At 50.3% G+C, this 71,701-nt stretch overlaps 1 protein-coding gene across 3 annotated transcripts; it reads left to right on the top strand.

Annotated features, from left to right (window-relative positions):
* The first annotated feature begins 21,191 nt into the window (after window positions 1-21,191).
* Window positions 21,192-29,719, top strand: LOC109781674 (uncharacterized). Of its 3 annotated transcripts, XM_073501034.1 has the most exons (8): window positions 21,198-21,327; window positions 21,421-21,480; window positions 21,577-21,634; window positions 21,721-21,781; window positions 22,794-22,924; window positions 23,312-24,490; window positions 27,628-27,716; window positions 28,972-29,339. In XM_073501034.1, the coding sequence occupies exons 4-8, from the start codon at window positions 21,740-21,742 to the stop codon at window positions 29,106-29,108; spliced, it is 1,578 nt and encodes a 525-aa protein (XP_073357135.1). In that variant the 5' UTR covers window positions 21,198-21,327; window positions 21,421-21,480; window positions 21,577-21,634; window positions 21,721-21,739; the 3' UTR covers window positions 29,109-29,339. The 3 variants fall into 3 exon arrangements, with proteins under 3 accessions (XP_045085616.1, XP_045085617.1, XP_073357135.1); XM_045229681.2 differs by lacking the exons at window positions 27,628-27,716; window positions 28,972-29,339 and adding an exon at window positions 29,515-29,719 and having other exon boundaries at window positions 21,192-21,327; window positions 21,569-21,634; window positions 21,724-21,781; XM_045229682.2 differs by lacking the exons at window positions 27,628-27,716; window positions 28,972-29,339 and adding an exon at window positions 29,521-29,719 and having other exon boundaries at window positions 21,192-21,327; window positions 21,569-21,634; window positions 21,724-21,781.
* The last annotated feature ends 41,982 nt before the right edge of the window (window positions 29,720-71,701 follow it).

The raw sequence follows: 71,701 nt of genomic DNA on the forward strand, positions 1-71,701 counted from the left end.
CGAAGTTCAACGCTTGCCACTGGCTCGCATCCTTAGGGTGACTCAGCATCTTGTCTTTTTTATTTATCTCCGGATCATTTCCGTCATCTTCTCGCTTCTTCTCCTCCCTATCCGTGTGCCAACGCAGGAGCTTTGCTAGCTTAGGGTCCGCGAAATACCGCTGCAGACGAGGAGTGATCGGAAAGTACCACACCACTTTTCGAGGAGCTTTCTTCCTCTTCTTGTATCGAGTGATGCCGCACACCGGACATATGGTAGACTCCGCGTGCTCGTCCCGATAAATGATGCAATTGTTCATGCACACATGGTATTTCACGTGCGGTAAATCCAGAGGACACACGATTTTCTTCGCCTCCTCAAAACTGGTCGTGCACTTGTTCCCCTTGGGAAGACGTTCGTGCCAGAATGACATGATCTCGTCGGAGCATGCGTCGGTCATTTTGTGTTTTACCTTCATCTCCAGAGCCATGAGCGTTACTTTCAGGCGGGTATCCTTGGGCCTCCATCCTTCATACAATGGAGTAACCGCGTCTATCTCCAGTTGATCCAGCTTGGCTTTCTCTCGGGCGGCAGCTCTTGCGTTATCCGTCTGCTTGAGAAGCACCTCTTGAATATGAGGGTCCTGCACCCAGCCCATCGATGGTTCATCGTTGTCTGCTCCGGCATCTTCATCTTCATGATCATGCCCTTCGTCTTGATCTTCCTCATCATCATGTCCGGCATCTTCTACATTATGATTGTGTACTGCATCACCGTCATCATCATGTCCTGGAGATTCTTCATCTTCTCGCCCGCCCTCGCCGCGGTGGTTGTCTTGCTGCCCTTCCTCATTTCTTTCCCGGCCCCCATGGACGATTTCATAGTCATCTTCATCACCTTGCCACCGATAGCCATCCATGAAACCACGCAAGAGCAGGTGGTCCCGCACCTGCCCGGAATCCGGGTCCGCAATAAGGCTCTTCAGCTTGCATCTTCGACACGGACATCTTATCTCCGTCTCGTTCTTTTGAAGCATCTCGGCCTTCGCGGAGCTCAAAAACCTATTCACGATGCCTTCGGTCATCATGCGGACCATGGTCGCCTGCGGGGTAGAGCAAAACGATATTTTAGAACCAAGAAAAAATTTGGCATGACTTTGCCTAAAAATAGGACCAAAAAGAATGCATAGTGTCAAATTCTCGCCGAAACGGAAATGAATCAACATTCCGGCAAAATATTGGCAACTATCGCATTTCAAATACCGGTACCTGCAAACACAAACATATATGCAACACCACAAATATACGTAGATATAGCTAGGCCATAAAAAGTGCATGTGCACGTTGTTGGAGGGAGAAAAATGTAGATCTACAACACAACATAAAGAAAGCTTTCCCCTTACTTACCTATCAAAAAAAGGTAATTTAACCACTTAATTTGGATGAATCTCTGGTGCAAATGAGGTGACGAGGAGGAGGCAGCCGAGACAAGCTTGGAGGAGGAGGTGGAGAGAATGAAGTGGGGAAAGTGAGTGTAGTAGGTGGTTGTCCAAAATATCTAGTTGGTCTCAGGTTACTAATGGCGCACCACCTAAAAATGCGCCATTAGTAACCCTGGTTACTAATGGCACACCAGTTAGGGGTGCGCCGTTACTAGTTTTGCAAAAAAGAAAATTGTTAATAGTAGCGCACCGTGGTTGTGGTGCGCCATTACTAGTTTGAACTAGTAATGGCGCACCACAACCATGGTGCGCCATTACTAGTTTTGAAAAAAAAACAATTGTTAGTAGTGGCGCACAAAGCGTGTGGCGCGCCATTACTAGTTAAAACTAGTAATGGCGCACTGTGCCCTGGTGCGCCATCAATAGTTTTCGAAAAATAAAAAAATTGCTAGTAATGGCGCACCGTGTGTTTGGTGCGCCATTAGTAATGAGGACACTAATGGTGCACCACATACATGGTGTGCCATTAATGTCCATATTAGCTATGCCCTTTTCCTAGTACTGCCGGGCCGGGGTACCAGGGCGTGCCCCCGCCTGGCCGCCTCCCCTGAGGCCGGCGCCCCCTCCGGCGCTTTCTCCGGCGCCGGCCCGGTGGGCAGAGTGGCTTGCGGCTCCACCACCGACGGAGCCTCGCTCGTCGGCGTCCGAGCCGCCCCCTCAGGCGCCGTCTGCGACGCCTCCCCCAAGACAGTGTCATCGCCGCCTCCGTCGGCCCCCGCCCGCTCGACCACGTCGGTCCGTGGCGGGGTGTCGTCCCCAACGACCACGACCTCCCGGTCGAGGTCCATCACGTCCGCACGGCCGCCCTGGCCGTGCTCCCCCTCCAACGACGGCACGAAGACCATCGCCGCCTCCACCGTCCCCGCCGGCGCCTCCGGCCACGCCGGCTCACGCCCACATCACCGCGGCGCTAACCCAGGCATGGGTCGACGACGCCTCCAGCTCCACCCCGGCCCGGTTCCGGTTCCGCCAGGCCAGGCCTTCGGCATCGGCCGGGTCCAGACCGAGGTCCGGATCCGCCCACTCCTCCTCCTCTTCATCCCGGTCGACGGTGCCGGACCGGCTCCTCCAGAACGCGGCGACCTCGACGGACGCTGCGTCTGCCGCCGCCAACACCAGCGAGATCGGCGACCTGAAACCCAAGGCAAACTAAATACAGGCCAGGTAGAGCCGCTCGGCAACACGGTTCAAGCCAAAAAGAAACTCACCCCTGCACCACCAAAACGGCGGGCCTCGCCGCCCTCTCCTGTGGCACGGCGTGCCTCCTCTTGGCGGGCGGCTTCGCCACCCCGGCGGGTCCGCCACGCGCTTCGTGATCGGGGCTCGCAGCGCTGTCCTTCCCGTGCGGCCGCCTCGCAGCCAGCACCACCCGAGACGACCCGCTCTGGCCGCGCCGCCTCCTCCTCCACCCGGCGCCGCTACATCAATGGCTCACATCAGTACCCCTAATGTTGTAACCCAACCGGCAACTCAAGAAGAAAACCCAAGACTTACCGGCTCGGTGCCCTGCACCCGCGTCGACGGTCGCCTCCTCCTCTCTGTCGTGGGCCTCGGGCTCCTCCGAGGCGACGCGCACCACCTGCGCCCGCGCCCGGTCGTAAGGATGCCGGATGGCGTTCAGAAGCACCTCCCACGTCGCGTCGGGCGGATAAGAAGATAAGCAACAGCGAAATATGGAGACCAAGGACTCACCATCAGTGTCGGGTTCACGCGGCTGTACGGGGGTTTCCCAAACTGCCAGTCATCCCGCAGGTTGTCCTTGGAGATGTCGTTGACCCGGCGCGCGACCTGGTCCGCCGCCAGCCGCAAGTTCGCCATGCGGTTGGGGTCATGAAGACCGGTCATCTGACCGATGAGGTGGCTGCGCTGCTGCAGCGGCAGCACTAGGCGGACGATGAAGGCGGTGATGAGGTCGGTGCCGGTGAGCCCCTGCCGCTCCTTCATCACTGACACCCGCTCACACAGGTTAAGCACCTCCTGCGACGGATGCTTGGGGTAGTACCCCCAGTTATGCTTCTCCCTCGGCGGCGGGTTGACGAATGGCGGCAAGTTGATGCGGTCCGCGCCGAGGTTGCGGACATAGAAGAAAGAGTTGTGCAACTTCTTGGCAGAATCCTCTAGCAGCATCTTCGGGCAGTCAGCGCCCGACCGATTGGAGATGACGGCGGCGCCACACTCGGACATCTCCCCGGCCCTCGGCCTCTGCTGCTTCAGGGAGAAGAAGCGCATCCATAGGTCGATCAAAGGCTCGACCCCCAGGTACCCCTCGCAGAGGGGGACAAAGCACGACAGCTGCACGATGGCACCGGCGCCCAGATTGTTAGAGTTGTGTCGAATATAGTGTACAAGGTAGGTTACAATTGGACTATGAATTGTATTGTGTTTATATAGGATGTGAAGTAGTGTCCTAGTAGGACACTTGTATTCTAGGCCTCTCATATATAGCGGGGTAGATACACGATGTAACCTATGCCAACATAATAGCACAGGCGCGCAAGGGGGAGCCGGCGGCGTGTGCCGGCGCCCGGGTGGCCGGTGTGCAGTATTGTAGTGGTGTCATGGGAAGGAGCGCCCATAGTCAGGCCCCGGGGATGTAGCCATATCGGTGAACCTCGTTAACAAATCTTGGTGTCGTGCTCGTGTGATTGCTTTGGTCCTCGGATGATCGACGATGGCCTTGGATTTATTCTAACAAGTGGTATCATGAGCAAGGTTCGAAGGATCCGCGGAAGTTGATCTAGAGGAAGCGGAAGATATCGTTGGTGTTTTGCAGGAGCGATTGCAGTCGGAGCGATCTAAGAAGCAGAGGTGTTTGAGCGGTTATGATCTTCTCGGAAAAGCGAATCAGATGAAGCGGCAGACAGGACGTGCGGCGATCGATCAACGTTTCGACGGGCGAGCTTACAACCGTGGCAGGCTGGCCGCATGAGGCGTTGGAGCAGGATCGGATCCGACCGGAGGCGCGTGCAGCTGTGTAGCGTTGGGCTGCTCGGGTATACGCGTGTACGCGGACGTGGAGTCCGGCGACCGGCGGTGACGCAGGAGGCATACAAGCTGTGTATTGCGTACTGCGTACGAGATTTGTTTCACGAAAAAAGAGGACCGAGTCCTCGTGTATCATGTGGAGGAGGCAACAGCAGATTGATTCAGCTAAAGAAAAGATCCATGGTTGTATTGGGCACCCATCGAGTATCACTTTGGCAGAGAAGACAATTGCTAGCATTGGGAGTTGAGCAGAGACAGGAGTAGATCACGTGAAGGCCAAATTTTTGGCTGGATTGCTATTAGTGCACAGAGGCGAGACCACGTTGGGTTTTGCTCGTGTACTTCAGCGCCGCGGGGATAGCTCAGATAATTTTTAGCAGGGTCAGCCATACAAAAAACCATGGCATACCAGGTTTGAGGTGGAGAAGTTCAAGTGAACTGGAAGCTTTGGGTTATGGCAGACAAGGGTGAAAAATTTGTCGGCACAACAGGGATGCTTGAAGGCGTTGTTGCAGGATGTCAAGCCAGCTAAGATGGAATTATCATGGGATGGATGGAAATTTGCGGAAGACGATTTGGGAGCCTCGAGCGTGTCATACACTCGAACGAGTTTCGACTAGGTCGGACTAGGCAGTCTGACGGATCGACGTGGATCGATTGGTACAGAAGACGGTGCGGGATCGGCGACGATGACATATGAGCGTGATGCTGATGGTAACCGACTTCTGGGCGTGGAAACACGTGGCACAGGCCCGAGGCTTGTGTGGCTTCGACAAGACTATGGCGCGGGGTTGATTCAAGGTGGTGTACACATGGAGCTTAAAGTCAACGGGGCGCGGGGTGGCACGTACAACCATCATGGAGTCATGTTGAAGGTCGAGCTGGATTGAGGGGCTACGGCGTAAGTCGATGGGGTCGAAGCCTATTCAGCAGGTAGGAAAAGCGAGTGACATGCAGTTTGGACTGGAGCCTAGTGGTCTGATGGAAGCATGAAACTCGTCATCGGTCGGTGATGATCGGTGGTACTCTGAAGTGGGGGTTGAGTCGACGCGGTAATAGCGGCGAGGCGTGCGGTATGCACGGGACATGGAGACGGGCCAGGTCTCTGGTGGTCATACATGTGGTGAGACAACTGCGAATTTGACTTGGGATGACTACAAGCAACGGTGAAATTCCTTCAAGTTTCAGACAGACGGTCAAGAAAGGAGCGGTGATGTTGAGTTCAGGTAACTCTTATGTGTGACATCCAATATGTGAGTTGGTCACTTTCACGCAGGTCAGTGATCAGTGTGTGATGGCGTTGGATGGATACTCTGGAAGTTAGGAGTGCAAACTAGAGTAATGTGGAACTTAATTTCGCTCGAGTGTTGACTCTGGTCAAGAAAAAAAGGGACTACAAGTTGTAGGTGGAGTCATATGAAGTCTTTGCAGTAGCAGCGGTACTCATGAGATAAGCTCAAGTCCAATGTATATGGAAGTTTGACGCATTGAAGAATTCAAGGTGGTGGAGTATATTCGCCAAGGTGGAGTTTGTTAGAGTTGTGTCGAATATAGTGTACAAGGTAGGTTACAGTTGGACTATGAGTTGTATTGTGTTTACATATGATGTGAAGTCGTGTCCTAGTAGGACACTTGTATTCTAGGCCTCTCATATATAGCGGGGGTAGACACACGATGTAATCTATGCCAACATAATAGCACAGGCACGCAAGGGGGAGCCGGCGGCGTGTGCCGGCGCCCGGGTGGCCGGCGTGCAGTATTGTAGCGGTGTCATGGGGAGGAGCGCCCATAGTTAGGCCCCGGGGATGTAGCCATATCGGTGAACCTCGTTAACAAATCTTGGTGTCGTGCTCGTGTGATTGCTTTGGCCCTCGGATGATCGACGATGGCCTTGGATTTATTCTAACACAGATGATGGGGCTGGAGCCCGAAGAACTCCAGGAAGTCGCGGAAGAAGCCGCTCACGGGAAGCCCAAACCCACGCTTGAAGTGCGGGAAGAAGACGACACGATCCGTGCCCTCGGGCCGCGGCGACCCCCGTCGCCCCCGGCAGGTGCCTAGTGGTGCGGAGGTAAGCGATGTCGTCGAGGGTGACGGTCGAGCCCATCCACAAGCCCGATGGCAGCGCCATCAACGAAGATACCAGAGAAGGAAGGAGAAGGTGGCTACAAAGCTCTGCTCGAAGCAACTGGCGTCGCGGTGCGCGGCGGTCGCAAGAAGCAGAGGAAGAAAGACGAAGGCAGGGGCGCGAGCGAGAATGATTTCCGCCGCCCCCACCTCGCCCCAATTTATAAGCCACGGTTCGAAACGTGGGTGAGTGGGATCGTTTGCGCTCGCCTTTCCCACTTTCCCGCAATTACTGTGCACGTATGCACGCAATAACTGCCTCGAGAATGGCAACCGACTTGCGGACGCTGCAATAAATCCGCGCACGTGGGCCGAGGGCGCGCGGCCGCGGGCCCAAGCGCGTCACCCTGTCTCGTCGCGCGCGTGGCCTGTCAGGCCCCTCCGGCTCCCAGATGCCACGTGGCGCCCGCACGAAGCCCAAAAGATTGCCTCAAAGATTCGGTGGACTCCTCGGTTTCCCGCCGCTGCCGGGATGCCGCGATCCGGCTTCCGGAAGCCGGCACACAGTGGGTGTTGCCGGACCCGACGATCACCAAATTCACCTCCTTCAAAGGGGGCAACTGCGAAGGCCCTCCCATCTGAAGATGGTGGACCTTCACAGCTTCGGGGACTACTGTCGGGGGGGATGAACCCCGGGCAGACAACAGAACCCGGATCCTTTTTGAAAACAACGGGGCCAACATCACCCCTCAATCCAGTTCACGCTTGGCCGGGTCGCTCGACCCGGCCAAGCCCCTCGACCCGGCCTGATCCTCAACCTACCCGGACTCCTCAACTCGGCCCCAACAACCAGCTCAAGACAGTCGAGCCTGGCGCACCAAGACAGTCGAGCCTGGCGCACCAAGACTTCTTCAATAAGCGAGCTCCCCCCTTGGCATGTTCTCCAACCCGGCCAAGGGTCAGCGGCCGTCCCATCCCAGCCGTACGATGGGATGAGTCTCCACCAACTGATGACCAAAGCCACAGTGCCCCGCCCATGCCTCTGGTCAGCCGGGCGAGGCAACAGTGCCCCCCACCTACCAGCTGACCAGGGCCGGCGTGGCAAAAGAGCACCCATCGTCACCCCTGACGCCAGCAAGCGGCAACCTGACGGAGCGCCACTGTAGCCGACTCAACCCGGCCACTCCCTGACGGTCGACAAGACGGCACAAAGTGCCCCTAGGCTCGCGGGGCCCGCGCCTGGGGAACCCGGCGAGACCTGGTACCCGGCGGGTCCCAGCACCGGGTTCTTGGACGCTGACAACCCGGCCCTACAGCCTTGTAACATTACCATTCTACCCCTGGGGGTTGACCTATAAAACCCCCCAGAGCCCTCATGCATACGGGCAACTCTTTCACTCGCATAGACGATCACTCACACACACACACACCTAGCAAGCAACACCCAAGGAGAGGGAGCCGCCTAAGCCTTGGTCAGCCTTCCTTCTTCCTCCTTACAGCTCTAGGAGCAACCCTGTACTGTTCCATATAAACCACACTCAGCAGGACTAGGGGTGTTATCTCTCCGGAGAGCCCCGAACCTGGGTATGTCTTGCGTCCAGCGCTCGCTCATGCCGACCTCGCCTCTGGAGCCCACCGGTGCCCTCGAGCCTCCTCCTCTCTTTAGCCATCCCATGGCATCTACCGTGCGCCCACCATGAAAATGTCTCTTACCAATTTACCAATATAGTTTTGGGGTTATGCATTAGAGATAGGTGCATTCACATTAACTAGGGCACTATCTAAATCTCTTGAGACGACACCATATGAACTATGGTTTGGCAAGAAACCTAAGTTGTTGTTTCTTAAAGTTTGGGGTTGCGATGCTTACATGAAAAAGCTTAAGCCTGATAAGCTCGAACCCAAATCGGAGAAGTGCGTCTTCATAGGATACCCCAAAAAATGTTGGGTGCACATTCTATCACAGATCCGAAGGCAAGATCTTTGTTGCCAAGAATTGATCCTTTCTAGACAAGGAGTTTCTCTCGAAAGAAGTGAGTGGGAGGAAAGTAGAACTTGATGAGGTAATTGTACCTTCTCTCGAATTGGAAAGTAGATCATCACAGAAAACCATTCCCGTGATGCCTACACCAACTAGAGAGGAAGCTAATGATAATGATCATGAAACTTCGGATCAAGTTACTACCGAACCTCGTAGGTCAACCAGAGCACGATCCACACCAAATTGGTACGGTAATCCTATTCTGGAAGTCATGTTACTAGACCATGGCGAACCTAGGAACTATGAGGAAAGCGATGGTGAGCCCAAATTCCACAAAATGGCTTGAGGCCATGAAATCTGAGATAGGATCCATGTATGAGAACAAAGTTTGGACTTTGGTTGACTTTCCCGATGATCGGCAAGCCATAGAGAATAAATGGATCTTCAAGAAGAAGACTAACGCTGATGGTAATGTTGCTATCTACAAAGCTCGACTTGTTGCGAAAGGATTTTGACAAGTTCAAGGAGTTGACTACGATGAGACTTTCTCACCCGTAGCGATGCTTAAGTCTGTCCGAATCATGTTAGCAATTGCCGCATTTTATGATTATGAAATATGGCAAATGGATGTCAAAACTGCATTCCTTAATGGATTTCTCAAAGAAGAGTTGTATATGATACAACCAGAAAGTTTTGTCGATCCTAAAGGTGCTAACAAAGTGTGCAAGCTCCAGCGATCCATTTATGGACTGGTGCAAGCATCTCGGAGTTGGAATATACGCTTTGATGAGGTGATCAAAGTGTATGGTTTTATACAGATTTTTGGAGAAGCCTGTATTTACAAGAAAGTGAGTGGGAGCTCTGTAGCAATTCTAATATTATATGTGGATGACATATTTGTTGATTGGAAATGATATAGAATTTCTGGATAGCATAAAAGTATACATGAATAAGAGTTTTTCAATGAAAGACCTCGGTGAAGCTGCTTATACATTGGGCATGAAGATCTATAGAGATATATCAAGACGCTTAATTGGACTTTCCCAAAGCACATACCTTGATAAAGTTTTGAAGAAATTCAAAATGGATCAGTCAAAGAAAGGGTTCTTGCCTGTGTTACAAGGTGTAAAGTTGAGTCAGACTCAATGCCCGACCACTGCACAAGATAGAGAGAACATGAAAGTCATTCCCTAAGCCTCGCCCATAGGCTCTACCATGTATGCTATGCTGTGTACCAGACCTGATGTGTGCCTTGCTATAAGTCTAGCAGGGAGGTACCAAAGTAATCCAGGAGTGGATCACTGGACAATGGTTAAGAACATCCTGAAGTACCTGAAAAGAACTAAGGATATGTTTCTCGTTTATGGAGGTGACAAAGAGCTCGTCGTAAATGGTTACGTCGATGCTAGCTTTGACACTGATCCGGATGACTCTAAGTCACAAACCAGATACGTATTTATATTGAATGGTGGAGCTGTCAGTTGGTGCATTTCCAAGCAAAGCGTCTTGGTGGGATCTATGTGTGAAGCGAAGCACATAGCTGCTTCGGAAGCAGCGAATGAAGAAGTTCATATCCGATCTAGGTGTAATACCTAGTGCATCGGGTCCAATGAAAACTTTTGTGACAATACTGGAGCAATTGCCTTGGCAAAGGAATCTAGATTTCACAAAAGAACCAAACACATCAAGAGACTCTTCAACTCCATCCGTGATCAAGTCAAGGAGGGAGACATAGAGATTTGTAAAATACATACGGATCTGAATGTGGCAGACCCATTGACTAAGCCTCTTCCACGAGAAAAACATGATTAGCACCAAGACTCCATGGGTGTTAGAATCATTACAATGTAATCTAGATTATTGACTCTAGTGCAAGTGGGAGATTGAAGGAAATATGCCCTAGAGGCAATAATAAAGTTGTTATTTTATATTTCCTTATATCATGATAAATGTTTATTATTCGTGCTAGAATTGTATTAACCGGAAACTTGATACATGTGTGGATACATAGAGTCAAAGATGGTTAAGTTTCCTAACCATGGACATGTGTTGTCATTTGATGAACGGGATCACATCATTAGGAGAATGATGTGATGGACAAGACCCATCCGTTAGCCTAGCATAATGATCGTTAAGTTTTATTTCTATTGCTTTCTTCATGTCATATACATATTCCTTTGACTATGAGATTATGCAACTCCCGGATACCAGAGGAATACCTTGTCTGTTATCAAACGTCACAACGTAACTGGTTGATTATAAGATGCTCTACAGGTATCTCCAAAGGTGTTTGTTGGGGCATATAATCCAGATTAGGATTTTTCACACCGAGTATCGAAGAGGTATCTCTGGGCCCTCACGGTAATGAACATCATAATAAGCCCTGCAAGAAATGTGACTAATGAGTTAGTTGTGGGATGATGTATTACGGATCGAGTAAAGAGACTTGCCGGTAACGAGATTGAACTAGGGATGAAGATACCGACGATCGAATCTCGGGCAAGTAACATACCGATGACAAAGGGAATAAGGTATGTTGTCATTACGGTACGACCGATAAACATCTTCGTAGAATATGTAGGAACCAATATGAGCATCCAGGTTCCGCTATTGGTTATTGACCGAAGAGGTGTCTCGGTCATGTCTACATAGTTCTCGAATCCATAGGGTCCGCACGCTTAACGTTTGATGACGATTTTGTATTATATGAGTCATGTGATTTTGTGACCGAATGTTGTTTGGAGTACCGGATGAGATCACGGACATGACGAGGAGTCTCAAAATGGTCGAGAGGTAAAGATTCATATATAGGACAATGATATTCGGACACCGGAACTGTTCTGGGGGTACCGGGTACATACCGGGTCACTAGAATGTGTTCCGGGCAACCCCCCGGCAACTATATGGGCCTAATGGGCCAAGAGGGGAAATGCAGCAGCCAGCATGGGCTGCTGCACCTCCCATATAGGCCTAACCTGGAGTGGAAGGAAAGAGGGGAAGAGAGAAAGGAAGGGGAGGGATTCGGCCTCCCCCTCCTTGCCTCCTCCCTCCTCCTTCCTTCCCCCTTCAGGAAATATGGTAGGGGGGGCTGAATAGGAATAGGGCCCCAAGTAGGATTCCTCCTACTTGGGCGCCCCCTTGGCTGCTCCCTCTCCCTCCCACCTATATATATGAGGGGGGGCTCCTAGAACAAACAACAACATCTGTTAGCCGTGTGCGGCGCCTCCCTCCACATATTACACCTCCAGTCATATATTCGTAGTGCTTAGGCGAAGCCCTGTGCGGATTACTTCACCATCACCGTCACCACGCTGTTGTGCTGATGGAACTTGATACGTCTCCAACGTATCTATAATTTTTGATTGTTCCATGTTGTTAGATTATCAATCTTGGATGTTTTATAATCATTTTATAGTCATTTTATATCATTTTTGGTACTAACTTATTGACATAGTGCCAAGTGCCAGTTGCTGTTTTCTGCATGTTTTTTACATCGTAGGAAATCAATACCAAACGGACTCCAAACGCAACGAAACTTTACGGAGATTTTTTTTGAACCAGAAGGAACATAATGGGCCCTGGCTATGCCTGGAGGGTGCTCCGAGTAGAGCACAACCGACCAGGGCGCGCCAGGAGGCACAGGCGCGCCCTGGTGGGTTGTGCCCACCTCGGCTGCCCCCAGGACCGCCTCTTTGCTCTATAAATACCCCAATATTCCAGGAACCCTAGAGGCTTCGACAAAATATTCATCCAGCCGCCGCAGAGTCCAGAACCACCAGATCCAATCTAGACACCATCTCGGATGGGTTTCACCACCTCCATTGGTGCCTCTCCGATGATGCGTTAGCAATTCTTTGTAGAACTCGGGTCCACAGTTAGTAGCTAGATGGCTTTCTCTCTCTCGCTGAATTCTCAATACAATGGTCTCTTGGAGATCCATATGATGTAACTCTTTTGCGGTGTGTTTGTTGGGATCGATGAACTTTGAGTTTATGGTCAGATCTATCTTTTTATATCCATGAAAGTATTTGAGTTTCTTTGATCTCTTTTATGCATGATCTCTTATAGCCTATGTCTTCTCCGATATTTGGGTTTTGTTTTCCCAACTTGATCTATTTATCTTGCAATGGGAAGAGGTGCTTTGTAGTGGGTTCGATCTTACGGTGCTTGATCCCAGTGCCAGAAGGGGAACCGACACATATGTATCGTTGCTACTAAGGATAAAACGACGGGGGTCTATCTCTACATAGATAGATCTTGTCTACATCATGTCATCGTTCTTATTGCATTACCTTGTTTTTCCATGAACTTAATACACTAGATGCATGCTGGATAGCGGTCGATGTGTGGAGTAATAGTAGTAGATGCAGGCAGGAGTCGGTCTACTAATCTTGGACGTGATGCCTATATAATGATCATTGCCTGGATATCGTCATGAGTATTTGAAGTTCTATCAATTGCCCAACAGTAATTTGTTCACCCATCGTTTGCTATTTTTCTCGAGAGAAGCCACTAGTGAAACCTACGGCCCCCGGATCTCTTTCTCATATTATTTGCCTTTGCGATCTATTTTCTTTTGCATTTATTTTTAGATCTATTAAAATAAAAAATACAAAAATACCTTGCTGCAATTTATTCTTATTTATTTTATTTGGCGTTCGATCTATTAATTTACTACAATTTTATCTCACGTCTGTTTGCCTATATTGAGGCGCCGCTACCCAAAAGGAATGACAACCCCTTTTACACGTCGGGTTGTGAGGATTTGTTATCTGTGTGCAGGGGATGTTTACGTTGTGTTGCTTGGTTCTCCTATTGGTTCGATAACCTTGGTTTCATATCTGAGGGAAATACCTACCGCTGATGTGCCACATCATCCCTACCTCTTTGGGGAAATACCGACACAGCTTCAAGCCGCATCAAAAGGAATTTCTGGCGCGGGGAGGATCTTCAACATATACCAGGTTTCTAATCACAAATCTCATCTCCTCGCAATTTACATTATTTTCCATTTGCATCTCGTTTTCCTCTCCCCCACTTCACAAAAAATTGTCGTTTTATTCGCCTCTCTTTTTAGTTCGCCTTTTTCTCGTCAGATCTATTCTTTGCTTGCAATCATGAGTGATTTCGGTATGGCACCGACAGATGATGGCCTAACTCCTAAGATTGGACGTACGGGCAATCTGGATGCTAAAACTTTTATCTTGTGGCAAGGGAACGTTATGGGAAAAGAACGTATCCAAGAATTTTTCAATTTTGTGGGAAATTTGAGTCTTTATGATGCTCCTATACTTAAAACTACTAGATCTTATGCGGATGCTATTTCAGCACTAGTTCTGAAACTTGAAAGTAAATTTATTCGTACCCATCCTACTTTGCAAAGATTGTTTTTTGAGCTTCCCAATATAAAGAATCCTAGGTCTAAAAAGTTGGCCACTCTCGTTCTTATGAATGAGTTTGACTACATAATACGGGAAGCTAGGGAAATCTTTGATTTTATGGTATGAATCATGAAAAACCTGTGATAGATGAAATTCTTTACAATAGTGACTATGCTTTAAGACATTTGCTTGGGGTTAATAAAATCTTTGATGAGAATCTCAAAACGGAAGTCCCTGTTTTAGATATAATCCAACAGGTTTTCAATAATGTCAATCAACATTACTCTTGGATTGTTGCGGGGAATCAAAAAGGTTATGATGAACACCAACTTAGGAACGCTAAGGTTTCTATGGATAATATGTTTTATGTTGTGTTTACAAAACCCCATGATGAAAATACCTCTAAGAAAATTAAGAAGGACGACAAAACTTAGATCCTTGATTTATGCCTAGCTAAGGGCGTAAAACTATAGCGCTTGTTGGGAGGCAACCCAATGAATATAATTTATTTTTGCTTTTTGCTTTTTGTTCTTGAGTGTTTGCATAATTATGCTACTGTTATGATTGTGTTTTTTGTGTTTTAATTATTGTTTCTGCCAAGTAAAGCCTTTAGGATCTTCTTGGGTGCTAGTTGTTTGATCTTGCTGGAAAACACAAACTTTTGCGCTCAGGAAAACAATTCTCATTTTTTACCAGAGCGTGATAAAATACCAATTATTTTTGCAGAAGATTAATATACAAATTGCTCAGGTCGTCCTAATTTTTCAGAATTTTTGGAGTTCCAGAAGTTTTTTAAATAGTCATATTGCTACAGACTGTTCTGTTTTGACGGATTCTGTTTTCTTTGCCTTGTGTGCTTATTTTGATGGCTCTATGGTTTTATTTTATGAGTTTTTGCCATAGAAAAGTTGGAATATAGTGGATATAATGCAAACATAAAATATGAATTGGTTTGGTACAGTACTTATAGTAGTGATTTTCTTTCTTACACTAACGGATCTCACGGAGGTTTTGTTGAGTTTTGTGTGATTGAAGTTTTCAAGTTTTGGGTTATCTTACGATGGATGAAGGAATAAGGAGTAGAAGAGCATAAGCTTGGGGATGCCTCGGCATCCCAAGCTATTATCCAAAAATGAGCAACCAACTAAGCTTGGGGATGCCCCCGAGTGGCATCCCCTCTTTCTTCTAACGACCATCGGTTTTTTACTCAAAGCTATATTTTTATTCGTCGCATACTATGTGTTTTGCTTGGAGCGTCTTGTGTGATATGAGTCTTTGCTTGTTTTATTTTGTGTTGTAAGTCTTGATCCCTTGCTGGAAACACCTATTTGAGAGAGCCAAATTATGTCATGATTTGTTAGAATTGCTCTCTATGCTTCACTTAAATTTTTATGAGCTATGGACTTGCTCTAGTGCTTCACTTCTATCTTTTTGAGCACGTTGTGCTTTAGTATTTTTGAAGAAATGCTCTCTTGCTTCACTCAGATTTATTTGAGAGTCAGTAAAATTTTCAAGAAATTCTCTCTTGCTTCACTTAAATTAATTTGAGAGAAAAAAAATTATGCTCACGATCTTCACTTATATTTGTTTGAGCTTAGGAAAAGCAACACATGAAAATTAGTCCCAAAGTGATAGATATCCAAGAAGGATATAATAAAAACTTTCAGGAAGATCATTGGACAAAATAAACTTGATTCTTAGTAATAGTTTTGAGATATGATGATGTGATATGTGAGTTATGTTGATGAGTAATTATGCTTTAATAAGAATATTGGTGTTAAGGTTTGTGATTCCCAATGCAAGCACGAAAGTCAATAGTCATGCAATGAAATTATATCCTACTTGTGGTGCATTATTCGGTGTTAATTATGCTTAATGCTCGCTTATGAGATTATCTGTTTCTTGATTGGTCGCTTCTCAATCTTTTGCTAGCCTTCATTTTGCACCAAGTATGATCTCTACTTGTGTATCCAAAAACCTTTAAATCAGTTTTTCCATATGAGTCCACTATATCTACCTATATACGTTATTCTTTTGCCGTTCTAAGCAAATTTGTATGTGCCATCTCTAATTTTCAAAATAAACTTCTCTTTTGTGTGTTTGTTTCGCTCGCGGAGCGATGAGGGGTGGCTAATATTTTCCATTCTAGATGTGTTATTCTCAAGATGAGTATTTATTCACTTGTCATTGCACGAGAGTAAGGCAAAGGTTTAGGGATGCCCAGTCCCGAAATGAAAAATGAATTTACTTTATGTTGTTAAATAATAAATTCCTTGGAAAGTGTTGGTATGGAGGGCAACCGTGGATACGGCTAGCCATGGAAACTGAAAGTATGGTTGAAAAAGGAATAAACTTTATTTTTTGTTTGGGAACCGCCTATGATATATCTAGCATGGAAAGTGTTGGGAACTCTAAGTCGTTTTCGTTGGCGGGATGGATACACCTCCCAAAATGTTTTTATCTCTAAGTTTTTCGCTTTCAGCTCTGGCACCTCTACAACTCCCTACTTCCCTCTGCGAAGGGTCTTTCTTTTACTTTATGCATTTTTTATTTTTGAGTCTCCATCTTCTCTTATAAAAGCACCAACTAGGAGGCAATATGATCGTACTTGATTATTGGGTGTAGCTAATATGCGAGTGTGTTTCATGAATGGATCAATGGTTGAGCACGATGGGCTAGGGATAACTTATTTTACCGTTGATATTTTGAAAGACATGGTTGCTTGTTGATATGCTTGAGTATTTAAATTATCATGTCAAAACTAGACTATTGCTTTGAACAACATAAAAGTCCAAATGTCCATGATATAAAGAAAGAAATATGATATGACATGTTAGGCAGCATTCCACATTAAAAATTATGTTTTTATCACTTCCGTACTCGAGGACGAGTAGGAGTTAAACTTGGGGATGCTGATACGTCTCCAACGTATCTATAATTTTTGATTGTTCCATGCTGTTAGATTATCAATCTTGGATATTTATAATCATTTTATAGTCATTTTATATCATTTTTTGGTACTAACCTATTGATATAGTGCCAAGTGCCAATTGTTGTTTTCTGCATGTTTTTTACATCGCAGGAAATCAATACCAAACGGAGTCCAAACGAAATGAAACTTTACGGAGATTTGTTTGACCACAAGGAACATAACGGGCCCTGGTTGTGCCTGGGGGTGCTCCGAGGAGAGCACAACCCACCAGGGTGCGCCAGGAGGCCCAGGCGCGCCCTGGTGGGTTGTGCCCACCTCGGGTGCCCCCAGGACTGCCTCTTTGCTCTATAAATACCCCAATATTCCAGAATCCCTAGAGGCATCGACAAAATATTCATCCAGCCGCCGCAGAGTCCAGAACCACCAGATCCAATCTAGACACCATCTTGGATGGGGTTCACCACCTCCATTGGTGCCTCTCCGATGATGCGTGAGTAGTTCTTTGTAGACCTTCGGGTCCGTAGTTAGTAGCTAGATGGCTTTCTCTCTCTCGCTGAATTCTCAATACAATGGTATCTTGGAGATCCATATGATGTAACTCTTTTGCGGTGTGTTTGTTGGGATCGATGAACTTTGAGTTTATGATCAGATCTATCTTTTTATATCCATGAAAGTATTTGAGTTTCTTTGATCTCTTTTATGCATGATCTCTTATAGCCTCGTATTTCTTCTCCGATATTTGGGTTTTGTTTGGCCAACTTGATATATTTATCTTGCAATGGGAAGAGGTGCTTTGTAGTGGGTTCGATCTTACAGTGCTTGATCCCAGTGACAGAAGGGGAACCGACACGTATGTGTCATTGCTACTAAGGATAAAACGATGGGGTGTATCTCTACATAGATAGATCTTGTCTACACCATGCCATCGTTCTTATTGAATTACTATGTTTATCCATGAACTTAATACACTAGACGCATGCTGGATAGCGGTCGATGTGTGGAGAAATTGTAGTAGATGCAGGCAGGAGTCGGTCTACTAATCTTGGACGTGATGCCTATATAATGGTCATTGCCTGGATATCCTCATTGAGTATTTGAAGTTATATCAATTGCCCAACAGTAATTTGTTCACCCACCGTTTGCTATTTTTCTCGAGAGAAGCCACTAGTGAAACCTACGGCCCCCGGATCTCTTTCTCATATTATTTGCCTTTGCGATCTATTTTCTTTTGCATTTATTTTTAGATCTATTAAACTAAAAATACAAAAATACCTTGCTGCAATTTATTCTTATTTATTTTATTTGGCGTTCGATCTATTAATTTACTACAATTTTATCTCAGTCTGTTTGCCTATATTGAGGCGCCGCTACCCGAAAGGGAATGACAACCCCTTTTACACGTCGGGTTGTGAGGATTTGTTATCTGTGTCTAGGGGCTGTTTACGTTGTGTTGCTTGCTTCTCCTACTGGTTCGATAACCTTGGTTTCATATCTGAGGGAAATACCTACCGCTGATGTGCTGCATCCTCCCTTCCTCTTTGGGGAAATGCCGACATAGCTTCAAGCCGCATCAGAACTCTCCCTCGACACTTTGCTGGATCAAGAGTTCGGTGGACGTCATCGAGATGAATGTGTGCAGAACTCAGAGGTGTCGTACGTTCGGTGCTTGATCGGTCTGAACAAGAAGAAGTTCGACTATGAGGGTACGTGGACACACTCTCCCCTCTCGTTGCTATGCATCTCCTAGATAGATCTTGTGTGAGCGTAGGAATTTTTTTGAAATTGCATGCTACATATGCCAACAGGAAGCTCCATGGTGCCCATTTAGATTTTGCATTTTTTCCCTGGTTAGCCCTATCGCATTAAAAAAACTGAAAAAATGGCAAAAAAGAAAAATTCGTGAATTCACAAAACTTCACTGATTTTGAAAAAAAATCATGAACATGAAAATTTTTGATCGATTTAAGAAAAATTTCATCGAATTGGAGAAACAGTTCATGGATTTTGAAAAAAAAGTTCATCGAACTAAAAACAAGTTCATCAAATTAGAAAAAAAAAAAGGTTCATCTATTCGAAAAAAGTTCATCGATTTAAGAAAATGTTTACAGAAGTGGGAAAATCATCAATTTTGGAAAAAGTCCATTGATTTTGGAAAAAGTTCATGAATCTGAATAAAAGTTCATGGATTATGGAAACGATGTTCATGGATTTTGTAAAAAATATTCACGAACTTGAAAAAAGTTAATCGATTTGGGAAAAATGTTTACGAATTTGAATAAAAGTGCATGTACTTTGGAAAATAGGTTCATCATTTTTCAAGAAAAAATTCATAAATTCAAGAAGAATGCACGCATTTAAGAAAAAAGGAAAAATCAAGAAAAAAGTAAAAGAAAACCGAATAAAAACATCCAGAAAAAACCACGAACTGCAGAAAGAAATAAAATTAAATTAAAAGCATTTATTTCACAACTGATCTGATAGCCGAGTGGTTAGTGAGCTTCCCATCGAATGATGAGGTTGTGAGTTCTAAGTTGGTCGGGTGCACTTTTTTTGTAGTTTTACATAAATGGAAGTGTATATGGGTCGACCCAGATAAGAGCGCAACAGGGGCCGAAGGCGCCGAATCGGAAATGCCACTCGGGCCAAGTCAGTTGGTGTGCCAACGTGTCGGCCTGTGTAGAGAGGGGGTCGTGCCTGGGCATGGAAGGGCAACCCACGTGCCAGCCCGGCACGGTCTGTGTACTTAGCATACCAAGTCATGTCGTGCCTGGCCTGTTTAACTCACGTCGGGCTGGCTCGGCCCATTTGGCCAGGTTTAGGCATCTGCCCTCATTCTGTCGTTATTGTGTGGGTCCTTCTTTCTGGCACGCTCAGACGCTACAGCTTGCAGCCACCAAACGAAGACAAACCCTAATGTATTCCTCTCCCTTCTCCCGCGAAGCCTCCTCTCACGCCCCTCCCGGCCGCATTCACAACAGGCCACAACTTGGCTGGAGATGAGCGAATCGCCGGTTAGTGAGGAGGACCTGAGCGGCAATGGAGGATGTCGGCTAAGGATTGGTGCCATGGTTGCAGTCAAATAGGAGCTAGGGTCTGTGAGGAAATCAGTGGAAGATGGAATCTAAGCTCGGGCTCACCTGTTGCGGCGAAATCAGCTTGAGGGAATTTGGTGGCATGCAGGGACAAAGAAAAGAGAGATGCAGGAAGACAGTGTTGGAATTTGCGAGTCACTTTGCCTTATTTCTCTACTCTAACTAGATTAGTAAATGAGCTCTTAACTTAATTAAACTTTACATGAGAGTAGTGTAGGATGTTTGTGTTCCATTTTTAGGTTAATCATTTCAGGTTAGGAAGGAAACCGGCTGGAGTTAGCAATATAGGTTTCACATCAACTTTTTGGCTAGCAGATATTGCACCTTGCCACTGATTGTAAACATTCTCCCATCTATTTACTACTATCAACGACAGGACCATAGAAATCAAAGCCTCATATATAATATTGATGTCGTATTCGCAAACATACATGCCAATTGCTTAGAATTGATGCGATATGGGTAGAGGCATATTTCTGGTGGATAATGCATCTTAGTTTTCTTCTGTCGATCCGACTAAATTGTAGTCATATTTGTATTCTTTATGGCCAGGAATAAAATTTACAATCATATTTATATTCTCTATTGCCGGTTTACGCTCTTTATTTGTGCTATGTACTGTTGGTTTATAGTCTTTGTGGTGATTTTCACATTGTCGCTTCATATATATTATATAATCGTTTCAACATTGGGGTGTGAGGAGATTTATGATTAGAAAATACCTATACAGATGATTGATAGTTATCTGAACTAATTTGATGAAATAAATCAACCAAGTTGTTCCTTTCATTTGTTATTTTTGAACAAAATAAATGCAGGCTACTGTTTTTCACGATGTTGCTATGTGAGAGTTCTATACACATTCAGTTGAAATATTGCACACAGTACTTATAGTAGCATATCCCATAAGATACATAGCGGGAGAACCTAAGCGTTTTCAGAGCTCAGGCGTCTTGCCCACCAGATCACGACTTTGATGTGTTTCTGTCCGTCGGATCACAAGATGGAGAGACCTAGGACGTTGGATCAAAAATCGACACTGTAGATTGAAATAGTGCGCGGGGGTCATGCCAACGCGTGTAAAACTGGCTGGCCGCCGAGGGCACTTTTGACATTTCGCATACAAACATATAAAAGGCAGTGGTTCCCGTGGACAGAACCTAGCCGTCTCATCCTCTCGCACTCGTGCCACCTCCTCTCCTCTTCCTCCATCCTCGGCTCTCGCTCCCTCCAAACCCTGGACCCACGGCCGCGCCCCCCTGCCGAGCCACCGGCCAGATCCAACCCCACACCACCGTCATCTCCTTCACCCAGCCGGCCTCCGCCTTCTCCTCCACCTAGCTGCTCTCTGCCTTCATCGCCACTCGAGTCCGGATCTGGAGCTAGCTGCGGTGGTTGTCTCGGCTTAGGTATGTCGTGTCGCGAATCCTTCCGCCCCTCCTTCCTCTTCCCGCGGTCGTCGCTCCGGGCTTGGCTGATTTGGTGGCCGCAGTTTGTTCCAGATCTGACCGCACACTTCACGTCCGACGTACGTCGTTCGCTTGGTTGCCGCCATGGGAAAGGTATGTTCTTCTTTCCTTTCTTAGTCCTTCCAGATTTCATGCTCGCTGTGCACCCGAGCGTGCCTCACCCTTCTTTTCGGATGAATACGGGGGTAGTTAGGGTTTGGTGTCAGGGTTTGTTCCTCCTTCAGATTTGGTCATCTTCCTCTTTCAGGTGCATATCTGGACCATTCACTCGGTTTGCTAATTTATAAATGTTCATTTTATCCATGTTTGATTTATCTGCTTTAATTTTTCTAGCAGTATAACATATCTTTGGATGCCAAGCTCTAGAAAACTTGAAAGAGGAATTATTGGTTTGGTATGATTGTCCGCTAAACACATAAGTATTACAGGGGTTGGCCTATTTCCCTCTACCGTAACTCTACTTATTTCATTGTTATGCATCTTATGTTTTCAGATTAGGTGACAAACACCTTATTCCTTTAGGTATAGTTCAGCATGTACTTCAATGCTCTCCAATTACTTAGTTAAAGCTTTAGATGTAAGCTCCTTATTTTTTTACTTCCTATAATTTATCCAATTATGTGTTAGTTATGACGATAAGGTGGAAACCACAGTTAGTCTTACTTAGCATATTAACTGGGGTTTCAATAAGAAAGTTGTTGCCAAAGAAATATTTCTTACTTACGTCCGAGTCTGAATCCAATTGTTTCATTGCAAGATTACCAAAAGTGAAATATTCCAATATGCCACATTAATGCTTAGTGTTGTCCACTATATATTCAGGAAAATAAAAAGATTTATGCATGTATTACTTGGTAGTAGTTTACTCTGCTTCGTGAGGTTGCAAAATGGCCAATTACATTTTTTATACATTTTGTAGTTTGAAGAGAAAATTCATGATATGTTTGTTAAAGCTTCTTATCACAGTTGTTTCATGTGTTTGTTAGCATGGTAGAAGGTGATATGGTGTGTTTCGTGGTTTCACATTTTAAAAAGCCACCCTCTTTTACATCTATTACTATCTTAGATGCTTTATAATCACTTACCAAAATTTCAAAACTGCCTTCTTGCTAGCATGTCTTAGTAGATTACTATGTGAAGCCGTTGATAGCTACACACACAAAGAGCAAACAAGATGTCCCATATAGTACAGGTCAATCACATCATTAGTTGGTGCCATGGAGTGCGCTTTTATTCTAGTAGTTAGTAAATATAAGATGAATTAGTTTTGCGGCCTCAACAAATAACAAAGGCAATAGATAAATTGGCCTTTTAACTGACACAGATGGTCGGGCTTGTATGGGCCTACCTTACATGGTTAGTAGGCTGACACTTGTATTTGTCGTCGGTCCAATTTCCTGAAATAGAAAAAAGCTCAGCTCTCCACTTCAGTCTCCGATCTCCAACGTAGCGACGGTCAAAAAGAAAGCAAGAACGCTGCCGCCGCCCGCCAGCGACCTCAGACCTCGCCATCCCCTGCAGCAACCAAATATTTGAGGTCAGGAAACCCCATTCCATTCCTCTTCTTCTCCATTCCCTAGTAATATTTCTTTATGTTAATTTTCTTTCCTTGTGGAGAACCCTAGCTTGATTTCCCCTCATAAAACCTAATTTCCCCTTACTTCAACAGTGGAGGGAGGGGACAGGGTGCTGCGATAGGGTGAGGTAGATAGGTGATGGATCCAGCTGAGATTCCCCACCGCTAACATCCAGTTTCTTTTTCCATAACTTTGTGTATGCTATGCTGGCTGAATGGATGGATATATCATGTATGTGTTTTTTGTGTGCGATACTTTTGCAACCACACTGATTGAAGAAACTATTCCTTTAGTTTCATGCATTTCCATTGATTTCATTTGTTTGTGGGTGGCTGTTGTTGTTTCAGGGCCAATCCTGTTCCCAACTCTCTGCGTGTGGATGAAAAGAGGCTGCAGCAATCTGCAACACCATTTGACCCCGTGTCCAAGGTGCTCGACGATGATGACCTCCTCATTGAGATCCTCCTCGTAATCGCCTGCCCCACCACCCTCGTCTTTGCCGCCCTCGTCTGCAAGCGCTGGTTGTGTCACGCCTCTGATCCTGCCTTCCTCTACAGCTTCAGCAAGCTCCATTCGCCCCGCCTCCTTGGCTTCTATGTCAACACCAGGATGGACCTCTTACGCTTTGTGCCGATGCTACCGCAACCCCCAGAGTTTGATGTCGTCATCCGCCGTGCAAGCTCTATCTTGGACACACATAAACTCATCTTGGATGACCGGAATGACATCATTTCCACCAACAAGTTCAAGAACTGTGACGAAGAACCCAAATCAATACATATAGTGCCCAACCCACTCTGCCCTGAGAGAGCCATGGTTAGCGTCCCACTATTCCCATGCCACGAACGCCAGGAGGGCTATTTCCACACTTCCAGTAGACTCCTCTTCAAAGAAGAAGGCGACGGCTTTTCCTACGTCTATCTTGATATGGAATCAGATGGAACAAAATCTAGAGTGCACATTTATATGTTACAAGGTGGTGTCTGGTGCGTTCATGCCTCAGCAACAACACAGCTCCCTTGTCAGCCACTAAAACTGAATACTCTACTTGCTGACAATAAAATCTATATGGAAGCCACCCTGAGTGAAATTCTTGTGTTGGATTTGATAGCCTTAAGTTTCTCCACATTTCATCTCCCGCAAGGGCTTCTTATTGGTGACCATGGAACCATGTTGTCACGGGCAGATGATGATACCGGTGTGTATCTCATTCATTTGGAGGAGGCTCGGCTTTGCATCTGGCTCCGCACAGGGGATAACTGGTTGCTGGTGGATACAATTTGCTTTCATGAGATGTGTGCTCAATTGGGAATGTCTGATATCACAAATTGGCTGTTTATAAATCAGGTGGGCGGCAATGCCGAGTTTCTTTTCTTGCAGATGGGTCATTGCCTAGTCTATGTGGGTATCAAGTGCAGGAAGTTGTGCAAAGTGTTAACAAGCAAGGATCAATGGTGGGGTCGTATCCATCCTTGTATGATGATCTGGCCTCCCACATTCCCTGCGCTCAAGAATGATCCTCCAAGGTTTGTCTTTTGCCCTTTGGGTGATGTTCCTATACCTTGTTTTTGTGTGACAACATTATAGCAGTTGATGAGACATTTATAAGAGAAATTATAGGAATGGTGGTTTGCTTCTGCACTGTGATCCTCAAGCTATCATGTCTCTTAATACTACTCATTATTTTCAGAATATTGTTGTATAATAGAATTATGTGTTTTGCTTAGCATGCTATCTCTCACACGGATGCCAACTATGAAGCGTAAATTTTACACTGGCATTCTTGTGTTTATGCATCTCTTCTGATTCAGATGCATCACACGAAGTTCTTCCTCTTATAATACAATCTAACAACTTGCGCAGTAGGTACTTGGTTGGCGTTTCTTTCACCCTTGTAACGCCCCGGACCCGTTGCGCCAGGTGTCTGCCAGTTATTCGCCGTCCTTGCCTTGTCATCTGCTTGCGTGTTGCACTTTGCCATGCCATTATCTGCATTTCATATCATGTCATCATGTGCATCGCATTTGCATACGCGTTCATCTCATGCATCCGAGCATTTTCCCCGTTGTCCGTTTTGCAATCCGGCGCTCCTATCTCATCCGGTGCACCCCTCTTGTTTTCTTTCGTGTGCGGGTGTCTAACGTTCTCGGAATGGACCGAGGCTTGTCAAGTGGCCTTAGTATACCACCGGGAGACCACCGGTCAAGTTTCGTTCCATTTGGAGGTCGTTTGGTACTCCAATGGTTAACCGGGTAACCGCAAAGTCCGTTCATGTGTTGCAGCAAACCCCCCCCCCCTCAAACAGCCCCAAAACCCCTCTAAGTCTCTGCCATGTTCTCTGTCGTTCGATCACGATCGCGTGGGCGGAAACCGCTCCTCATTTGGACTCTCCTAGCTCCCTCTACCTATATAAACACCCCCTCCCCCGAAATTTCGGATCAATTCCACCCTAACCCTAGTATTTTTTCCCTCCGCGCCGTCGGACGTTTCATCCTCCGCCGCCGGACATGTCCATCTCGCCGCCGCCGCCGCCGCCCGCGGCCTATCGGCACGCGCCACCTGTCCCGCGCCCGGCTCCCCCGCGCCTCTCCCCGCCGCCGGCCCGCGCGGCCCAGGGCAGGCCCGCAGGGCCCGTTCCGTCGCCTTGGCCGCGCCATCCTCCGCCGCCGTCGCCTCCAGTGCCCGAGCCCCGCCGCCGCAGCTCCTCCCTCTGCCTCCGCCCACGCCCCGCCGTCCGGTCGCCGGCGCGCCGCCCGCCGCCGCCGGCGTTCCCCCTCTTCCTCCACCTCGCCCTCTCCCTCTCCTCCGGCAAGTCCCCGGCGAGCCCGAGCCCGTGCTCGAGCAGCACCCCCGATCCAGATCTACAGTGCCCGCAGGTTGACTTCCCCCTCCCTCAAATTCTTCCAAGTCCTGGGAATTTTACATTCTGGTGCACTGTTCATCATTTCATAACTCCATGTGTGTTGCTTCGTTTCGCCCGTGTAATATATTGAAATGTTCTTCTCGGGATGCTCTACATTTTGTTCAATTACACCATGTTCATTTGAGTCCATCTTGATGCCCAAATCATCGTTGCAAGAGTGCTAGTTGCTGTTATCTGCTGTCTGTTATCAGAACTTGCAGTTTTGTTATTTTTGTTGCATTTAATCTGTGCATCTTATGGGCATGAGCTCTACATGTATTTTGTTGTATGCCATGCCATATTTTCAGTGGTATATGCCATGTATTTTTGTGGTCTCTGTGGTGACTAGCACAAGCATGCAAAATAGGCTCCGTAATGTTTCTGATTTCAGGGACTTAGTGATTTCTCGTGATTTCTCTAAGTCTTTGTCTGCTGTTATTTTGTTGTCATGTAAACTTGATGCTACAGAGAGATCCATGCATATTTTGGAGATGTTCAGTAAGGATGTTTTGTAGCTATTGTTGTAATTGATCCATTCCTGCCTTTGTTTGCAATTATAGAGTGCCATAGAATGACTCAATCTTGCTCTACTTTTGCTATAAAATATTTCTGGCAGATTCTTAACATGATATTCATTTTTGCCAAGCTTGTTGTAGTTGATCCATACATGCTATGCTTTTTTTCTTGCCATGGTTAGCTTCATAAACATGCCATCTTGCTGTAGGTATGCTTGTTTTGTCATGAATTGCTTTGTGGTGAGTGCATCAAGCTCACCAACATGCCTTCATATTATAGTTTCTGCCATGCTCTGTTTTCTGCTAAGTCTGAAACCTGTTAACGAAACTTGCTATGTTTACATGGTTGCCATCATATCTTCTGGTCCTTTTTGGCTCATGGTCAGTAAGGGACATTTGTTATATGCTTTGAGTAGATTCATGCCATGCCTTTGTTTGCCATGATATGTTCCTGTAGCATGTTGATTTCGTGCTCTGAACATTGTAACCTGATGTTATTTCTGACATGTCCAGTAATTCCACTAAGTCTGTGAACTTGTTAATATTTGTAATCTTTCCATGTCCTTTTGAGCATGTTCTAGTGATTTCTGGAGATAGCTCAGTGTTCATGTTTTGTTGTGCTTTACCTGTAAATCATATCCATGCCTTTTGTTTTCATGTTGAGTTGCTGTAGCATATTGTTTTGATGCTTGCTAGCTGCCTAGTTGGTGTTTTGGACAGATTGTTGCTATGTCTTGATTGGAGTGTATGTGTTGCACCGTTGCTCCGCTTTGAGCATGCTATATACGAAACTTGCTTAGTTTTGCATGTAGTCTCATATTATCATGTTGCATCCTTGTTTTGAGGTGTTTGCTTGATGTTTGTATGCATTTTGCATCAATGCCATGTTTATCTTGTTTTGCTCATATCTTCTAGACCGTAGCTCCGAATCTAATAAACTTTATATGTAACTTGACTAGAATTTCGTGTAGATCATCATGGTGCTCTTTAACTTGCTGTTTAACAACTTTAACTTAATGCTTGTTCAGTTCTGGACCAATTTCGAAATTTGCATATGAGGACTTACCGGATTTGTTATATGTTGCTTCCGGCCTCATTTAAACTTGCCTTGATGTGTTGTTCTTGTATGCATCATCTCTCGTCATGAGTAGCTTCATATAGCCTTGTCATGCATCATACTTGGTTGAGCATCATGTCTTGTTCATGTGTGGTGTGTTTACCTATGTTGTGTGCTTCTTCTCGATAGTTCCCGTGTCGTTACGATCGTGAGGATTCGTTCGTCTTCGTGGCTTCATCTTCTTCATGGATTCGTTCTTCTTCCTAGCGGGATTTCAGGCAAGATGACCGTCACCTTGGATCTCATTACTATCATCGCTATGCTAGTTGCTTCGTTCTATCGCTATGCCGCGCTACCTATTCACTTGTTCCTCAAGCCTCCCAAATTGCCATGAACCTCTAACCTATGTCACCCTTCCTAGCAAACCATTGTTTGGCTATGTTACCGCTTTGCTCAGCCCCTCTTATAGTGTTGCTAGTTGCAGGTGAAGATGAAGATTGCTCCATGTTGGATTATGTTTATGTTGGGATATCACAATATCTCTTATATTATTAATGCATCTACATACTTGGTAAAGGGTGGAAGTCTCGGCCTTATGCCTGGTGTTTTGTTCCACTCTTGCCGCCCTAGTTTCCGTCATACCGGTGTTATGTTCCCGGATTGTGCGTTCCTTACACGGTTTGGTGATTTATGGGACCCCCTTGACAGTTCGCTTTGAATAAAACTCTTCCAGCAAGGCCCAACCTTGGTTTTACCATTTGTCTCACCACCACCTACTTTTCCCTTGGGAGTCACTCTCTCGAGGGTCATCTTTATTTAGCCCCCCCCCCCCGGGGCCAATGCTTGTCTAAGTGTTGGTCCGAACTAGAGCCCCTTGCAGCGCCACCTCGGGGAAACTTGAGGTCTGGTTTTAGTTGTACGGATTGCTCATCCGGTGTTGCCCTGAGAACGAGATATGTGCAGCTCCTATCGGGATGTCGGCGCATCGGGCGGTCCTGCTGGTCTTGTTTTACCATTGTCGAAATGTCTTGTAACCGGGATTCCGAGACTGATCGGGTCTTCCCGGGAGAAGGAATATCCTTCGTTGACCGTGAGAGCTTATAATGGGCTAAGTTGGGACACCCCTGCAGGGTATTATCTTTCAGAAGCCGTGCCCGCGGTTATGTGGCAGATGGGAATTTGTTAATATCCGGTTGTAGAGAACTTGACAGTTGACCTTAATTAAAACGCATCAACCGCGTGTGTAGCCGTGATGGTCTCTTCTCGGTGGAGTCCGGGAAGTGAACACGGTTTCTGGGTTATGTTTGCCGTAAGAAGGAGTTCAGGATCACTTCTTGATCATTGCTAGTTCACGACCGTTCCTTTGCTTCTCTTCTCGCTCTCTTTTGCGTAAGTTAGCCACCATATCTTGCTTAGTCGCTGCTGCAACCTCACCACCTTATCCTTTCCTTTCCCATTAAGCTTTGCTAGTCTAGATACCCATGGTAATGGGATTGCTGAGTCCTCGTGGCTCACAGATTACTACAACACCAGTTGCAGGTACAGGTTTTGCGATGATCATGACGCGAGAGCGATGTTTACTTGTTTTGGAGTTCCTCTTCTGCTTCTTCTTCGATCAGGGGATAGGTTCCAGGTCGGCAGCCTGGGCTAGCAGGGTGGATGTCGTTTGAGTTTTTGTTTATGTTTCATCCGTAGTCGGATGTTGATCTTATGTATGATGTATTGATGTACTCTTGCGGCATTTGTATGCCTTGTATGTATCCCCAAATATTATGTATTGTTGATGTAATGATATCCACCTTGCAAAAGCGTTTCAATATGCGGTTCTATCCTTGGTGGGGCCTTCGAGTCTCTTTAGGATAGTATCGCATATTGGGCGTGACAACCCTCCTCCGTGACCATCCTATATGTTTTTGTTGGCATCCAATCTGTATTGCTGGAACCGTTCTTACATTTTGACTTTTGCTTGCCCCGCGATAGTCATTTGACCTCGTTGTACAACTAGTTATCTTTTCACTTTCTTTGATCTTGTCAGCGTTAATTGTCGCCATCCATATTATTGGTCTATTTTGCTAGGAACAGTGATGCCATGTGAAGACGAGGAAGGCCTGTGATCAACGAAGAGTGAGCTGCAGCTGGGTGGTGCAGTAGCGAAAACCTCTCGTCTTAGAGAAGAGAGTGCATTATCTGTTAGCTGTGTTTTGAGTCTGAGACAAGTTATTACTCTGTAATGGATTGGGATGATGGATAAAAATGGACCGGGTGCTCCTATTCTTGTTTTGATGAGACATGTATGTTTGCTTCGAACAAGTTATTTTTTTTACTTTCTAGTGTATTGTCCATTGCAAAACCTGTGCTCGAACAATTTGCAATGTGCCTATGGTATCGATTTGCGGATCATAATGAGGCATTAGCCTTTGTTGCCAGGAGTAAGAATAAGACATTTATTTTCAACAGACCTCTGTAAGTTTGTGTTGCCCGTGGAGTAACAAGAAGATAGATATGGAATTACAGGAGCACAACATCAAAATTGAATGACCATCAAGAAGGTATTTATAGATTACTTGGTTGTAATCCCTTCCCATTCTTTACTCGATGGTATCTATATATAAGGCCCCCGTTGTTTTTCAAAAGGGAAAAGGATTTTGATATGGACACTGAATTTATGTTCCGTTGTTGCAGAACAGAACATCTTACTTTATTATCATATTGGATTTGTTATTTATCTCGATCAGCTGAGAATTAACTAAGTCTCACTCAATTCCATGACCATTAGATGCTGACGTGGTTCTGTATATATACACAACCAAGCTAGCTACATGACTCGATCTCATCACGATTCGGTAAAGAGACTACTCAACTCAGTAAACAGACTAAAGGAACTCACATGTACTACTAACTTCTCTTCCACACTAACAAACTAACTAACCTACATACATCTCAAGAAACGAAAAGAGAAAACTCTACCATTGGTACCTCAGCTAATCAACAAGTGTGGATTTCATCCCTTAAATCATGTTATGATTAGTAGTGACTTTAAATTGGTTCGTCAGTATAGCCAACCAACACTGTCATAGCTGAATCTGTTGCTTTTGTTTCTCGTGTTTCAAATCTAGATTTGGAAGTTTGTAACATCATTTTTTCTGGCTCTGTCATAGATGTATTTTGTGTCTCTGTTATTTTTTTTAGCTTTTTCCACAACTTAGAACTAGGGTTCATCGGTTGCACCACAAACAAGGGTGCACCAGATACGTCCTTGTTCGGAGGGATAAGATCGATGCATGTACGTGGTAGTACATTGCTTGAGCGACAACAACTTGTGTACCTATTAGTACTTACCTATTTCTCTCTATATATATATGTATACATTGTAAAGATAAGAAACTATAATAGTGGAATTTGTCTGTCGATTCATGGAAGAGGGAAGCAATATATGCACCTAGGGAAAGTTAGTTGTAACAGCCATCCTTGATATGGCAGAGCATCTAAGTTTCAAATTAGAAGTTCTATGTGTTAAATTGTTTTCAGCTTTTTTCTCGACAATGTTTAACTGGTGGTTTTCATGTACCAGTGGTGTACCGGTTGCAGCACAAACTTGGGTGCACCGGCCATCGGGCACGTTCTTGCTCAGAGGGATAAGATCGATGCGTGTATGTAGTAGTACATTGCTTGAGCGGCAACAACTTGTGTACGTATTAGTACTTACTCATCTCTATACGTATACATTGCAAGATAAGAAACTAAGAGTGGAATTCGTGCGTCGATTCATAGAACAGGGAAGCAATCTTCCTAGGGGAAATTAGTTGTAACAACCATCCTTGATACGGTAGCGGAGCAAAGCATCTTCAAGAATGATGCTCTGCTCCATTTCAAGACAAGATTCTTTGCGAATTGTCGTGGAATTGTCACGGCAGATGTCCTCGAGCTAGGACTTAGTCGTGGAGCCATCGCAGCTAGGAAGCTTGAAGGGGTTAATGCGGGACAAGGAACACGAGGGTTTATACTGGTTCGGCCCCTTACGGTGAAGGTAAAAGCCTACGTCCAGTTGAGGTGGTATTGATTAGGGTTACGATCCCCAGGGAGCTAAACTGCTATGCCCGGCTCTCGATGAGATTGTTCTTGTCCCTAAACCGCTGCCGGGTCGTCCCTTTATATAGGAAGGCTAACGCCCAGCAGCTCTCAGAGTCCCGGCCGGCTCATAAGAGTGTCCGGCTCGGACTCTCAGCTATTCTTGCCTTACACTACAAGTTCTACCATGATAATGATTGTAACTACGGGCCTTAAGCCATATCCGGGTCTTAAGCCCATCTTTGGCCCACCGTCTTTAAGCTTGGCGCCGGGCTTCTGGCAGTGACCATATGAGTAACCCGGCCCCTCCTGGCGGGTGACTCTAAGGTCTATATCCTCAACATTAGGCCCCAGATTGATTTGAGCCGGCTCATATCAATCTTCCATTCCTTCGACAGAAAACCTCCGGCTTACAATTGTGTGAAGGCCATAACCCGGCGTGACGTCATCCTCTGGACTCCGGATAATCCGCCGTGACGTCATCTTCCATTAAGTCCGTTTTTTACTCCGCCAGATCCGCAACGGATCTTTTTCTTTACTGTCATCCCGAAAATCGAGGCGTTTCGTGGGGAGATAACCATGCCGTGGTCTCCTTGAATCTCGCGCCCACTTATGAACTTGCCTTATAAATAGGCCGGCCCGACGGGCTCTCAGCCACTTCTCTCTCCATCTTCTTCCTCGTGCCATTGCTCCTCTGCCCGAGCTCTGCTACTGCCACCGCCGTCGCGCCCCCGGTCTTCGTCAACCTTGGCCGCTGCATCACCCTGACTCGGACCAGACAAACGGCGGCAACCTCCGCTCCTCTCCAGCTCCGGTGAGTCTCCGCTACTCCATAGGGCAGATCCGTACTAGGTCTCGAGTAGTTCGTCCGTGTTCTTCGTAGTTCATCACCATTGCCACAAACTCCGGTAGTTTTCTTTCTTACTGCTCCTTTTGATCTTAGATATGCATAGAACTATTGCGGTGACTGTTTAGCACCCATTTTACACGCAAGTAGCTATCTTTTTACTGCATAGGAACTTTGTTCGAGCCCAAGAACTCCCTCGCTTCTGTTTCTAGGTCTAGAAATTTTTCTTTTGCCCGACCATTTTGATCCAAAAAAGTTACTGCAATGTGTGAAACCTGTTTTACCACACTTAGTAAAAAACTGCAATCATTGAATCCCGGCGGTTTATAGTTCCGGTTTAAAGAAACCACACGCCGTAGAACCGTCCGGCTTAAAGAAAGCCATGCGCCATAAAAATTTCCGGCTTAGCTGTAATAAGGCCTGTAGACGATCAAATTACTCTCAATCCCTTGGCGGCTTAAATAGCCCGATGCACTTAACATTAAATAGCTCAAAACCATTAGTCCCCTTCATAAGCCGCCACCTTGACATTGAACTGTAGATTTCCTCCGGCTCATAATTAACCCGGACGTTTTTCCTTTTATCATAGACCGCCGACTTTCACCATGCCTCCCAAAGCTCCCATTACTTGCAACTGGATGAGGTCCAACGTCACCAATGAGACCCTAGCAGATTTTGTTAAGTCCGGATATCTGCCCAAGAAGGATGTCATGTCCTACCGTGCCCCTGACCCGTCAGAAGAGAGACCATAGCCAAAGGACGGGGAGGTAGTGATTTTTGCGGATCATATGAGCCGGGGCTTCGCACCGCCCGGTTCAAAGTTTTTCAGAGACGTTCTGAACTTCTTCGACTTGCGGCCTCAAGATATAGGACCCAACTCAGTGTCCAACATCTGCAATTTCCAAGTCTTCTGCGAGGTTTATCTTGGAGAAGAACCTAGTCTGCTGCTCTTCAGAGAGCTTTTTTACTTAAACAGTCAGAATGAGTGCGCCAATGGACCAAGTCTAGAGCTAGGTGGCATCTCCATTCAGCGGCGAAGAGACTGTCTTTTCCCTTATGCCGAGCCGCCGAGCCACCCAAAGGACTGGAACATGACTTGGTTCTATTGCCAAGATACGTCACCGGCTGATGAAAGTCCGCTGCCCGGCTTTCGCCCATCACGTCTGGAGTCAACACACCCATTGTCAGACAAACTGACTCTGGCGGAGCGCCAGCCTCTGCTTCCCACCATCAACAACATCAAGGCTCTCCTGGGCAATGGTCTAAATGGAATTGATCTGGTCCGGTTCTAGATCTCATGGCGGGTGATCCCATTGAGCCGCCGCCCCGGCTTAATGTGTGAGTACACGGGCCGAAAAGACGACCCTCAGAGACACGGCCGCAATGATCTTCCTGAAGACGTTGCAGAGGAGATGACCAAGGCTCTCTTGAACGAGAGCCTGGCAGACTGTGGAAGGACCGGGTTAGCCCCCTTCTGCAAGACCAACCCAGCCCCAGCGGTAAACCGCCAATCTGATCATCCTATCTTCTTCTGTATATAACCTTCATCTGAATCGTTTAAAGAAATCATCATTGTATTTTTCAGGCTGACGACAAGTTCTGGCAGGTCAAATATGACCATGAGGCGGCCAAGAAGGCCAGAAAGGTGAAGAAAGCCGCCAAGAAAGCCGCTCCCCGTAAGAAGGGAAGTAGGCCCACTGCTTCGGAGCTGTTGCAGCTAAGTGATAGCTCCGAGTCTGAGGTAATTCCTAAACCTGTAAGCTCTTGTTATACTTGTCGTTTATTTCTGTCCGCCTTATCAATGCTGTTTATCAACAGGAGGACACCGGAGCCAGTAACCCGGTGGTTGAAGAGGTAACAATACTTTCCTCCGACTCGGAGCCCTTGCCAAGGCTGAAAACCCGAAGAGTAACCCGGAAAGTAAGCTTTTCCCATCCTTTAGCTTACCAAGATCCTCAATTTATTTTGAAGCGACAGGTTCATGAGAGCCGGCGGCACACCCGGACCAGCAAGGACACTGGCCTCTCCTCCGGGTTACCTGATGCATCAAGGAAACGCCGGACCGAGGTGATCGCAAAATTGTACCCTTTTCATCCTTTTGCGGGTGTTATACGCCAACCGCTTAATTCTTCTGACTCAAATTATCAGGAGACTTCCCCTTCTTCCGGCGACTCTATGCAGTCGAATCTGCCGGCTTTCAAGACCGCGCCCGGGTAACGATAATCATCTCATGTTGTTCTGATCTTTACTCATATTTTTTGTACTAACCTTTGTTGTTCTTTCAGTGCCCAGGCAAAGCTCACCAAGAGGGTGAAGAAAACCAAGTCGGCCGGAGTGCCGTATTTGCCTGAGCCGGAGGTGACGGTCCAAGAACCGCCAGCTGCCTCCGCCCCCGAAGCCACCACTCCAATGGACACGGCGTCTGTAGAAGCTTCTGCTGACCCGGAGGCCTCCGGCTCGGCCCAACCAACAAATGACCCGGACGTGGTAATCACCCGGACGGAGTTCGTTGAACCGGGGAGACCTACCGTGTTGGCCAAGTGCTCCGCTAAGGGGGAGTTGCTGCAGCCCCACCGGGTGAACCTGGACCTCTCCGACTACACCAACCTGAGCATTGGAGAGCTCGTCTCTGGCTACATCAGCCAAGTGCACAAGAGCCGGGACGCCGCGGTTGCCATGGTGACCCAGATCCAGCAGAAGTCTGAGGTAACATCCTTTTGTCCTCTTATTTACTGCTTAGTTACCTGTACCATGCTAGTCCCCAAGTCGACGACTTATGACTGAGTACGTTGTAGACTTAGGTTCCGGCTTACTCCATTTGAACCGGCAATATGTAGATAGAAAACGTTCAATATGCATTAGCCCCCAAGTGCCAAGTGTCTTTGCTTGGAAAACGCTTGGGACTTTAAATTTGTAGAGTAATTGTTCATGCCATAACCCGGAAACTTATACAGGCTGCTGGCAAGAAGCTGGAGACTGACCTTGCTGATCTCACGAGCCGGCTGAAGATGCAAGAGATGGAGACCCGGAAGGCAAACGCCAAGTTCGTGTCCAGCATCGCCACGCAAGAGAAGCTGAAAACGGAGTTCGACGCTGAGCGGAAGGCATGGGCCGAAGAAAAGGCCGCATTGGTGACCCGGGCTGAACAGGCGGAGAAGACTCTCTCCGAGAAGACCGCCGAGCTCTCCGGCCTAAAGCGCCAGGTTTCCCAGATGGTGGCCGCCATCTTCGGTAAGTCGCCTCACCGGCTTTCATCAAGTTTAAAATGTTTATATCTCATAATTCATCCTTGTCGCCGGCTTATCTGATTCTATTAAACAGGTCCCAAAAGTGCCAACCTCAACCAGAGCGTGGTCACCAAGCTGAAGGCCGTGTATACCCTGGTGGAACAGCTCTACACCGGGTCACAGCGTGCCTTAGCTGTGGTGGCCTTATCCAACGAGGTGCCGACTCACTTGGCAGAAGTCCTTCGCCGGCTCGCTGTACTGCCTCAACGGATTCAAGAGCTGCGACGGGCCTCTGCAAGAGCCGGAGCAATCGCCGCGCTGAGCCGGGCCAAGGCATTCCTGCCGGAGTTAGACTCGGCGGACATCGTCCTTGGCTACCAAGCCTGAAGGAAGACGGCTCAGCTTTCGATCAGAAGGACTTCGCAGCTTGCGTGAAGGCTGTACGCCCGGTGGCCACCCTTATCGGGAACGACACAGATCTGACCAAGTACCAGCCGGGTTACAATGCGGAGAATCAGAGGATTCCAACCCCTCGCTATGAAGCCCTCAACTTGATCCCGCCGACTCGTCAGCACACTTTCGCCCCGGAGATTGACCCGGCCGGGTTAATTGACGAGGAAGCCCAATTCGAAGCTCTCAGCGGCATCGACTGGAAGTCATCAACCTTCCAGGTCTTGGGATCAGCCGGAGGAGAAGATAGGAACGAGCCGGAGACTTCAACTCAGCAAGCGTCGTAACTCGGCTGGCGGTTTACCAAACAATGCTCCACCCTTTTAGATTTGATGAGTTTTGTAATAGAGTAAGTGCAACAGTTTATCTCTGCCGTGCCATCGCGCACGTATTGAATGCTAAAGTCTTTTGAAGTTGTCTCTTTGATGTTGCTCCGGGTCATAATCAATCCTTTGTTTTTCTTAACCTCAAAAGAGGTGCCTTTAATTATCCTGCATAGAAGGGCAAATCACAAGTCTCGAGGCGGCTTACCATCCTGAGAATCATAAATTCTAGATAACCCGGCATATGAATCAAAAAGGACTTGTCTTCAATTATATCCTGAATACAGCCGTAAGAACATACTTAACGGCCGGCAAGCATACTTCCGGTTTAGATAACCCGGATGAGAAAGTTGGTACCGCAACTCCGGTTTACCTGTCTTATAACACCCATTGCGTTCAGCAATACTGTAAACCAAAGTTAAGCCGGCAAAGTGAGACCCGGCGGTACACACCTTGACATAATCAGAGAAAACTTGTGATAAAGCAGAAGAACTTAGGGGCTTCCGGTTCGAATACGACCAGAGACCCGGCCCAAAGGGGTTAAGCTAAGATTCGGATACGATCATATAGCCCCCAGTGGGTGTGGCGATGCCAATCAAGAGGGTACCGACAGCTATGTTCTCTTTGGTTCGAATACGACCCATGTTTGAACAGGAAGCCCCCAAGTGATTTTAAGAATTGTTTAACGACGTTGATTCGAATACGATCCACGTCGGTTCCCAAAGGGGTTAAACTATGATTCAAATATGATCAAAGAAAACCTCCCAATGAGCTCGGCACTTCGCCAATCAAATGGGTATCGACAGCTATGTTCTCTTTGGTTCGAATACGACCCATGTTTGAACAGGAAGCCCCCAAGTGACCTTATTACCTTCGGCTAGATTCGAATACGATCATAAGCCGGATCCTCCTTCAAGTTATCATGTTAATCTTGCAATGAAAACAACACGTGCACATTTGGAGGAGAAAAAAGGACAGAGGTCCTGCTTTATTGCTTATCATAATATATACATGGCCGAAAGAAATATGTACATTATGAGAGCCGGTGGCTCAAGTGTAGTAAGGCCGAAGCTGAGCTATGTTCCATGGCCGACGGGTCTCTTCCTCCGACTTACGTGAATCTTTGTGCTCCCGAATGTCAATGAGGTAATATGACCCGTTGTGCAAGTTCTTGCTGAGCACAAAGGGCCCTTACCAAGGCGGGGATAACTTGTGTGCATCTGTTTGATCCTGGATGAGCCGGAGCACGAGATCGCCTTCCTGGAAGACCCGGGATTTAACCCGTCGGCTATGATAACGGCGCGGGTCTTGTTGGTAAATCGCTGAACGGGCTGCTGCCACGTCACGCTGTTCGTCCAACAAGTCAAGAGCATCTTGGCGCGCCTGTTCATTATCCGCCTCAACGTAAGCCGCCACTCGAGGTGAGTCATGACGGATGTCACTGGGGAGGACTGCTTCTGCTCCATAAACCATGAAGAAAGGCGTAAAACCTGTAGACCTGTTAGGAGTAGTGTTGATGCTCCATAACACGGAGGGCAACTCCTCCACCCAACAACCCGGCGTCCGTTGCAAAGGGACCAAAAGCCGGGGCTTGATACCCTTCAGAATCTCCTGATTAGCTCTCTCAGCTTGACCATTGGATTGAGGATGAGCCACTGAGGAAACATCAAGTCGGATATGCTCGCGTTGACAAAACTCTTCCATGGCGCCTTTGGAGAGATTGGTGCCATTGTCAGTTATAATGCTGTGCGGAAAGCCAAAGCGGAAAATCACCTTTTTCATAAATTGAACCGCCGTGGCTGCATCGCACTTGCTAACTGGCTCAGCTTCCACCCACTTTGTGAATTTGTCAACTGCCACCAAGAGGTGGGTCTTCTTATCCTTGGACCTTTTAAAAGGCCCAACCATATCAAGCCCCCAGACCGCAAAGGGCCAAGTGATTGGGATCATCCTCAGCTCCTGAGCCGGCACATGAGCCCGTCGTGAGAACCTCTGGCAACCATCACATTTACTGACCAAGTCCTCCGCATCAGCATGAGCCGTCAGCCAATAAAAACCATGGCGAAAAGCCTTGGCCACAAGAGACTTTGAGCCGGCGTGATGGCCACAATCTCCTTCATGGATCTCACGCAAGATCTCTTGACCTTCCTCAGGGGAAACACAACGCTGAAACGCCCCCGTAACGCTGCGGTGATGCAACTCCCCATTGATAACAATCATGGACTTAGCCCGCCTGGTTATTTGCCTGGCCAAAGTTTCATCCTCAGGCAACTCGCCCCGGGTCATGTAAGCCAGATATGGCATTGTCCAGTCTGGTATGATATGGAGAGCCGCCACCAGTCGTGCCTCCGGGTCAGGGACAGCCAAGTCTTCCTCTGTGGGCAACTTAACAGAAGGGCTATACAGGACGTCCAGGAAAGTGATAGGCGGCACCGGTTTTCCCTGAGAGCCCAGCCGGCTTAAAGCATCCGCCGCCTCGTTCTTCCTGCGATCGATGTGTTCCACTTGATAACCCTGAAAGTGCCCAGCAATAGCATCAACCTCGCGGCGATAAGCCGCCATGAGAGGGTCCTTGGAATCCCACTTTCCTGATACTTGTTGAACCACCAAGTCTGAGTCGCCGAAGCACCTTACCCGGCTTAAGCTCATCTCTTTAGCCATCCGAAGACCATGGAGCAAGGCCTCGTACTCAGCCGCGTTGTTAGTACAAGGAAACAGCAACTGTAGCACATAATGAAACTTGTCACCTTTAGGGGAAGCCAACACGACTCCAGCCCCCGAGCCCTCCAACTGCCTGGACCCATCAAAGTGGATAGTCCAATATGTGTTGTCCGGCTTCTGCTCGGGCACTTGTGACTCTGTCCAGTCATTGATGAAATCCACCAAGGCCTGAGATTTAACAGCAGTGCGTGGCACGTACTTGAGACCATGAGGTCCAAGCTCTATAGCCCACTTAGCTACTCTCCCTGTGGCCTCTCTGTTTTGAATGATATCACCAAGAGGGGCAGAACTGACCACAGTGATGGGATGACCCTGAAAATAATGCTTAAGTTTCCGGCTCGCCATGAACACACCATAAACAAGCTTTTGCCAATGCGGATACCACTGCTTGGACTCAATGAGCACTTCGCTGACATAATAAACCGGCCGCTGAACCGGATGCTCCTTACCCTCCTCCTTGCGCTCCACCACCATAGCCACACTGACGGCTCGTGTGTTCGCCGCCACATATAATAATAAGGGCTCCTTATCAACCGGAGCAGCAAGGACTGGAGGCTCTGCCAGCTGCTTCTTCAAATCCTCAAAGGCAGTATTAGCTGCATCATTCCAGACAAAGTTATCAGTTTTCTTCATCAACTGATATAATGGCATGGCCTTCTCACCCAAACGGCTTATAAACCGGCTTAAAGCAGCGATGCGACCCGCCAAACGCTAAACGTCATTTATACACGCCGGCTTAGCCAGGGAGGTGATGGCCTTGATCTTCTCCGGGTTAGCCTCAATGCCTCTGTCAGAAACCAAAAAACCCAAGAGCTTGCCTGCAGGGACACCAAAGACACACTTGGCCGGGTTAAGCATCATCTTGTAGACCCGGAGATTATCAAAGGTTTCCCTTAAATCATCTATCAGGGTTTCCTCTCTTATGGACTTAACCACAATATCGTCCACATAAGCGTGAACATTGCGCCCAATCTGTTTATGAAGACAGTTCTGTACACAACGCTGGTAAGTCGCCTGTGCACACTTAAGTCCAAAGGGAGTGATGAACGCCGTCTTCTCCTGGTCCTTAACTGCCATCTTAATCTGATGATATCCGGAATAAGCATCCAAGAAGCTTAAGCGCGCGCAACCTGCCGTAGCATCAATGATTTGATCAATACGGGGGAGGGCAAAAGGATCAGCCGGACACGCCTTGTTTAAGTCTGTATAATCCACACACATCCGCCAAGTGCCGTTCTTCTTGAGTACGAGCACCGGGTTAGCTAACCACTCTGGGTGAAAGACTTCAACAATAAACCCGGCCGCCAGGAGCCGGGCCACCTCTTCACCAATAGCTTTCCGCCTCTCCTCGTTGAACCGCCGAAGGAACTGCCTAACCAGCTTAAATTTCGGATCAACATTGAGAGTGTGCTCAGCAAGTTCTCTAGGTACACCTGGCATGTCAGAAGGTTTCCATGCGAAGATGTCCCTATTCTCACGGATGAACTCGATGAGCGCGCCTTCCTATTTTAGATCCAGATTGGCACTGATGCTAAATTGCTGAGATGAGTCTCCTAGAACGAAATCAACAAGTTTAGTCTCATCAGCTGACTTAAATTTCATTGCCGGCTCATGCTCCGTAGTCGGTTTTTTCAGAGAGGTCATATCAGTTGGGTCAACATTGTCCTTGTAAAACTTCAACTCCTCTGTTGCACAAACAGATTCTGCATAAGCTGCATCGCCTTCCTCACACTCCAGGGCCACTTTCCGGCTGCCGTGAACCGTAATGGTCCCATTGTGACCTGGCATCTTGAGCTGTAAGTACACATAACACGGCCGAGCCATGAACTTGGCGTAAGCCGGCCGCCCAAATATAGCATGGTACGGGCTTCTTATCTTAACCACCTCAAAGGTCAATTTCTCCACTCTGTAGTTGTTCTCATCTCCAAAGGCCACTTCCAATTCGATCTTGCCGACTAGATAAGCCGACTTACCAGGTACCACACCGTGGAAAATAGTGTTGGACTGGCTGAGGTTCTTATCGATCAACCCCATACGACGGAACGTCTCATAATAGAGGATGTTGATGCTGCTGCCTCCATCCATGAGCACCTTAGTGAACTTATATCCTCCCACCTGAGGAGCCACCACCAGGGCCAAGTGACCCGGATTATCCACCCGTGGAGGGTGATCCTCCCTGCTCCACACTATAGGCTGCTCGGACCACCGTAAGTAGCGCGGAACTGCCGGCTCAACAGCATTCACCGCCCTCTTATGAAGCTTCTGATCTCGCTTGCACAGACTAGTGGTAAACACATGATACTGTCCGCCGCTAAGCTGCTTTGGATTGGCCTGATAACCCCCTGCTGCTGTTGATGGCCCTGGCCAGACTGTTGATTAAAGCCCCCTTGACCGTTCTGAGGACCAGAATTTGAGCCGCCGCCCGGGCCATGAAAGTCGCCGGCGCCTGAGCCGCCGCCCGGGCCGTTGTAATTCTTAAAGGCCTTCATGATTGCACAGTCCTTCCATAGATGAGTCGCTGGCTTCTCTCTAGAGCCGTGCCTTGGACAAGGCTCATTCAACAGCTGTTCCAGCGTCGGGCCTGACCCGCCGCCTCGGGGAGGGGGTCTCCCCTTACGTCGCTGGTTATTCCCTTGTGAGCTGGCGTTGGCTACAAACTCTAAGCTGCCATCTGCCTTGCGCTTACCTCCTCCTTGGTTCCCCGGGTTATGCTGAGGACCCTTACCATTGCCATTCTTCTTTCCCGTCCCTGTCCTTTCATCATCTGAAGGGGGATCCTTGGTACCATCAGAATCGGCGTACTTGACAAGAGCCGCCATTAGTGTACCCATATCACTACAGTCGCGCTTAAGCCGCCCGAGTTTCATCTTCAGGGGCACAAAGCGACAATTCTGCTCCAGCATTAAAACTGCTGAGCCGGCATCCATCTTGTCTGACGAGTGTATGATCTCCTTAACCCGGCGAACCCAATGCGTCGTAGACTCACCCTCCTGCTGCTTATAGTTAGTCAAATCCACAATTGACATAGACTGCCTACAGGTATCTTTGAAGTTTTGGATGAACCGGGCTTTCAGCTCAGCCCAAGACCCAATGGAATTCGGTGGTAGCCCTTTCAACCAAGTGCGGGCAGTCCCATCTAACATCATGGTGAAATACTTAGCCATGGCCGCCTCACTGACCTCTAGCAGCTCCATAGCCATCTCATAACTCTCGATCCAGGCTGCAGGCTGTAAGTCTGCCGTGTAATTAGGCACCTTCCTAGGGCCTTTGAAGTCCTTGGGCAGACGCTCATTGCGGATAGCTGGTACTAAACAAGGGACACCCCAAGTCCTGGTGGGGATACCCACGTCGACGGAAGTCGTCGGATAAGCCGGGGGGGTCTGGTAAGCCGTCAATTGAGGCACCTGCTCCGCCTCTTGCCGCGCTCTGTCCTGGTCTGCTGCGTGAAAGGCTCCGTTATGAACCGGGCCATGGCCAGGGGGCGGGTCATGGCGTCGGACGTTACTTGAACCGGTCGCTGAGACCATGTGTCTGCTGTAACTCGGGCTCTGGCCTGGACGAGGGGTCGAATGGATTCTGTCTCGGCTGTAAGAATATGCCTCTTGCTGCGCCAGTGCTGTCTGAAGGAGTTCCCTGACCCGGCGGGTTTCAATAGCCGTCGGAGAGTCGCCGTCAACTGGGAGAGCCGCCAGCCGTGCTGCCGCAGCGACCATGTTCTCCAGCGGGTTATTATAATGCCCCGGGGGTATTGGCACGTACTGAGGCGGGGCAGGGGGCACCTGGGGAGGCCCCATCACCCGTGGCTGAATAGGGGCTCCAGACCCGGGCACTATGACCCCTGGCGGGTTACTAGAGCCTGCACCTGGCGTGTTGAAGAGGTTGCGTGGATCGTAAACCGGAGGGAGTCGAGATTGGGTCTTTTGATGCCTCCTTCTCATGACCTCATTGGACGCGTTCTGGTCCATCGTGAGTTGGAAGGACTGCGCCTGGATCAGCTGAGTTTGGGCATCGAGAGCCGCCCTCTCTGCAGCCATCCTGATCCCTTCCACTGCAAGCTCCTCCTTAGCTTTCACTAGATCCAATTTTAACTGTGCCACCTCCGCATCATGCTGAGCTTGATCCGCCGGGTCAACCGTGGCGGTTAACAGGGCCGTCATCTTGTCCGTGAGATCCATCAGCACCTGAGCCGGAGAAGGCACCGGGTTTCCCGCTCCAGCAGCGGGGTTCTGAACAGGCTGCGCGCCAGCCATAAAGACTCCAACCTGACTTGGCGGCTCAAACGGGTCCGGAATACTGTCACCATCGGAACAACCCATGAGCCTGCCATCTTGAAGTTGATACAACGAGTTTGACTCATCGGTGGCCGACTCGCCGTCAGAGCCGGCGGCCGCCTCATCACCAGACCCAGATTGATCAGAGGGCCCTCCATGGATACATCCCACAAACGCGCGCCTTAAGGCAGGCCGGGCCCGGGCGGGTCGTGCACGCTGAGCCGTCTCGATGAGATCGGCGCAGAGATCCGGCTCAGGGCCCGGCTCACCAATCTTGCCAATGAAAACATGAATTCCGCCGAAGGGGACCCGGTACCCATACTCAATTGAGCCGGCGTCGGGGCCCCAGTTTGCATCGTCGATGTAGAGCTTGCCGCGACGACTCTTGGTCATCCGGCCCACAGCATATCCCTTGAGCCCTTCGAAGCTGCCCTTCAAGAACTCAAATCCACCGTGCGCTAGCCCCACGGTGGGCGCCAACTGTCGTGGAATTGTCACGGCAGATGTCCTCGAGCTAGGACTTAGTCGTGGAGCCATCGCAGCTAGGAAGCTTGAAGGGGTTAATGCGGGACAAGGAACACGAGGGTTTATACTGGTTCGGCCCCTTACGGTGAAGGTAAAAGCCTACGTCCAGTTGAGGTGGTATTGATTAGGGTTACGATCCCCAGGGAGCTAAACTGTTATGCCCGGCTCTCGATGAGATTGTTCTTGTCCCTAAACCGCTGCCGGGTCGTCCCTTTATATAGGGAGGCTGACGCCCAGCAGCTCTCAGAGTCCCGGCCGGCTCATAAGAGTGTCCGGCTCGGACTCTCAGCTATTCTTGCCTTACACTACAAGTTCTACCATGATAATGATTGTAACTACGGGCCTTAAGCCATATCCGGGTCTTAAGCCCATCTTTGGCCCACCGTCTTTAAGCTTGGCGCCGGGCTTCTGGCAGTGACCATATGAGTAACCCGGCCCCTCCTGGCGGGTGACTCTAAGGTCTATATCCTCAACACGAATGAAGCTTCTTAAAGAATCAATCAATGGCATGTGCAGCAGCAGAAGCTCCACGACGCAACACTGGTCCATATAAAGAGGGGCACCGTGCAGCCCAACGATCCTCACAGGCAAGGGAGAGGAAGAAGCACAAGTCCAGAAGCAATGGAGGGGAAGAAGAAGGAGAGAGTGATGGCCGCCGCCGTCTGCCTGCTCGTGATCCTGCTGTCGACCCTGCGCCTGCCGGTCGGGGTTGCCGACCCCGCCAAGTCAGCGTTCTGCCAGTGCTACATGTGCTGCTACCAGGGCTGCAAGCTCAACGACTGCCGTGATTGCTGCGCCGACTGCTACTTCCCTGGCGATCCCGACTTCAAGAACGGCTGCCGGATGTCCGGCGGGAAGCAGGCTCCGGTCTGCGGCACGGAGGCCACCGGCGGCGGTGAGTACGATGGACGCCCACCATGTTGGTTAATTGAATACTCTCCCGCTTCCGTTTGTCTCTAAATTGATCGTTTCTCTTGTCTGCATTTTACTAGATACTACTCCCTCCGTTCCTAAATATTTGTCTTTCTAGACATTTCAAATGACTACCACCTACGGATGTATGTAGACATATTTTAGAGTGTAGATTCACTCATTTTGCTCCGTATGTAGTCACTTGTTAAAATGTCTAGAAAGACAAATATTTAGAAACGGAGGAAGTATTTGTATTACTGCTGAAGAAGGTGCTGCGGCCAACTACTGGAGCCGCCGCCATGCCAAGGCCAAGGCCAAGCACGGCTAGACTCCTAATCTCCTACTACTTGAGCTGCCGCCACGGCAAGGCCAAGCACGGCAAGGCCGCCTACTACTGTGACAGACGATGAACGTTTGTCTCTGAATTATTGAGTCGTTGATGTGATGTCTAATTATGTTGGTGCATCTTATTTTACTAGTATATAATAAAGTCCTGTGCAGTTTAGAGATAATATGGTTCAGTAATTGTACTATATATGGTAGTAATATATTGATATGAGCGTTGCAAACTGAAACTAAAGAGCAAAAACAATGAGATGGCAAGGTTAAATATTACTAAAAAGGACAAGTTTGCAGTTAAATTGCACAAATTCGGCTCCTTGACTTACCAAAGCATTAGCATCTGGTCAATCTTTGACCTGCAAAAAAAAGTAATTTAAAGATAGCGGATGTTGGCATGTTGCTCTGTGCTCTCTACCATGAACATGAATAAAACTTCGCAAACTAACACCTTTTCTAATCTAGACTACCCGTCTTCTTCCTCCCCAATCCCTTACTGCCAACAGTTTATATACGAAATAAGGTGATCCAAGAACAGCAACTGTGTGTAAATTTTAACTCTAACGCAGGTGAATGCATCTCCAATATGGAAAGAAAATGGAGTGTGCACACGCGTTTGCACTTTACACTGAACATATAGTTTCATCTTAGCATATCAGATCAGGTTCGCCGATGAGGTTCGGGAATGAAAAGTTGCAGCCCTGAAGAGGGGGGGGGGGGGGGGGGGGGGGGGGGATGGACATTGACATCGGTTACTAGTTACTACTTAATCAGAGGAAGTTGTTGTTGATCAGGTGATGTACTGAGCATTATTTCACATGGTGCCAGCCACTAATGCAAACGTTGCAAAATTCTAGTACAAGTATGCCTAATATAGAGGCTTACGGATCAGAAATGGGACCATGAAAACGAGCACACAAGCCTATATCTATTCTATATAAGATGCACGTACATTACATTGCTTGAGCAACAACTTGTGTACTACAAACTCCTCTCTATATGTATGTGTGCAATACAAAGATAAGAAACTAATAATAGAACGTATCAGTCGATTCATGGAACAGGGAGTAGTTGTAACAGCAAAATGTTTTAGTTCACTGCATCCTTGATCCGGCAGTGGTGCAGGGCATCTGAGTTTCCATATGTATGATCATCTCTATATGTATGATCATCTCTGCAAAAGGAAAAGCTTCTTGGATAATCAAGCTCATCTCTGGTGAGAAATTAAAGCTTCTCCAAGAATCAATAGCGTGTGCGACAGCTTTGCTTCACTTATTGTCACTTGTTCACTGCACTCCATATAAAGAGGGGCACCGTCATACGTGCAACCCAACAGAAGTTGTCACCGGGCAAGAGGAAGAAGTCCAGAAGCAATGGAGGGGAAGAAGAAGGCGAGAGTGAAGGCTGCGGCCGTCTGCGTGCTCCTCGTCATCGTGCTGTCGGCGCAGAAGCTGCCGATGGCCGACGCTGCGTCGGCGTTCTGCAAGTGCTACGTCAGCTGCTACTCCGACTGCAGGTTGAGGCACCCCCCGCTGTTCTGCAAGCCGCTCTGCAGCGTGGTGTGCGCCCTGGGCGGCCAGATGGGCGGCGGGTGAACGGGGGTCTGCGGGGAGGCCTCCGGCTGCGTCGTCGACGGTGAGGCCGAGTCAGACGCTGCTGATGCTGATGCGGCGGCGAGCTGCGTGGAGGATTGCCGCAAGCTCCGCAAGGCCATGCACGGTTAGAGTCATCGAGTGAGGCTGCATGTATGATGATATGATGATGTCTTGTTCAAATCGAATAAATTGATATGCAAGTGTTGGAAGCAGAGAGCAATGAATATGGCAAATTATATAGTATTCCCTTCATCTCAAAATAAGTGTCTTAAGCTTAATATAACTTTGTACGGATGGAGTAGTATGAGAGTATGGTTGGGAAATACACTTTGATTCCTGGTTGTACATACACCCCAACGTTGACTTTAGAGCAAAAAGACAATTTATTTGCTATTATAGGTCACTATTCACACTACTTTAGCCAAAAATTGTCTTTTTTAAAAAGAAGTCAAATGCTGGTTTTCTTTTTGTGTAATTTTTCTGACAAGTACAGTGGAAGGTCAACTTTATTTCAAAAATATTTTCAGAATTCTTTTACTTTTCATTGAATTACTAAATTGTTTTTTCATATAGGGTGTAGATACACCCATAGACCAAAAGTTCCCCTCCGAGTATGCACTAGTGCAGAACCGGGCTTTAGCGCCGGTTCGTAAGGGTCTTTAGTGCCGGTTCTGCAACCGGCACTAAAGAGTGGAGACTAAAGGCACCCCTCCCCCCTTTACTACCGGTTCGGCACGAACCGGCGCTAAAGTGCCACCACGTGGCACGAGCAAGGCCCGGGTGCTGGTAGACCATTAGTACCGGTTGGTAGCACCAATCGATACTAAATGTTTGGGGGGTTTTGGTTTTAATTTTTATTTTTCCATTAATTTTGTGTTTTCCATTTAATTCTTTTTTGTTTGCTGGTATTTTACGATACTACATATTGTACACGTTATGCATATATATAAATAGATTTTCTCATAGAACCGATCATATATATATATATATATATATATATATATATATATATAATCGAATGTCTCACAACCACCATTAATTATTCACACATACACATGTATATATATACAATTTCTCCTACATGTTGCCTTGGTGCCTTCGGAGCACGATGACAAGTGGTTCATGGGGGCGGTAGCGGGTAATAGTATTCTCCTTTGGGATCTATGACCTGGTCGAGCAAAAATCCCGCTATTTCCTCTTGAAGTGCTCGTATGCGCTGCTCTGGTAGGAGCTGGTCCCGCACCTCTTTGAACTGTTAAGAAGGAGATCAATATGCATGTGTATTAGTTGTGTGACTAGATATCGACAATCATGTAAGATTTATGAATAGTGTTCTGCCAAACGTACCCTGTCTATCAGATCTGCTCCTTTCGGACGCCATCATGCGAATGTTCTCGCAAACGTAGTATGCACACACTTCAGTCCCCGGCTGTCGGGTGATAGGTGCGACATATGCCAACGGGTGGCTTATCATTGTGGGAGCCAGTAAGACGTCGCCGGTGCCTGGAAACGGGATGAGGCGAAGACATGCACGCCGACGAATCTTACCCAGGTTCGGGGCTCTCCGTGGAGATAATACCCCTAGTCCTGCTCTGCGGGGTCTCCGCATGATCACTAGATCAGAACGAGTAGCTACAAATGCTCCTTGAGCTGTCGGGTTCAAGGGAGAAGAAGAGCAAGGCTAGCTCTCACTTTCCTCTCTATATGGTGTGTGTGTAACTCTAAGAGACCAACCCTTTGCATGGGTGCCCGGGGGGTTTATATAGGCTTACCCCTGGGGGTACAATTGTAATCCGGCTGGGCGCGGGTCCTAGCCGTCGGTGTCTGTGCTCACCGGCTTCTCCGCCGGCCATTGGGGCCCGCCGACTGGTGGGTCCCGCCGGCTGCCGGCCTCTTGGTCGACAGGCCGGCCCCAGCGCCTGGGGGTCTTGTCGGCGGCTGTTTACTGTAGCCTCGCCTCTGATGACGAGGGCTTTGTTGAGGTAAGCGTGGCTACAGTATGCCGCCTCGAGGGCTCTCACTGTAGCCTTACCTCGTCTTGTCTCCTTACTGTGGCACATGTTTCGAGGGAGGGGGTAGCCGGCTTCTGGGGGCCGGCGACGCTCCTGGCCGACTGGGGGAGGCCGGGTCGCCTTCGTGCCTCTCTCTGGCTAAAGGGGCCCGCCGCCCGTGGGTCGTACTGGCGTCTGTTGTGGATGACGTTGAGGCCAGCATGGCTACAGTGCCGAGCCGGACGGGAGATGGCTGACCCGTACGGCGTCCTGTGGCCATGCCTGCCTCAGGATTCGGGGGTAGTGGGCCGTACTGTGGCCACACCCCGTCTTGTCACCGTTATGTGGGCGTAGTTTTGGTGGGTGCGGTCTTGGCCGGCTTCTTGGAGTCGGCATTCTTCATGGCCGGCTTTTGGGAGTCGGCGTTCTCCATGCTCGGCTTTTGGGAGTTGGTTCTCTTGGCGCCGGCTTCCTGGAGTCGGCCATCTCGTAGTTATCTTGGGGGAGATTTCTGAGACTGGGTCGCCTTCTGAGAGTCGGCTCCTGGGGTAGCCAGCCGGGGAAGGCGGCCCAATGCTTCGAATGCTTGAAGGCTCAAATGGCCTGATAATTTTTGAAGAGCCAGAGGTAGTCGGTTAGGCTACCCGTGGCCATTTACTCCGACAGTAGTCCCCGAAGCTGATTGAGCTTCGAGGTTGGGTGGGAGTCGAGAAGCTCGGTCAGCTTCCTATCTTGACGAGCCGGCAGCTGGGAGCCGGCCTTGGTTGGGCGCGCCGTCTCGGCGAAAGATTTTGAAGTCGGAGGGAGGGAGCATGCCAGCGCGCGCACCGGGCCGCGGGCCGGCCACTTACCGCCTGCGAACCACGTGGCATCCTTGGCTAAAAATCCTGCCAGCCCACGCGCGCGACGGGACGTCGCCGCAGGTCAGGGGCCCGCCACGCCTACGCCCGGGCCCAGGCGCGGATTCTCTGTGGCCCAAAGCCGCCCGCACGTCTTCCTGCGGCGGTTTCGGCACGCCTTTAGGGCGTAATAATCGCGGGGCGTGGGGGGAGTGGGTGCAGTTAATCCCACGTCTCGCCCCACGCCCTGCCTCCTCGGCTTCACCGTGCGAAGCTATAAGTAGGGGGAGGGGGAGAGCGGCAGGCGCTCGCACGCCCCTCCCCTCTCCGCCATCCTCTTCCTTCTGCTCTTTCTCGCAACAGCGCCTCGCCGCCGCACCGCTCTACCACTCGATTCTCCGCCGCCGCGCTCATTCTCGCCAGCCCTACGCCACGATGCAGTACGGCGGGGATTGGGATGGCTCTAACATCCATGAGGATCACGTCGAGTTCCTCCGCAAGACGCGGCGGCTGCCCGGCGTAGACAAGGTGCAGGTCCGTCTTGCGCCGGCGAAGGAGATTACGCCGGAGCCGGAGGAAGGCGAGCAGGTAGTCTTCCGCTCGCATTTCTTGCGCGGCATCGGCTTGCCCGCGAGCGCCTTCTTCCGCTCCTTTCTCGAGTTCTACCAACTCAAGCCGCACCACCTCACCCCGAACACGGTGGTGCTGCTGTCCGCCTTCGTCACCTTGTGCGAAGGCTACCTCGGCGTCCTCCCAACCATTGAGCTCTGGGGGGAGTTCTTCCAGTCCAAGCTGGGCACGCGCATGCAGGGCGTGCCGGCTCAGAGTGGCGCCTTCATCGCGATGCGGAGGGTGACTGCCGACAACCCCTTCCCCGTCATCACGCTGATCCAGTCGGTGAAGCTATGGCAGAAGTCATACTTTACGTGAAGAACGTCGCCCCGCAGGGCGACTACGTCAATTTTCCGGCTTACGAAGCTGGCCCGCCGGCGGGTAGGCGGCCTCAGTGGTCCTATCGGGCCGTGACGCTGACGCCGGCTGGAGCTGCAGTTGTCGCCCGACTGCGGGTGATGATCCAGTCGGAGGGCTTGTCGGGGCCCGACCTGCTGGCCGCCTTCGTCACACGTCGAGTGCTCCCGCTCCAGAGCCTCCCTCATCTGATCTCTCAGATGAGCGGCCAGCTTGATCCGAGTCGGATGTGCACCAAAGACATGCCGCACGATGAGGTGGCCCATATGGTGAACTACCTCGCGAACTGCAAGCTCTCCGCAGAGTGGCAGTTTGGCAAGGAGCCATATTGCCGAGCTCACCCGCCGCCCACGGTATGTTCTCTTTTTCTCTTTCTCCTCTTCTCAATTTTGTCGCCGAGTTCCTTTTGGCCGACTCTGACTAGTCGGCTTGTCTCGCAGAGCCCTCTTCTTCGGCCTGCGGGCGGGTCGGACGTGGAGCGCCGATTCGTCCCCGACCGGACGGAGCACGATCTGGAGGACCCCAACTTGGGGGCGGCCGCTATGGACGACAACACCGAGGCGGGCGGTGGCCAAGCTGGCGGCGAGGCAGGTGGCTCCGGGCTTGGAGTCAGCTTTGACGACTGGCCGGACGATGACGAGGCTGAAGTCGTCCCACGCCGCCAGCCGGCGCCTGGCCACGGCGCAGGTTCCTCCGCCACGCCGCCTGCTCGAGGCGGTGGGCAAAAGCGTCGTGCCGCGCCGGGCTTGTTCGGCAGTCAGCCGAAGAAGCCCAGAGGCGGGGCAGCGGCGACCAGGCGGGAGGAGGCGGCCGCGAAGGCGGCCCGCTTCCGCAAGGCGGTGAAGCAGCCGCAGACGGTGTCGGCGTAAGTATATACTCCTTCGTGTATTCTTTTTTCTTTTCTCTGGTGGCTCCTGAGTCCTTGTCCTTTCTCCAAAAAACCAGGGCTCCATTGTCGCTCGAGCGGGCTGCTGCCGCCTCCGTCGTTGGGTCGCCAGGAGGATCTGGGAGCACTACTCGCCGCGTGGACCCCCGTGCCGATCTTCTGGCGGCGACGGAGCGGAACGCCCGGGAGGCGTGGGAGGAGCGGGAGGCGGAGGCATTGAGGGTGGCCGCCGCCAAGGCGGCACAGGAGAAGGAGGCGGCGAAGGCGTGCGCTGACGCCGCGGCCAAGGCCCAAGCGGAGGCTGCGGCTGCGGCGATGGCGGAGGGGGCCTTGCTGGTCACCCCACTGCGTGTCGCGGCGCCTGGGGCCCCAGAGCCCCCGCCCGAAGAAGCCGGCGGTGACCGGCCAGGGCTGGAGAGGGAGGACGACGTCGTCATCCTGGAGAGGGCGACGGCACCGGTCCCGCCGACTGGGGAGACTCAAGTCGGTCGGCCTGATCTGCCGCCTGTGCAATCGGCCGGGGGCGAGCCGGCCGTGAGGGCTGATCTGGTGGTCCGGACGTCGTCGCGCCAGCGCACGGGGAAGGCCGCGTCAGAGCCGCAGAAGGCTGCATCGGAGCCGCAGCCGGCCGCGGGCTCCAGCTCGTCGGCCCAGGATATGGAGGCGGCCAGCGCCAGCTCGGGGTGGACGCCGGGCGGAGGGACGGCCGTGATGAACGTGGCCGCGCAGGACGTTCGGACCCGGCTCCAAGCCCAGGCTACGGCATTGAGGAAGTACAACGACGAGTTCCTTGCGACGCGGGCGGCCATCCGGGTTAGTCTTCTTTCCTTGCTTTTTTGATCTTGGTTTCTTTCGTGGGGGCGCATCAGCGCACCCACTGGGTGTAGTCCCCGAGTTCCGAGTCGGCTGCTGAGCAGGCGGCTTGGAACTTCTTAGCGGATCTAGTTTTGCTATTCCTGCTCTTACTTCGCTCTTCTGCCTGTCTTGCAGGACTACCACAATCTTCGCACGGCTGCCTTCAACTCCCAGGCTCGGGAGCTGACCCAGAAGACCGCTGACCTATCTGAGAGCCGGGGTAAGTGCTTCGTCCTTTATCTCACGTGGGGGCGCGTTAGCGCACCAACTGAGTGTAGTCCCCGAGATTCAGGCCGACTGCTGAGCAGTCGGGTCGGATCTTCCTTGACGACTCCTTCTTATTGCTTCTTCTTTCTCTGCCATCCCTGCAGCGGCCAACGCCAGTCTAAGGGAGCAGTTGGGAGGGTCTCAGGCCGCCCTTCGTGCTAAGGAGGCCGAGTTTGCTGCCTTGGTGCAGGAGCGTGACCGTCTGGCCAAGAGGTTGGCCGACCAGGAGGAGAGCCACAAGGCGGCTCTGAAGGCGGTGCAGGATAGTGAAGCCGCCCTCCAGGCCGAGTATGAGACAGAGGCGGCTGGCTGGGCCGAAGCGAGGCAGACGCTGATCAATGGCTATGGTCGGATCGAAGATTTGGTTGACGGTGAGCCGCCTTCTTCTTCGTCCTTTCTTGCCGCTTGCCGCTTTTGGCTCGTTTTCTGACTTGGTGTTTTCTCTTCTTTCTCTTTCTTTCTTGCACAGAGTACTTCCCTGGCTACTCTACCGCCGCCAACCAGATCATCGAGGCCCGCCGCGAGGCACGGAGGTAGGCTGGCGCCGAGATTGCGCCAAACGCTAGCCGGTCGCTGGAGGAGCAGCTCTTGGCGATCCAGGCCCGCCTCCAGCTGGCTCATCGCCTGCTCCACCGGCTTCAGCGTGCTGGAGCACAGATGTTGGCCGCCCTCTGGCCTGGCGAAGTGGTTCCCCGCACCCCCAGTCGGACTGCCGACTGGCTGGAGGTGGCGGTCGGCCGCTTCGAAGGCTGGAAGGCTTCGGCGGCTCGGTCCGGCGCCAGGCGGGCACTGGAGTTCGTCAAGGCCTGGTATCCTGGGCTAAGTCTGGACCAGCTGGCTACCTGGCGGCAGCAGGCCGACACGAGGCTGGAGCCGGCGCGGCCGGCTATCATCCGGCGGGCTTCGGCGATCGCCGACTACACCGACACCAGCGCCTTCGCCCCTGAGGTAGATGACAACGGTGTTGCCCAGCCGGAGGAATGGTTCGGGCTGAACCCGGCAGACGGCGAAGACTCGGCGGAGGAGATCGACTCCAGCGATGAGGGCGAAGAGGAGGAGGAGGAAGGTGAAGACGCCGGGCCGGATGGTGGAGCGGCCGGCCAGCCTCAGCTTGACCGTGCCTCCAGCAACACGGCACGCGCGGGTGCGCCGCCTGCCACCGGCGGTGATCAAGCCGAGACCCGCTAGCCGGCCACTCCTTCAGCCGGTGACGCTGTCTCCACTGACCAACCCGGCTCCCACACCACGCCTTTAGTCTAGTCTGCTATCTTTTATTTTACTGTCTTATCACTTTTGGAACAATATTTTGTTAAGTTTGCACAATTCCACCCACTGGGGGTGTATTCGAACTATGTTGATTGCCGGCCTGTTGGGGGCTTTATATGTATATATGACTAAGCATGTGTTTGGCTTTTCCTTGTTCTTTGATTTTCATCCTTCTGCTGTTTCCTTTGCCGCCCTCCCTTGGTTGCAGCCTCCCCAGTCAGACAGTTGCTCTGCAATCTGAGGCTGGAGAAGTGCTTGGCCAATTGGGAGGGCAAGTACTCTAGCTTTGTTGGATTATAGCGAAGTGTTTGGGAAGCTGGCCAGCCGGCTGTTCTGACAGCCGGCAAGCGTGGTTGGAGGCCGTCTTTTCGCTATACAAGTTCATTATTCCTTAGCCGTTTTTCGTGTGGGCATCCTTTCTGCCTTGGCTCTTGCTAGTCGGACAGTCGGTTCTTCGAGCTGCGACTTTCAACAAGAGAGGACTCGAGAGCCGGCACACTACTTGTCTGACTTCAGGTAGAACTTTAATATAGCTTGAGGCGGCCAGTCCCCGGGCCGACTAGTCGAACCCGGTGCCACACAGAAAATCAAATGTAATGATACATTCATGGATATGACACTCGTCACTCATAGATAAATGAAGGCAGTCCCCGAGTGCTCCTCGGGGGGCCTGTTGTTTCGTACTTAATACAAAAGGGTAGCATGATACATACTGCTTTCAACTGTAAAATCTTCTCAGGAGGTTCGCGTTCCATGGTCGCTCTGACTCCTTGCCGGAGTCGTCCCTCTTGCGTGCTCTTGGTTTTTGCGCGTCGATCAGGTAGTAGGAGTTGTTGCCTAGTGCCTTGCTGATGACGAAAGGGCCTTCCCAAGGGGCTGAGAGCTTGTGCTGGCCGGCTGTTCGCTGGATCAGCCGGAGCACAAGGTCGCCCTCTGGAAAAGATCTTGACTTGACCTTGCGGTTGTGGTAATGACGCAACCCCTGCTGGTAGATGGCGGACCGGCTGAGTGCCAACAGCCGGCCTTCTTCTAGCAGGTCGACGCCGTCTTCTCGCGCTTCCTTGGCCTCCGCCTCCGTGTACATGGTGACCCGAGGCGAGTCGAACTCGATGTCGGTTGGGATGACAGCCTCGGCACCATATACAAGGAAGAACGGAGTGAAGCCGGTTGACTTGTTAGGGGTAGTACGCAGACTCCAGAGGACAGCCGGCAGCTCATCGAGCCAGCAGCCAGCCGATCGCTCTAGTGGTACAACCAGTCGGGGCTTGATGCCGGAGAGGATGAGTCCATTTGCTCGCTCGACCTGGCCGTTTGACTGCAGGTGGGCAACGGACGCTAAGTCCAGTCGGATACCCTGCGCCGCGCAGAAACGTGCCAGTGCTCCTTTGGCAAAGTTTGTGCCGTTGTCGGTGATGATGCTGTGTGGTACGCCGTACCGAGTAGTGATGTTGGTGATGAACGTCATGGCAGTCGGCCCGTTCAGCTTCTTGATCGGCTTCGCTTCGATCCACTTGGTGAACTTGTCCACGGCGACAAGCAGATGTGTCAAGCCGCCGCGGGCTGTCTTGAAAGGGCCCACCATGTCCAGTCCCCAGACGGCGAAGGGCCAGGTGAGGGGAATGGTCTTGAGTGCAGAAGCCGGCAGGTGTTGCTTGGAACTGAAGACTTGGCATCCTCTGCAGCTCTTGACTATCTCTTTGGCATCTTGCAAAGCAGTCGGCCAAAAGAAACCGTGGCGGAAAGCTTTGGCCACAAGTGATCTTGAGGCTGCGTGGTGGCCGCATTCGCCTTGATTGATATCCTTTAGGATTGCCACTCCTTTTTCCGGCTCAACACAGCGCTGGAAGACTCCAGTGACGCTGCGCTTGACAAGCTCTCTGTTGATTATTGCATATGCTCCGGCTCGTCGTTGCACTAGTCTTGCTGAGATCTCATCAGCCGGCAGCTCTCTGTTGACTAGGAATTTGAGGATGGGCTGGGCCCATGATGGAGCTGTGACTTCTTCTTCTGTTAGTGCGGCCACCATGACTCGGGTGGGTGGGTCGGGTGGCGTGGAATTGGAGTCGGCCACCGCTTCTTGTGTTGTTGCAGTCCCCGGGCCGACTGCTGCAGTCCCCGGGCCGGGTTCTGAAGTCCCCGGGCCGGTTGTCGAAGTCCCCATGCCGCCTGCGGGGTTCCTCCAGTCGGATCTGGCTGCATCGGGGACAGGCGGTACGAAGATAGAGTCCGATTCTGGAGACGGCTTGATGGACGGCTTGAGGAGGCGCTGGAGGGAGACGCTGGTCGGTATAGCCTGTCGGGTGGAGCCGATCCGTGCCAGGGCATCTGCTTGGTCGTTGTCGGCCCTTGGTACTTGAAGGAACTCGCACCCTTTGAAGTACCCACTGATCTGCTGGACGAGGAATCGATAGCTTGCCATGTTTACATCCTTGGCGTCCCAGTGACCAGACGACTGCTGGACCACCAACTCAGAGTCGCCATAACACAGGATCCGGCATATGCCGAGATCTTTGGCTAGCCGGAGCCCATGTATGAGCGCCTCGTACTCGGCCACGTTGTTGGAGGCGGCGAAGTGGATTTGCAGCATGTATCTGAGTTTGTCGCCTTTGGGAGAGGTGAGGACGATGCCGGCTCCCAAGCCGGTGCGCATCTTGGACCAGTCGAAGTGCATCCACCAATGGGTAGAGTCGGGAGCCGGCGGTAGGTACTGGGTCTCGGCCCAGTCGACGAGGAAGTCGGCCAATGCTTGGGACTTGATGGCGGTGCGGGGTTGGTAGAAGATTGTGTACGGTGCCAATGCAATGGCCCATTTAGCCACCCGGCCGGATGCATCCCGCCTGCCTATGATCTCGGCAAGCAGGGCGGTGCACACGACCGTGATGGGATGCTCTTGGAAGTAGGGCTTCAGCTTCTTGGCGGTGAAGTACACCCCATAGCACATCTTCTGGTAGTGCGGGTAGTTTTGCTTTGAGCTGGATAGCACTTCGCTTAGATAATACACCGGCCTTTGAACTAGCTGGGCTCGGCCTTCTTCCGGGCGCTGGACCACGACAACTGTACTGACCACTCGGCTGGTCGCGGCAATGTAGAGGAGCATGGGCTCCTTCTCGGTCGGTGCCGCCAGGACAGGCGGAGTGGTCAGCATCTTCTTCAGCTCATGGAAGGCTTGGTCAGCTTGGTCATTCCACTCGAAGTGAGTGGACTTCTTCATGAGTCGGTACAGGGGGAGAGCCTTCTCTCCTAACCGGCTGATAAAGCGGATTAGGGAGGCCAAGCACCCGGTGAACTTCTACACATCTCGCAATTTGGTGGGAATCTCCATCCTCTCGATGGCCTTGATCTTCACAGGGTTGCACTCGATGCCGCGTTCGGAGACCAGAAAGCCTAGCAGCTGGCCGGCTGGTACTTCGAACACGCATTTCTCGGGGTTGAGCTTGATTTGGAATCGGCGCAAGTTGGCGAATGTTTCTTTGAGGTCCTCCAGCAGGGTGCCGCGCTTCTCTGTCTTCACCACAATGTCCTCTACGTAGACGTGGGCATTTCTGCCGAGTTGCTTGAGGAGGCATTTCTGCATGCAACGCTGAAAAGTGGCACCGGCATTCCTTAAGCCGAATGTCATAGTCAGGTAACAGAAAGCTCCGAATGGTGTGATGAAGGCAGTCTTCAGGCGGTCTGCCGGGTCCAACTTGATCTGATGGTACCCTGAGTAGGCATCCAAAAAACTCAACAGCTCGCATCCGGCTGTGGAGTCTATCACTTGGTCAATCCGTGGCAAAGCAAACGGATCCTTGGGGCAGGCCTTGTTGAGGCTGGTGTAGTCTATACACATGCGCCACTTGTTATTCTTTTTCAAAACCAAGACTGGGTTGGCAAGCCACTCTGGAAAAATACTTCCATAATAAAGCCAGCGGCGAGAAGCCGGGCTATCTCTTCTCCTACGATTCTTCGCTTCTCTTCTGACAGTCGGCGGAGGGGCTGCTTGACCGGCTTTGCGTCGGCTCAGACGTGCAATTTGTGCTCGGCGAAATCCTTCGAGACACCCGGCATGTCCTTTGGGGACCATGCAAAGATGTCTCGATTCTCACGGAGGAAGTCGACGAGCTCGCCTTCCTATTTACTGTCCAGGTTTGCCCCAATGACAGCAAACCTTTCTGGGTTCTCCGGGTCCAGAGGTATCTTTTTTGTCTCCTTGGCCGGCTGGAAGGAGCCATGCGCATCATAATCTTTGGGCTTGGGGGACAAGGCCGGCTGCTTGCCGGCCATGGCCACAACCCGTTCCAACATCTTCCTCTCTTCTGCGACTACGAGGGACTCGGCCAGCCGACTGCTGGCCATAGCGCACTCGATGGACTTCTTGTAGTCGCCGGCTATAGTGATGATCCCCTTCGAGCTCTGCATCTTCATCTTCAGGTAGGCGTAGTGGGGCACAGCCATGAACTTGGCCAGAGCAGGTCGGCCAAGCAAAGCATGGTAGGGGCTCTCCAGATCCACTACCTCAACCCAGATCGCTTCTCGGAGAAAATGATCCTTGTCTCCGAAGAGAACATCCATCTTGATCTTGCCGATCGGGGAACAAGACAAGCCGGGCACGATGCCATGGAACACGGTCCGGCTCGGCATGAGCTGCTTCGCCTTGATGTTCAGCTTCTCCATGGTATCGCGGTACAGTATATTGATACTGCTTCCGCCATCAATCAGGACGCGGGAGAATCGGGCAGCTCGTCTCTCCGTTGCGAGGGTGACATCCAAGACTAGGGCATAGGAGCCAGGGGATGGCATCACCTCTGGGTGGTAGGCCTGGCTCCAGTTGATGGGCTTCTCTGACCAGTGCATGAACTCGGGGGCGCTAGAGGCGACTGCGTTGACCTCTTGATGCTGACGGCGCCGACTACGCTTGTCTTCGACTTGGCTTGTGAAGATGACGTAGGCGGAGTGCTCTTCATGGAACTCATCTTGAATGGCTCCGACTGTCGGCCGAGCCGCCGGCTGCTGGGGGGCTGGAGGCGGTGGGCCGGGAGGCGGAGGCGGCACCAGCCCCTCGCCCTTGGAGATTCGCGTGAGCAAGTGGCACTTTCGGGTTGTGTGGTTGGACGGCTTCGCGCCGCTGTGAAACTTGCAGGGGGCGTCAAGAGTCTGCTCGTAGGAGAAGGCCGGCTGCCAAGCCGGCCTGCCACCCTTCTTCTTGGGAGCGGGCCGATCTTCGGGTTGCTCATCTTCAACTGTGGCCACCTGCCGACTGGTGGAAGGCGGCATAGGGGCTTTGTGCTTGTGATCGTTCTGGTAGGGGCGCCGATTGGAGTCGCTAGCCGACGTCTTGGGAGCCGGAGCGATCACCTTCCCAGAGGCGTCAACTTGAAGCTCGGTCTTCATCGATGAGTCGGCCGTGGCGTACTTGTCCGCGATGATCAGCAGTTCGTCGAGGGTAGCCGGCTCGTCGCAGAGGAGCCGGTGCTTGAGGAGGGTTCCCTCTCGGCACCCGGCGGTGAAGTACTCGATGGCCTGAACCTCGTGCACCCCCTCGCAGGAGATGCGGAGCTCGGCCCACCGCGCGAGGTAATCGCGGGTCGACTCGTTGGGCCCTTGGACACATAGGGAGAGCTGGCGAGGCTTGGGAGGCCGCTTGTACGTGCTGGTGAAGTTGCGGACGAAGACTTCCGTGAAGTCCAGCTAGCTGTTGATGCTGTAGGGCTTGAGGCTGTTGAGCCAGGTGCGCGCCGTGCCTTGCAGCATGAGGGGGACGTATTTCACGGCTACGCGTCTGTTGTCGTTGGCTATGCTGACCGCAGTAGAATAGTCGATGAGCCAATCTTCCGGCTTCACAGAGCCGTTGTACTTGGGCGTGTCTCTGGGGAGCGAGAACCCTTTGGGGAAGGGCTCGTCGCGGATGCGGGGGCCAAAGCATGGCGGGCCGACATCGTCTTCTTCTTCTAGCGCCAGGGATCGAGCTAGGCGGTCGATCCGATGGCGGGCGTCGTTCTCGCTGACTCCTTCGCAGCGGCCTAGTCGGCCACCAAGAGTCGGATGCGTGACAGGCGGCGGGGTAGGACGTCTCTCCGCTCGAGGCGGGGGAGGAGGCGGTTTCCTTGGCGCTCCACCGCTCGAGGGCGGCCTTCCGCGTCGCGCTCGATGGTGATACGAGTCCGGCTGCGGCTAGCAGCCGGCTCCTTGTCTTTCCTCTCGCGGGCACCGCTCGCAGTCGGCGACCGGGATGTCGCGGCGTGCTCCCGGCGCGGGGAAGGACTATCAGCGCGGGCGCCGGCTTCGTGCCATTCCGCCGCCGCGTCGATCAGCTGCTGGATCCGCCTTGTCATGTAGGGGAGCTCATCGGCTCCCAGCCCATTTAGCTCTTCAGCGGCCGCCTGAGCGGCTCGCAGATTCTCGAGCGGGGTGGCGTAGACGGGGCGATCTGCCCCCCAGCATGCTGGCGATGGCCGCGCCGCGCTTCTGGACGAAGCCGGCTCGGCTCGGCCCGCTATGCGGCTGCGTACCGAAGGCGGCGCGGTCGACTTCGCGCTGGTGGGCCTCGGTGAGGCGTCTCATGGAGCCTATCTTCTGGCCTTCCGCGATGAGGGCGAGGCGGCATGCCTCCAAGGTCTCGGCGTCGGCGTCGGCCGGGATGGGGACAGATAAGTCGTGCATCGCCGCTTGCAGGGCGTCGTGGGCGTTCTCGCCCGAGTTGGCGACGTGGCTGATGACCAACACTTCGGTGACAGCGCTGCTGCCGCTGTCAGCTTGAGGGAGAGGGTCGTCGAAGACCACCACGTCGGAGGGGTAGGCGTCGAGCGATGCCGTGTCGGAATCGACAAGCATCGGGTCGGTGGAGCCGACCGACTCCAAGTCTGCAGCAGGCTCGCTGCAGACGTGAACTTGGTCGTGGAGGCTGACGAGGCGGCTCTCGGGGTAGTCCGTGCCCGCGTCGGACGCGGGCTCGTCGGAGATGAGAGTCTCGCCGAGCAGATCGGCGAGGCGGCTCGCCGCGCAGACGCCGTCGACGCCTTGCAGCGCGTCAGGGCAAACGCCATCGGGTGCAGCAGGCTGGCTGCGCTCGCGGGGGAGAAAAAGGGTTCCCGTCCAGAACAGGTCTCCGGACGACGGTGCACCTGGCCCCACGGTGGGCGCCAAATGTCGGGTGGTAGGTGCGACATATGCCAACGGGTGGCTTATCATTGTGGGAGCCAGTAAGACGTCGCCGGTGCCTGGAAACGGGATGAGGCTAAGACATGCACGCTGGCGAATCTTACCCAGGTTCGGGGCTCTCCGTGGAGATAACACCCCTAGTCCTGCTCTGCGGGGTCTCCGCATGATCACTAGATCAGAACGAGTAGCTACAAATGCTCCTTGAGCTGTCGGGTTCAAGGGAGAAGAAGAGCAAGGCTAGCTCTCACTTTCCTCTCTATATGGTGTGTGTGTAACTCTAAGAGACCAACCCTTTGCATGGGTGCCCCGGGGGGTTTATATAGGCTTACCCCCCGGGGGTACAATTGTAATCCGGCTGGGCGCGGGTCCCAGCCGTCGGTGTCTTTGCTCGCCGGCTTCTCCGCCGGCCATTGGGGCCCGCCGACTGGTGGGTCCCGCCGGCTGCCGGCCTCTTGGTCGACAGGCCGGCCCCACCGTCTGGGGGTCTTGTCGGCGGCTGTTTACTGTAGCCTCGCCTCTGATGACGAGGGCTTTGTTGAGGTAAGCGTGGCTACAGTATGCCGCCTCGAGGGCTCTCACTGTAGCCTTACCTCGTCTTGTCTCCTTACTGTGGCACATGTTTCAAGGGAGGGGGTAGCCGGCTTCTGGGGGCCGGCGACGCTCCTGGCCGACTGGGGGAGGCCGGGCCGCCTTCGTGCCTCTCTCTGGCTAAAGGGGCCCGCCGCCCGTCGGCCGTACTGGCATCTGTTGTGGATGACGTTGAGGCCAGCATGGCTACAGTGCCGAGCCGGACGGGAGATGGCTGACCCGTACGGCGTCCTGTGGCCATGCCTGCCTCAGGATTCGGGGGTAGTGGGCCGTACTGTGGCCACACCCTGTCTTGTCACCGTTATTTGGGTGTAGGTTTGGTGGGTGCGGTCTTGGCCGGCTTCTTGGAGTCGGCATTCTTCATGGCCGGCTTTTGGGAGTCGGCGTTCTCCATGGTCGGCTTTTGGGAGTTGGTTCTCTTGGCGCCGGCTTCCTAGAGTCGGCCATCTCGTAGTTATCTTGGGGGAGATTTCTGAGACTGGGTCGCCTTCTGATAGTCGGCTCCTGGGGTAGCCGGCCGGGGAAGGCGGCCCAATGCTTCGAATGCTTGAAGGCTCAAATGGCCTGATAATTTTTGAAGAGCCAGAGGTAGTCGGTTAGGCTACCCGTGGCCATTTACTCCGACACCGGCGCTTGCTTCAGGGCCTTTACGAGAATAGAATTTAATCAGATAATAATTAATCAAGCATGTTAATTAATTAATGGTATTGAAACAAGAATTAAAGAGATGGTAGCTAGCTAGATAGTACTACTTAATTACTTACCTTGGGTCGATACCAACATAGCTTTTGTCGCCATTTTCATGGAGTCACCTTGATGTACTTTGCCCAAGCCCTGCCCGCCGGCAAAGAAAATTAATAAAGGGGTTATTAAAAATAGTTCATATCAGGAAATGACGAACTAAATAGGCCGAGATATAGTTAATAATGATTGAAATTACCTGTTGACTATCCCCTTCACGATGCTGTAGTCACTATCTTTTTTAAGTAGTGTGTCCAGTACTTCAACTTTTCCTTCGTCAACTTTAATGTCTAACAAGATCCTTCCTGACACGACGACGCACCACCTCCGGCGGGGCCGGCTCCCTCTGCACCGAATGTGGCCCACGCGAACGCCACCAAAGGAGATCAGGGTCCACGACGGGACCCGAGGCCGGGTTCCTCACCAAGCGGCGCGCCCCTCCAGGTAGCACCTCCCAGTGCCAGCCCGGCGGAGCCCAATCCCGAACATGGGTCAGCCGGACGTCGTCGCGAACGGGTCGACGGCGAGGATGCGGGTCTCGAGAACAAATACTATATGCCCGCAAAAAGTAACATTTTTTAAATGATTGGATTCTGATACCTAAAATTCTATATGCAAATTCTAACAATTTGACATTAATCTAATTCATCTAACTAAAACTAATTCTAAAATTTCTAACATTTCTATATATATAACTAACATTTCTATAACATTTCTAATATTTCGATAACTAAAAAACAGAAAAATTGCTAACATTTCTATAAATATTTCCATAACTTAAAAACAGAAAAATTTATAACATTTCTATATAACTAACATTTCTAATATTTCTATAACTAAAAAACAGAAAATTTTCTATCATTTCTATAAATATTTCTATAACTAAAAACAGAAAAAATTCTATAACTAAAAAACAATGTGTGTGTGTGGACATGGCGGCCGGGGCAGGAGCTCACCGGCGAGGCGAGGCGATGGGGGGGCGGCGACGGGGACGGCGACGGGCGGCGATGATGGGGATGGGGACGGGGCGGTGACGACGGGGACGGGGGACGGGCCGGGCGGGGACGACGGGGCGGGGCACGACGACGACGGGGACGGGGACGGGGCGGCGACGGGGACGGCCGGGGCGGCGACGACGGAGGCGTCGACGGGGGGTGGCGACGGAGGCGGCGACGGGGGGCGGCGGGCGAAGGGGTAGAGGAGAAGAAGCAGATGTGAAACTGAATTTTTTGAAGTGTTTTCTTATATAGGATGGGCCTTTAGTACCGGTTGGAGCGACCAACCGGTACTAAAGGTCAATTTTGGCCAGGCCAAGCGGCGGGAAGCGCCCACCTTTAGTACCGGGTGGTGGCTCCAACCGGTACTAAAGACCCACCCTTTAATACCGGTTTGAGCCACCACCCGGTACTAAAGGTGGTGCGCTGGCGCAGGTGCGGTGCGTCATGTTTATGTTGGGAATCGTAGCATAATTTTAAAATTTTCCTACGTTCACCAAGATGCATCTATGGAGTATACTAGCAACGAGGGGAAAGGAGTGCATCTACATACCCTTGTAGATCGCGAGCGGAAGCGTTCCAATGAACGTGGATGACGGAGTCGTACTCGCCGTGATCCAAATCACCGATGACCGAGTGCCGAACGGCGGCACCTCCGCGTTCAACACACGTACGGTGCAGCGACGACTCCTCCTTCTTGATCCAGCAAGGGGGAAGCAGAGGTTGATGGAGATCCAGCAGCACGACGGCGTGGTGGTGGATGTAGCGGGTCTCGTGCAAGGCTTCGCCGAGCTTCTACGAGAGAGAGAGAGGTGTTGCAGGGGAGGAGGGAGGCGCCCAAGGCTGTTGTGTGCTGCCCTCCCTCCCCCCCCCTTTATATAGGCCCCCTGGGGGGGCGCCGGCCCCTGGAGATCAGATCCAAGGGGGGGCGGCGGCCAAGTGGGGGGGGAAGGGGTGCCTTGCCCCCCAAGGCAAGGGGGAACTCCCCCCCCCCTAGGGTTCCCAACCCTAGGCGCATGGGGGGAAGGCCCAAGGGGGGCGCCCCAGCCCACTAGGGCTGGTTCCCTTCCACTTTCAGCCCACGGGGCCCTCCGGGACAGGTGGCCCCACCCGGTGGACCCCCGGGACCCTTCCGGTGGTCCCGGTACAATACCGATAACCCCCGAAACTTTCCCGGTGGCCGAAACTGGACTTCCTATATATAATTCTTCACCTCCGGACCATTCCGGAACCTCTCGTGACGTCCGGGATCTCATCCGGGACTCCGAACAACTTTCGGGTTTCCGCATACATATATCTCTACAACCCTAGCGTCACCGGACCTTAAGTGTGTAGACCCTACGGGTTCGGGAGACATGCAGACATGACCGAGACGCCTCTCCGGTCAATAACCAACAGCGGGATCTGGATACCCATGTTGGCTCCCACATGCTCCACGATGATCTCATCGGATGAACCACGGTGTCGAGGATTCAATCAATCCGTATGCAATTCCCTTTGTCAATCGGTATGTTACTTGCCCGAGATTCGATCGTCGGTATCCCAATACCTTGTTCAATCTCGTTACCGGCAAGTCTCTTTACTCGTACCGCAATGCATGATCCCGTGACTAACGCCTTAGTCACATTGAGCTCATTATGATGATGCATTACCGAGTGGGCCCAGAGATACCTCTCCGTCACACGGAGTGACAAATCCCAGTCTCGATCCGTGCCAACCCAACAGACACTTTCGGAGATACCCGTAATGCACCTTTATAGTCACCCAGTTACGTTGTGACGTTTGGCACACCCAAAGCACTCCTACGGTATCCGGGAGTTGCACGATCTCATGGTCTAAGGAAAAGATACTTGACATTGGAAAAGCTCTAGCAAACGAAACTACACGATCTTTTATGCTATGCTTAAGTTGGGTCTTGTCCATCACATCATTCTCCTAATGATGTGATCCCGTTATCAATGACATCCAATGTCCATAGTCAGGAAACCATGACTATCTATTGATCAACGAGCTAGTCAACTAGAGGCTTACTAGGGACACTTTGTGGTCTATGTATTCACACATGTATTACGATTTCCGGACAATACAATTATAGCATGAATAATAGACTATTATCATGAACAAAGAAATATAATAATAACCATTTATTATTGCCTCTAGGGCATATTTCCAACAGTCTCCCACTTGCACTAGAGTCAATAATCTAGTTACATTGTGATGAATCGAACACCCATTGCGTCCTGGTGTTGATCATGTTTTGCCCTAGGGAGAGGTTTAGTCAACGGATCTGCTACATTCAGGTCTGTGTGTACTTTACAAATATCTATGTCTCCATTTTGAACACTTTCACGAATGGAGTTGAAGCGACGCTTGATATGCCTGGTCTTCCTATGAAACCTGGGCTCCTTCACAAGGGCAATAGCTCCAGTGTTGTCACAGAAGAGAGTCATTGGGCCCGACGCATTGGGAATCACCCCTAGGTCGGTAATGAACTCCTTCATCCAGACTGCTTCCTGTGCTGCCTCTGAGGCTGCCATGTACTCCGCTTCACATGTAGATCCCGCCACGACGCTTTGCTTGCAACTGCACCAGCTTACTGCTCCTCTATTCAAAATATACACGTATCCGGTCTGTGACTTCGAGTCATCCAGATCTGTGTCGAAGCTAGCGTCGACGTAACCCTTTACGACGAGCTCTTCGTCACCTCCATAAACGAGAAACATATCCTTAGTCCTCTTCAGGTACTTCAGGATATTCTTGACCGCTGTCCAGTGTTCCTTGCCGGGATTACTTTGGTACCTTCCTACCAAACTTACGGCAAGGTTTATATCAGGTCCGGTACACAGCATGGCATACATAATAGACCCTATGGCCGAGGCATAGGGGATGACACTCATCTCTTCTATATCTTCTGCCGTGGTCGGGCATTGAGCCGTGCTCAATTGCACACCTTGCAATACAGGCAAGAACCCCTTCTTGGACTGATCCATATTTAACTTCTTCAATATCTTGTCAAGGTATGTACTCTGTGAAAGACCAATGAGGCGTCTTGATCTATCTCTATAGATCTTGATGCCTAATATATAAGCAGCTTCTCCAAGGTCCTTCATTGAAAAACACTTATTCAAATAGGCCTTTATACTTTCCAAGAATTCTATATCATTTCCCATCAATAGTATGTCATCCACATATAATATGAGAAATGCTACAGAGCTCCCACTCACTTTCTTGTAAACACAGGCTTCTCCATAAGTCTGTGTAAACCCAAACGTTTTGATTATCTCATCAAAGCGAATGTTCCAACTCCGAGATGCTTGCACCAGCCCATAGATTGAGCGTTGGAGCTTGCATACTTTGTTAGCATTCTTAGGATCGACAAAACCTTCCGGCTGCATCATATACAACTCTTCCTTAAGGAAGCCGTTAAGGAATGCCGTTTTGACGTCCATCTGCCATATCTCATAATCATAGTATGCGGCAATTGCTAACATGATTCGGACGGACTTCAGCTTCGCTACGGGTGAGAAAGTCTCATCGTAGTCAACCCCTTGAACTTGTCGATAACCCTTAGCGACAAGTCGAGCTTTGTAGATGGTCACATTACCATCTGCGTCCGTCTTCTTCTTAAAGATCCATTTGTTTTCTATGGCTCGCCGCTCATCGGGCAAGTCAGTCAAAGTCCATACTTTGTTTTCATACATGGATTCCATCTCGGATTTCATGGCTTCTAGCCATTTGTCGGAATCTGGGCCCGCCATCGCTTCTTCATAGTTCGAAGGTTCACCGTTGTCTAACAACATGATTTCCAGGATAGGGTTGCCGTACCACTCTGGTGCGGAACGTGTCCTTGTGGACCTACGAAGTTCAGCAACTTGATCTGAAGCTTCATGATCATCATCATCATTAACTTCCTCCCCAGTCGGTGTAGGCACCACAGGAACATTTTCCCGCGCCGCGCTACTTTCCGGTTCGGAAGGGGTTACTATCACCTCATCAAGTTCCACTTTCCTCCCACTCAATTCTTTCGAGAGAAACTCCTTCTCTAGAAAGGACCTGTTCTTGGCAACGAAGATCTTGCCTTCGGATCTGAGGTAGAAGGTATACCCAATAGTTTCCTTAGGGTATCCTATGAAGACGCATTTTTCCGATTTGGGTTCGAGCTTTTCAGGTTTAAGTTTCTTGACATAAGCATCACATCCCCAAACTTTTAGAAACGACAGCTTAGGTTTCTTCCCAAACCATAATTCATACGATGTCGTCTCAACGGATTTCGACGGAGCCCTATTTAAAGTGAATGCGGCAGTCTCTAAAGCATAGCCCCAAAATGAGAGCGGTAAATCGGTAAGAGACATCATAGATCGCACCATATCCAATAGAGTGCGATTACGACGTTCGGATACACCATTTCTCTGAGGTGTTCCAGGCAGCATGAGTTGTGAAACTATTCCACATTTCCTTAAGTGTGTACCAAATTCGTGACTTAAATATTCTCCACCACGATCTGATCGTAAGAATTTTATTTTTCTGTCACGTTGATTCTCGACTTCACTCTGAAATTCCTTGAACTTTTCAAACGTTTCAGACTTGTGTTTCATTAGGTAGACATACCCATATCTACTTAAATCATCAGTGAGAGTGAGAACATAACGATATCCTCCGCGAGCCTCAACACTCATTGGACCACACACATCGGTATGTATGATTTCCAATAAGTTGGTTGCTCGCTCCATTGTTCCGGAGAACGGAGTCTTGGTCATCTTACCCATGAGGCATGGTTCGCACGTGTCAAATGATTCGTAATCAAGAGACTCCAAAAGTCCATCTGCATGGAGCTTCTTCATGCGCTTGACACCAATGTGACCAAGGCGGCAGTGCCACAAGTATGTGGGACTATCGTTATCAACTTTACATCTTTTGGTATTCACACTATGAACATGTGTAACATCACGTTCGAGATTCATCAAAAATAAACCATTGACCAGCGGGGCATGACCATAAAACATATCTCTCAAATAAATAGAACAACCATTATTCTCAGATTTAAATGAGTAGCCATCTCGAATTAAACGAGATCCAGATACAATGTTCATGCTCAAAGCTGGCACTAAATAACAATTATTGAGGTTTAAAACTAATCCCGTGGGTAGATGCAGAGGCAGCATGCCAACGGCGATCACATCGACCTTGGAACCATTCCCGACGCGCATCGTCACCTCGTCCTTTGCCAGTCTCCGTTTATTCCGTAGTTCCTGCTTTGAGTTACAAATATGAGCAACCGCACCGGTATCAAATACCCAGGAGCTACTACGAGTACTGGTAAGGTACACATCAATTACTTGTATAACACATATACCTTGGGTGTTGCCGGCCTTCTTCTTGTCCGCTAAATATTTGGGGCAGTTCCGCTTCCAGTGACCACTTCCCTTGCAATAAAAGCACTCAGTCTCGGGCTTGGGTCCATTCTTTGACTTCTTCCCGGTAACTGGTTTACCGGGCGCGGCAATTCCCTTGCCGTCCTTCTTGAAGTTCTTCTTACCCTTGCCCTTCTTGAACTTAGTGGTTTTATTCACCATCAACACTTGATGTTCTTTTCTGATCTCTACCTCAGCTGATTTCAGCATTGAATATACCTCGGGAATGGTCTTTTCCATCCCCTGCATATTGTAGTTCATCACAAAGCTCTTGTAGCTTGGTGGAAGCGACTGGAGGATTCTGTCAATGACCGCGTCATCCGGGAGATTAACTCCCAGCTGAGACAAGCGGTTGTGCAACCCAGACATTCTGAGTATGTGCTCACTAACAGAACTGTTCTCCTCCATTTACAGCTGAAGAACTTGTCGGAGACATCATATCTCTCGACCCGGGCATGAGCTTGAAAAACCAGTTTCAGCTCCTCGAACATCTCATATGCTCCATGTTTCTCAAAACGCTTTTGGAGACCCGGTTCTAAGCTGTAAAGCATGCCGCACTGAACGAGGGAGTAATCATCAGCACGCTGCTGCCAAGCGTTCATAACGTCTTGGTTCTCAGGGATTGGTGCTTCACCTAGCGGTGCTTCTAAGACATAATCTTTCTTGGCTGCTATGAGGATGATCCTCAGGTTCCGGACCCAGTCCGTATAGTTGCTGCCATCATCTTTCAGCTTGGTTTTCTCTAGGAACGCGTTGAAATTGAGGACAACGTGGGCCATTTGATCTACAATACATAGTGTAAAGATTTAGACTAAGTTCATGATAATTAAGTTCATATAATCAAATTATTTAATGAACTCCCACTCAGATAGACATCCCTCTAGTCATCTAAGTGAAACATGATCCGAATTCGACTAGGCCGTGTCCGATCATCACGTGAGACGGACTAGTCAAGATCGGTGAACATCTCCATGTTGATCGTATCTTCTATACGACTCATGCTCGACCTTTCGGTCCTCCGTGTTCCGAGGCCATGTCTGTACATGCTAGGCTCGTCAAGTGAACCTAAGTGTATTGCATGTGTTCCGAGGCCATGTCTGTACATGCTAGGCTCGTCAACACCCGTTGTATTCGAACGTTAGAATCTATCACACCCGATCATCACGTGGTGCTTCGAAACAACGAACCTTCGCAACGGTGCACAGTTAGGGTGAACACTTTCTTGAAATTATTATAAGGGATCATCCTACTTGCTATCGTCGTTCTAAGCAAATAAGATGCAAAAACATGATAAACATCACATGCAATCAAATAGTGACATGATATGGCCAATATCATCATGCTCCTTTGATCTCCATCTTCGGGGCACCATGATCATCTTTGTCACCGGCATGACACCATGATCTCCATCATTGTGTCTTCATGAAGTCGTCACGCCAACGATTACTTCTACTTCTATGGCTAACGCGTTTAGCAATAAAGTAAAGTAATTTACATGGCGTTTATTTAATGACACGCAGGTCATACAAAATAATAAAGACAACTCCTATGGCTCCTGCCGGTTGCCATACTCATCGACATGCAAGTCGTGATTCCTATTACAAGAATATGATCAATCTCATACATCACATATCATTCATCACATCTTCTGGACATATCACATCACATAGCACTTGCTGCAAAAACAAGTTAGACGTCCTCTAATTGTTGTTGCAAGTTTTTACGTGGTTTGTAGGTTTCTAGCAAGAACGATTTCTTACCTACGTATGACCACAACGTGATTTGCCAATTTCTATTTACCCTTCATAAGGACCCTTTTCATCGAATCTGTTCCGACTAAAGTAGGAGAGACAGACACCCGCTAGCCACCTTATGCAACTAGTGCATGTCAGTCGGTGGAACCTGTCTCACGTAAGCGTACGTGTAAGGTCGGTCCAGGCCGCTTCATCCTACAATGCCGCCGAAACAAGAAACGACTAGTAGCGGCAAGAAGAATTGGCAAACTCAACGCCCACAACTGCTTTGTGTTCTACTCGTGCATAGTAACTACGCATAGGCCTGGCTCATGATGCCACTGTTGGGAATCGTAGCATAATTTTAAAATTTTCCTACGTTCACCAAGATGCATCTATGGAGTATACTAGCAACAAGGGGAAAGGAGTGCATCTACATACCCTTGTAGATCGCGAGCGGAAGCGTTCCAATGAACGTGGATGACGGAGTCGTACTCGCCGTGATCCAAATCACCGATGACCGAGTGCCGAACGGACGGCACCTCCGCGTTCAACACACGTACGGTGCAGCGACGTCTCCTCCTTCTTGATCCAGCAAGGGGGAAGGAGAGGTTGATGGAGATCCAGCAGCACGACGGCGTGGTGGTGGATGTAGCGGGTCTCGTGCAGGGCTTCGCCGAGCTTCTACGAGAGAGAGAGAGGTGTTGCAGGGGAGGAGGGAGGCGCCCAAGGCTGTTGTGTGCTGCCCTCCCTCCCCCCCCCCCTTTATATAGGCCCCCTGGGGGGGCGCCGGCCCCTGGAGATCAGATCCAAGGGGGGGCGGCGGCCAAGTGGGGGGGGAAGGGGTGCCTTGCCCCCCAAGGCAAGGGGGAACTCCCCCCCCCCTAGGGTTCCCAACCCTAGGCGCATGGGGGGAAGGCCCAAGGGGGGCGCCCCAGCCCACTAGGGGCTGGTTCCCTTCCACTTTCAGCCCACGGGGCCCTCCGGGACAGGTGGCCCCACCCAGTGGACCCCCGGGACCCTTCCGGTGGTCCCGGTACAATACCGATAACCCCCGAAACTTTCCCGGTGGCCGAAACTGGACTTCCTATATATAATTCTTCACCTCCGGACCATTCCGGAACCTCTCGTGACGTCCGGGATCTCATCCGGGACTCCGAACAACTTTCGGGTTTCCGCATACATATATCTCTACAACCCTAGCGTCACCGGACCTTAAGTGTGTAGACCCTACGGGTTCGGGAGACATGCAGACATGACCGAGACGCCTCTCCGGTCAATAACCAACAGCGGGATCTGGATACCCA

This window comes from Aegilops tauschii, chromosome 6, assembly GCF_002575655.3.
Source record: "Aegilops tauschii subsp. strangulata cultivar AL8/78 chromosome 6, Aet v6.0, whole genome shotgun sequence".
NCBI lineage: Eukaryota > Viridiplantae > Streptophyta > Magnoliopsida > Poales > Poaceae > Aegilops > Aegilops tauschii.

Bases quoted from the DNA above. Each gene is read 5' to 3' on its own strand.
- LOC109781674 (XM_073501034.1), top strand. From the start codon at position 21,740: ATGCCAAGCTCTAGAAAACTTGAAAGAGGAATTATTGGTTTG. The intron at 22,925-23,311 runs GTCAGGAAACCC...TTGTTGTTTCAG, and splicing joins GCAGCAACCAAATATTTGAG to GGCCAATCCTGTTCCCAACT. The intron at 24,491-27,627 runs GTTTGTCTTTTG...TCTTCTCGATAG, and splicing joins CTCAAGAATGATCCTCCAAG to TTCCCGTGTCGTTACGATCG.